At 33.5% G+C, this 72089-nt stretch overlaps 3 protein-coding genes across 3 annotated transcripts; all 3 read left to right on the top strand.

Moving 5' to 3' along the window:
- Nucleotides 1-43683: 43683 nt before the first annotated feature.
- Nucleotides 43684-44130, top strand: LOC139840766 (uncharacterized). Its single transcript, XM_071831012.1, has one exon. The coding sequence runs from the start codon at nucleotides 43684-43686 to the stop codon at nucleotides 44128-44130; it is 447 nt and encodes a 148-aa protein (XP_071687113.1).
- Nucleotides 44131-44230: 100 nt separating this feature from the next.
- LOC139840765 (uncharacterized) lies at nucleotides 44231-44710 on the top strand. Its single transcript, XM_071831011.1, has one exon. The coding sequence runs from the start codon at nucleotides 44231-44233 to the stop codon at nucleotides 44708-44710; it is 480 nt and encodes a 159-aa protein (XP_071687112.1).
- A 1651-nt stretch (nucleotides 44711-46361) lies between these two features.
- On the top strand, nucleotides 46362-47324 carry LOC139839830 (AT-hook motif nuclear-localized protein 20-like). The gene has a single exon (XM_071829996.1). The coding sequence runs from the start codon at nucleotides 46362-46364 to the stop codon at nucleotides 47193-47195; it is 834 nt and encodes a 277-aa protein (XP_071686097.1). The 3' UTR covers nucleotides 47196-47324.
- The last annotated feature ends 24765 nt before the right edge of the window (nucleotides 47325-72089 follow it).

Genomic DNA, 72089 nt, shown 5'->3' with positions numbered 1-72089 from the left:
ACTTTGAGATTCGTTACCACTCGGGGAAGGCAAATGTGGTAGCCGACGCCTTGAGCAGAAAGGACAGAGAACCCATTCGAGTAAAATCTATGAATATAACGATTCACACTAACCTTACTACTCAAATAAAGGAGGCGCAACAAGGAGTTTTAAAAGAGGGAAATTTAAAGGACGAAATACCCAAAGGATCGGAGAAGCATCTTAATATTCGGGAACACGGAACCCGGTATAGGGCTGAAAGAATTTGGGTACCAAAATTTGGAGATATGAGAAAAATGGTACTTAGAGAAGCTCATAAAACCAGATACTCAATACATCCTGGAACGGGGAAGATGTACAAGGATCTTAAGAAACATTTTTGGTGGCCAGGTATGAAAGCCGATATTGCTAAATATGTAGGAGAATGTTTGATGTGTTCTAAGGTCAAAGCTGAACATCAGAAACCATCAGGTCTACTACAACAACCTGAAATCCCGGAATGGAAATGGGAAAACATTACCATGGATTTCATTACTAAATTGCCAAGGACTGCAAGTGGTTATGATACTATTTGGGTAATAGTTGATCGTCTCACCAAGTCAACACACTTCCTACCAATAAGAGAAGATGACAAGATGGAGAAGTTAGCACGACTGTATTTGAAGGAAGTCGTCTCCAGACATGGAATACCAATCTCTATTATCTCTGATTGGGATGGCAGATTTATTTCAAGATTCTGGCAGACATTACCGCAAGCATTGGGAACTCGTCTAGATATGAGTACTGCCTATCATCCACAAACTGATGGGCAGAGCGAAAGAACGATACAAACGCTTGAAGACATGCTACGAGCTTGTGTTATTGATTTCGGAAACAGTTGGGATCGACATCTACCGTTAGCAGAATTTTCCTACAACAACAGCTACCATTCAAGCATTGAGATGGCGCCGTTTGAAGCACTTTATGGTAGAAAGTGCAGGTCTCCGATTTGTTGGAGTGAAGTGGGGGATAGGCAGATTACGGGTCCGGAGATAATACAAGAAACTACCGAGAAAATCATCCAAATTCAACAAAGAATGAAAACCGCCCAGAGTCGACAAAAGAGCTACGCGTACAGTAAAAGAAAAGATATAGAGTTTGAAATTAGAGAAATGGTCATGCTTAAGGTTTCACCTTGGAAAGGCATTGTTCGATTTGGTAAACGGGGGAAACTAAATCCAATGTACATTGGACCATTCAAGATTATAGATCGTGTCGGACCAGTAGCTTACCAACTGGAGCTACCTCAACAACTCGCGGCTGTACATAACACTTTCCACGTCTCAAATTTGAAGAAATGTTTTGCTAAAGAAGATCTCACTATTCCGTTGGACAAAATTCAAATCAATGAAAAACTTCAATTCATTGAAGAACCCGTCGAAATAATGGATCGTAAGGTTAAGAGACTTAAACAAAACAAGATACCGATTGTTAAGGTTCGATGGAATGCTCGTAGAGGACCCGAGTTCACCTGGGAGCGTGAAGATCAAATGAAGAAGAAATTCCCGCATTTATTTCCAGAAGATACGTCAACACCTCCAACTGCTTAAAATTTCGGGACGAAATTTATTTAACGCGTAGGTACTGTAGTGACCCGAACTTTTCCATGTTTATATATATATATTAAATGAAATTTTTATTTACATGATTAAGTGTTTCCAACATGTTAAGCAATCAAACTTGTTAAGACTTGATTAATTGAAATAGGTTTCATATAGACAATTGACCACCCAAGTTGACCGGTGATTCACGAACGTTAAAACTTGTAAAAACTATACGATAACATATATACGGTTATATATATAGTTAACATAATTTTATTATAAGTATGTATCTCATTAGGTATTTTAACAATGAGTTATATACATAAAAATGAGACTATTAATTTAAGAAACTCGAAAACGATATATATAACGATTATCGTTATAACAACGTATTACTAGGTACATATGAATCATATTAAGATATTGATACACTTGGTTAATTATGTTAAATGATAATTAAATATATTATTAAGTGTATTAACAATGAAATACATATGTAAAAATAAGACTACTAACTTAATGATTTCAAAACGAGACATATATGTAACGATTATCGTTGTAACGACATTTAACTGTATATATATCATACTAAGATATATTATATATAATAATATCATGATAATAAAAAAATTTAACATCTCATTTGTTATAATAAACAATGGGTTAACAACATTCAACAAGATCGTTAACATAAAGGTTTCAAAACAACATTTACATGTAACGACTAACGATGACTTAACGACTCAGTTAAAATGTATATACATGTAGTGTTTTAATATGTATTTATACACTTTTGAAAGACTTCAAGACACTTATCAAAATACTTCTACTTAACAAAAATGCTTACAATTACATCCTCGTTCAGTTTCATCAACAATTCTACTCGTATGCACCCGTATTCGTACTCGTACAATACACAGCTTTTAGATGTATGTACTATTGGTATATACACTCCAATGATCAGCTCTTAGCAGCCCATGTGAGTCACCTAACACATGTGGGAACCATCATTTGGCAACTAGCATGAAATATCTCATAAAATTACAAAAATATGAGTAATCATTCATGACTTATTTACATGAAAACAAAATTACATATCCTTTATATCTAATCCATACACCAACGACAAAAAACACCTACAAACACTTTCATTCTTCAATTTTCTTCATCTAATTGATCTCTCTCAAGTTCTGTCTTCAAGTTCTAAGTGTTCTTCATAAATTCCAAAAGTTCTAGTTTCATAAAATCAAGAATACTTCCAAGATTGCAAGTTTACTTCCAAGTTTTATAAATCCATTCCAAGTAATCATCCAAGATCAAGAAACCTTTGTTACTTACAGTAGGTTATCTTTCTAATATAAGGTAATAATTATATTCAAACTTTAATTCAATTTCTATAACTATAACAATCTTATTTCGAGTGGAAATCTTACTTGAAATTGTTTTCGTGTCATGATTCTGCTTCAAGAACTTTCAAGCCATCCAAGGATCCTTTGAAGCTAGATCTATTTTTCTCATTTCCAGTAAGTTTATCCAAGGAACTTGAGGTAGTAATGATGTTCATAACATCATTCGATTCATACATATAAAGCTATCTTATTCGAAGGTTTAAACTTGTAATCACTAGAACATAGTTTAGTTAATTCTAAACTTGTTCGCAAATAAAAGTTAATCCTTCTAACTTGACTTTTAAAATCAACTAAACACATGTTCTATATCTATATGATATGCTAACTTAATGATTTAAAACCTGGAAACACGAAAAACACCGTAAAATCGGATTTACGCCGTCGTAGTAACACCGCGGGCTGTTTTGGGTTAGTTAATTAAAAACTATGATAAACTTTCATTTAAAAGTTGTTATTCTGGGAAAATTATTTTTATTATGAACATGAAACTATATCCAAAAATTATGGTTAAACTCAAAGTGGAAGTATCTTTTCTAAAATGGTCATCTAGACGTCGTTCTTTCGACTGAAATGACTACCTTTACAAAAACGACTTATAACTTATTTTTCCGACTATAAACCTATACTTTTTCTGTTTAGATTCATAAAATAGAGTTCAATATGAAACCATTGCAATTTGATTCACTCAAAACGGATTTAAAATGAAGAAGTTATGGGTAAAACAAGATTGGATAATTTTTCTCATTTCAGCTACGTGAAAATTGGTAACAAATCTATTCCAACCATAACTTAATCAACTTGTATTGTATATTATATAATCTTGAGATACCATAGACACGTATACAATGTTTCGACCTATCATGTCGACACATCTATATATATTTCGGAACAACCATAGACACTCTATATGTGAATGTTGGAGTTAGCTATACAGGGTTGAGGTTGATTCCAAAATATATATAGTTTGAGTTGTGATCAATACTGAGATACGTATACACTGGGTCGTGGATTAATTCAAGATAATATTTATCAATTTATTTCTGTACATCTAACTGTAGACAACTAGTTGTAGGTTACTAACGAGGACAGCTGACTTAATAAACTTAAAACATCAAAATATATTAAAAGTGTTGTAAATATATTTTGAACATACTTTGATATATATGTATATATTGTTATAGGTTCGTGAATCAACCAGTGGCCAAGTCTTACTTCCCGACGAAGTAAAAATCTGTGAAAGTGAGTTATAGTCCCACTTTTAAAATCTAATATTTTTAGGATGAGAATACATGCAGGTTTTATAAATGATTTACAAAATAGACACAAGTACGTGAAACTACATTCTATGGTTGAATTATCGAAATCGAATATGCCCCTTTTTATTAAGTTTGGTAATCTAAGAATTAGGGAACAGACACCCTAATTAATGCGAATCCTAAAGATAGATCTATTGAGCCTAACAAACCCCATCCAAAGTACCGGATGCTTTAGTACTTCGAAATTTATATCATATCCGAAGGGTGTCCCGGAATGATGGGGATATTCTTATATATGCATCTTGTTAATGTCGATTACCAGGTGTTCACCATATGAATGATTTTTTTTATCTCTATGTATGGGATGTGTATTGAAATATGAAATCTTGTGGTCTATTGTTACGATTTGATATATATAGGTTAAACCTATAACTCACCAACATTTTTGTTGACGTTTAAAGCATGTGTATTCTCAGGTGAATACTAAGAGCTTCCGCTGTTGCATACTAAAATAAGGACAAGATTTGGAGTCCATGTTTGTATGATATTGTGTAAAAACTGCATTCAAGAAACTGATTTCGATGTAACATATTTGTATTGTAAACCATTATGTAATGGTCGTGTGTAAACAGGATATTTTAGATTATCATTATTTGATAATCTACGTAAAGCTTTTTAAACCTTTATTTATGAAATAAAGGTTATGGTTTGTTTTAAAAATGAATGCAGTCTTTGAAAAACGTCTCATATAGAGGTCAAAACCTCGCAACGAAATCAATTAATATGGAACGTTTTTAATCAATAAGAACAGGACATTTCATATCGTCCGCAACTCGGAACCAAATTCAACGATCCTACATGTACATCTAAAATTTCGAAGTCGAAAACACCCATAGAACTCACCATACATTACCATACGCTCGAACTCACCGATTACCCATGCTACCACCGACAGTACACCGTACTTCCAACGACTGAATCGTTTGCTGAGGGAACACGGAAAGTACCATGTAACCCTACAAGTTTCTCTCAGACTTCCACCCGCATCATACTACGTCCATAACCAAATCACCCAACGTGAACTACTAGGTCCACTATGCCATGAACCAAGTCTTGTATTAATCCAAATCGAGAAGGATTCATGTCGCGTTAAAACTCCGTACTTCATCGGTTCATAAATGCACCACTCAACGGTCGCACATCCGCTTATGCGCAAACATTTGTTTTCCACCCCATAAAACCCGTGATTTTCAATCTTACAAGTCGATGCCAATAGCGCAATCGACACACTCCTCCAACGAGCACTTCCTACAGTCACCACAACCGGGTTATTCCTTCAACGAAGAAATCTCGGTATCGCTAAATAATCACACTAGGGACACAAACTTTCCCATCAATTGATCCGCACACGACCATTAGTCTCTGGATTAATCCAGGACGACAATAATACACCACAAGTTAGCCAAAACATCAACACTCGACACCGGGTTTCTCCTCTAATCCGTACAATGCAACCACGCAAGACGGCTTCCTAGTACTAGCATGGAAACTATTCGTATACTAGAATCCCGTCAACAGCGAATTATCATCACAACAATACCGCAATTCGCCACATGACCCCCAAAAATATTCACCAACGCCGGGTGAATCCTCCTACCTAGATCGTCCGTTAAGGATGGACTCGACATTTAGATGCAACTAACGGGTCACATCACTAGGGAATACACTCACGCAAACAAACAACATCCTCGCGCCTCTATGTGAAACAACCAGAACCGGCACTTCCCGCCTCACAGTCATCCTTAAAGTGGGATAATCTACTGACAATTTCCACGAACTCGTTTCCCGACAGGGAAAATACAGTATCCTTCGCGATATCGAACTTGTACCCATCCCATAATACTATCCGAGTTTCACGATAACCCAGATTTTCGCTATGAGAGCACCTGCAATGACGACTTCATTCTCTCACTTTCGTGATCTCAAACTTCACACTTGGTCTCATACCGCACTTGGCACCGCACGACCACCTTACACAAGAAGATTTATGCCTCATTTGATCCCGTCATCATAACTCTACACATAATATTTAGGAATCGTGACTCCCAATCGTAATAAATCTGAATACCTATTGAGGCTTGACACGGTACACTCCAAAATTTCACTATACATAACACCACCAGAGCTTCCTCGGAAGGCAGTAAAACTCCCCCACTTAGGATTCAGCTCCGCATTCTCACCGCCAAGATGATGACATCCCGCGGAATTTCCATTCCACAACACACACATGATCATTTTCATCATTGATCATAATCACCGAATCATCGCAATTTCACTTAAGGCTCTCAGAGCCATAATAAACAATCACTGGAGATGTCGTACATGCGACGACATCACACCTTTATAACAAAAACCACAACTAGCATCCCTTCATCGCTCGCAAGCAAACTCCGCCAAAGTCCCACATACGTCTCTATGCCTAAGCATATGCCACTCCGCTTAATCGGTCATGCATCTCAATCGAGATTACCCGACCTTCCACGCAACAAACCTTTATCAACATTCGCTCACTCTCATAGAGAAGAGTGACCAATCCGACACAATAATTGCATCGGTCGAAATATCAAAACTTCATCATAACCTTCGGCCTAACCGACCATTAAGTCCATCACCGGCTCACCGGTCATCTTTACTCATCTATCACTTAAGAGCAACAAGATTCGCTCATCCGTCACTTTATAAGAAGTATCTATCACAATGCTCTTAAACTTCGACTTCTGACACACATCCAAATTACTATCGCCCGTCGATCACTATTGAAATCTCCACTGCTTCCCACGGTATCTCATGGGAACCCTAAGCACAAAGTGATCACATCATCACCAGAGTTGAACATCACACCAGCAGGTATAAAGAGGCACCTGACGCAGTGTCATGCAGACTCCCACCACAATCTACCGAATTTTAGGAACTCGGTCTTTAGATTCCATACACCTGATGTCACACCTACCCGACAAACCTTACGATTTGTTGTCTTATAAAACATTCCTAGCGATCACACACTACCCGCAATTCCTACAAGGCCAAATGATATAGCCTAACAAAACCTTCCGTCAAACACCGAAGAGATACTTGGAAACAACAAGTCTTACACTCTTCCGTACATCTACACAACCACATCAACAAGGGGTATTCTGTTAGGAATGTTACCCTATAATCCACAACACGCTAACACAACCATCATCACACGGGTCCACCCCCATGAGTTTAACGACCCGAAGACTCCTCGATTCGCCAATTCCAAGGAGACTCACAACTAGAATCCATACACGATTCTCGAACTACACACTCTACTGAGTGTAACCCAAAACCACAATCATTAGACTTGTCGCATTCCATTACGGAATTCAAGTCCTCGTCGCACACACGCATACATAAACCGGTCATCCTAGTTACGATGGGTAACTAAAACCAATAACAATCTCAACAGTACACCCACTACTTAGTGCGACTAAGCACGCACCAAACTCGTGAGTTGGCTCACTCACTTAACTAAACGAATCCACCGTAACACTTCCCGACTCGCAAAGAACTCGATCTGACAAAAAGCACATCACTCGAGACCACTATATCCTAGGAACCAATAAAATATTCCTAATTCGTCCCGTTCTACCCCAACCATGCCACGTTTCCTCCGTTTGGTACTTGTCATGTCATGCTTGGTGTCAAGATACACTTTCGTAATAATGGTGATCAATCACTATTACAAATGCGTACCTTACCATTTTCACATGGTCAATCAAAGTACTTTACCTGGACTGACGCAACATTCACACAAGATAACACGCGATAACTCCTAGTACCCGAATGACCAAAGTCCTTACCGCGAAGTTGATCACTCAAACTGCCAATTATTCGAATATCTCCAATAGATTCGTCCCTAGGACACCACACAATTAGATACCTGTATATATATACACATATATACAATATAATAATAAATATACACAAGTACACCGCAACACAAGTCAACCTACAACCTAGGTGACTATCACTAAACAACGTTCAAGTCCGCCTATTTACATTAGGCACTAGCAATCTAAGGCACTAATTTATAGACGAAATAAGGCCCCACATAATCACACTTTGGACAAAACAAGTCCTAGTTAGTCACCTACTCTAAGGCACTAACAAATCCAAATCCGACCCGTATTCCTACAAGTCCCGCAAATAATGCATAACCGCCAATAAATCTAAGACTAGGAACCTATTCCAAGGTCACCTAATTCCCTTAGACTATGCTCTGATACCACTTGTAACAACCCCAATCCGTTTAACCAAAAACGGAGCACTTTTTTTTGTTTGTATAAGATAGGTCCCATTAAATATCCACTTTACATAAACCATTTCAAATAGTTTAACTGAATATCATTTATCATAATAACATGTTAACATTTTATCTCGACTCTTGGTTTACAATTGACATCATACATCCTTACGAGAATGTATTAAACATACAAGGTTTGACACGACACAACCAAACAATACGACCTCGTAACATTTATTCAACACCACGGTTAAGACACAATAGCCCAACCCGATACCAAGAGCATAATCCCGAGGATCTACCAAATCCTCAATCCACATCCATATCCAAAAGCTACCCCATCGAGCCCAAGCGCTCCTACGCAACTAGTCTATCAACTAGCTAGCTTCACAACACAATTCCTGTAAAAAGGTAAACAACGAGAGGGTAAGCTATGAAAGCTTAGTGAATGCAATAATTATACATATACATATATAATGTATCTACTTGCATACACTTACTCACATACCGCATACATGCTAGCAATATAATTAGCAAACCATCTCAAGTATAAAGCTAATAACCTCCAATATCGCAAGCTAGCATAACCAATAGCATATACTCAAACAATATAATATGCTACACTACAACACATACACAAACCATATGGTTAACCATAAACGCTATAGTGCTACCGGCTCGATGGTTCACACCATACGCATTTGAGTCATACTCTTTTATAGTGCTACCGGCTCGTGGTTCACACTTTGTTTTATAGTGCTACCGACTCGATGGTTCACACTTGATGCTACCAGATCGATGGTTCACATCATGATTTTATAGTGCTACCGGCTCGTGGTTCACACTTCGATGCTACCGGCTCGTGGTTCACATCTCATTTTATAGTGCTACCGGCTCGTGGTTCACACTTTTATGCTACCGGCTCGTGGTTCACATCGTGACACTCGTCACATACATGTTATGGTACTACCGACTCGTTGGTTCATACCATAACATTCACAAATAAATACACTATATACATACATGTATAATTATTCCACTCACCTTGAAATGCCCGCACAAGTAGTGTATTATGATCTCCGTCCTCATATCCGAGCAATCAACCACCTATATCACACATAGGCACAATATGCATATAAATAGCAATTCTCTAAAAGAGAACCCGACACTCACATCCCTTAGTCGAGGGATCTCACCTTGTTCACCAAAACCCGCCCATATAACACCTAATGGACACGAACTAATTACCACTTCGGGTGGTAATTCAAACCCACTCAACAAAGTACAATTTAACCCAAATTGTACTCGACACCAAATAGACCAAACCTAGGTCTTAACACTAAATTAGTACGTAGGTAGTAATCATTTTAATCGTCACTTACACCAAAACTCCAACACGTGCAATATTGACCCATATTGCTTTTGACTACCTTTGACTTATGTTAAAATATTACGTTAACCTAAAATTACTTCTCGCGAGTAATTACCTTCAAAAACATCACTTAATACTTAACAAAAGTGTTTAACATTTATTTAATCCAAAATTAGTCTCATCATCAATTTTGACCTAATTCAATTTACCCATTTTGACCAAAGTCATAAAAATGCCCCATAATCACTAACGGCTAGTGATTATATTTCCAAAACACCAATTAACACCTAAATCAAGTATTTACACACTTGATTCACCAAAACTTGACTCAAAATACCCACTTGACCCATTTTGTCCCAAATTAGGGTTTAACTCACTTTGACTCATCCATTTACACCCAAAACACCTACAATCACCAACAACTAGTGATTATGTCTCAAAATCATCATTTGACACAAACAATCAAGAACACTTGACCCATTTCAACACAAAACTCATTTGACTAGTAAAGTTGTTCTTAAGAACATCAAAATCACCAATACACTTACAAACTAGTGACTAACACCCAAATCCATGACAAATACTCCCAAATTCATCACCAAACCCTAAACCCACAATAATCGGGTTCACTTACACTAACAATGATCAAAACCCCCAAATTTCTCAAGAAATGGGGTTTATAACCCAACACTAACACAAACCCTAACTAGAAATGGAAATCAAACAACAAAATTCGGATTAGGGTTTACCTCATACACCAAAACGAAGCCTAGAAGCTAGGCACACCAAGATGAGCTCCAATTTGGCCAAGAATCACCACCTTCATCTCCAATTTAAGCTTTATCTCTCTAAAAACCCATTCCCTCTCTCTAAAAAGGGTTTGGTTGGTGAAAATGAAGATAAGAATGAGATCTAGATCTGATCTCCAGCTATATATACACCAACATGTGAAATTACCAAATTGCCCTTCTTATTTTCCAATTTAAAATGAAAATCTGCACAAAATCCCGTCGTGGACCGCCGGTCCAATGCTGAGCTGTTGACAAAAAAGCCTAGATTGGCCCGCCGGTCCAGTTTGCTCCTGTTTGTCTTTGAACTAAGGTTAGACCGCCGGGCCAATCTAGACCGCCGGTCCACCCGGCCTTTGGAAATTCGAGTGTTACATAATACCTAAAACATATCATTAACCTGTTTCATTTAAACAAAACCGTGGTTCCACGGGTCATTTCACTAGTTATGTTTCAAATGTCGTTCGCAAAAATCGTTTGTAAAGAAGGGCCCACTAATACATAATAAGAAACATTATTTTAGGTCAAATTCCATGTTAGGGAGGCACTTATATAAGTAACATATAGTGATTGTTTTCATTTGGTACAAATAAATTAATTGTCGCGAATGAAATCCAAATTAAATATCTGTAGCTAAAAATGTTGTTTAAAAAAATTATGTTAACCAAAATGAATTGTGAAATGATTAATAAAAATAAATAAAATGTTAAAACCTATATCATTTTAACTTTAACTAATACTAATAGTAATGAGCCTGCCACTGTTCACAGTGACATGGCTGTAATTTTGGACCCCTCCCGGGGGTAAAATGATCATTTGGCGTTTTATTTTTTTATTTTTAGAAAAGCTTTATTTTTTCCTTCTCTTTAAAACCTTTTCTTAATTTCCTTTTTCACTTTCTGTATTTTATAAATATCCAATTAACCGATAACTATTCGATCAAAAGCACAACCGTTAATCGACCGGCACCACCATGCAACAAAGTGCGAGTCTGTTTTCCTCGTTTAAACCAAGAAGAATGTAATGGTTTTTATATAAAAAATATTAAATACAAAGAAAGCACATAGTGTTGTGGTTATAAGTGTAAGGGCATTTATGTTAATGTATCCCAATGTACGCATATTGTAAGCATATTATTGATTAGTTAGAAAAAGAATTGCAAAAACACAGATGAGGTCTAAATGAATAGTAATATGAGTTAGTGATTTAATATGTAATGAAGCTTACGCGAGAATGAGAATTTTTCCACGAGATAAGGTTTGCAGATTGATATATGTTGAATGAATAAAGCGTTTGATTTAGACAAATTAATAAAGAGGAAACAAATTGAAAATGAATTATGGTGGGTGTATAAAGGGTATTAAGGTCATTTATGATTGTTGTGTGCTGTTGTAAAGTTGTGATTGGATATCTAAAAATAAATAAAAAACAAAAGAGAAAGTGAAAGGACAATCAAGGAGAAATGTAATAGTAAGTCGAGTTTTGAATTTAGTATATAGGGATAATGAACAGTAACATGAGTTAGTATTGTAGTATGTTGAGTAATAATTTGAAGCAAAGCCATTAAATTTGGTATGATCATTCAAATAATCAAGATCTATTATAATATGTTGCTATTTGTGTATTCCATTAAAACTGAATTGTTTGAAATAGAGTAATACTATGCGAGTATGAAGTATGGTCATTCTTAATGTACACTAGTTATTTTTATCGCTATATTTGTTTTCTTATTCATGTAAGAATGGTGATTGATGAAGGCTCGGGAGGTTTTGAATTCACAAAAAAGAATGAATTGATAAAGAGAAAGTCTAGTTCGTGTGGATGTTATGTAAGAACCTAAATCTCAAGCAGGTAGGTACACCGCACCTACCAACAGGTGCGCCGCACCTGTGCCTGAGTTTTGGTGAGGACCTTTTTGTAAATTAAATAAATTAGGGACTTGATTGCAATTTTGCATGGATCGGTTTTGAGGCTCCTAAATCAGTTCCCAATTGATCTATTCTCATTACTATCTTAAAACAAACACACACACTTTGCTAGATAAAGCTTTAGAGTGAGAGAGCTCAATTGAAGAAAAAAGTTTGTTCCAACCCGAATTGAAGACCAAATCTTGTTGTAGCTGCTTGAAAGGACCCGTTCATATCAATTATAAACGATTCACAATAGTTGATTTCATTGCGAGGCATTTGACCTCTATATGATACATTTTACAAACATTGCATTCATTTTTAAAAGACAACCTTTCATTTCGTCAAAAGTTGATAGGATGCATACCCTTTCATAATATATCCAAACTATAAATGACTTAATATTAATCTTGATGAATTCAACGACTCGAATGCAACGTCTTTTGAAATATGCCATGAATGACTCCAAGTAATATCTTTAAAATGAGCAAATGCACAGCAGAAGATTTCTTTAATACCTGAGAATAAACATGCTTTCAAGTGTCAACCAAAAGGTTGGTGAGTTCATTAGTTTATCATAAACAATCATTTCCATAATTTTAATAGACCACAAGATTTCATTTATTCAATAATCATACACTCGCAAGTGTTTAAAATTCATTCATATGGATTGAACACCTGGTAACCGACATTAACAAAATGAATCTAGAATATCCCCAAACATATAAACATCGAAGTACTAAAGCAGTTCAAATTCTCTGACTGGGGCGTGTCAAAGCCCATAGATCTATCTTTAGGATTCGCGTCAATTGGTGGCAATTATAATAAACACCAATTCTTAGGCTACCAAGTTTAACAAGGGCAATATCCGGTATAACAATTCAATCATAGAATGTAGTTTCAATTACTTGTGTCTATTTCGTAAAACAGTTATAAAAGCAGCGCATGTATTCTCAGTCCCAAAAATATATATTGCAAAAGCATTTAAAAAAAGGAGCAAATGAAACTCACAATCCAGTATTTTGTAGTAAAAATATTCATACGACGAAACTGAACAATGCAGGGTTGGCCTCGGATTCACGAACCTATATCATTTGTATATCTATTAAAACATATAATGGAAATTACATAATTTCATTTATTAATATAAATTATTTATATATTTTTAGTTACATAGAATTTATATTAAATTCCATTTAAAAACATATACTTATATTATATCTTAAATTATATGTTATATATATATATATATATATATATATATATATATATATATATATATATATATATATATATATATATATATATATATATATATATATATATATATATATATATATATATATATATATAAAATGATTTATATCTATACATTTAGTTATTAATATATATTTAAAAATCAATAGTTTGTTATATGTATTTATATAAATAATATTAGTATTTTGATATATAGTTATATGAAATATTAATATAGTTATAGTATATGCAATAAGTATATTTTATGTACAAACTATTTATTTGTAAAAGAAATGATAGTTTTGATAAAATTAATTTACTAATAATAATAAGAATAATAATTTCATTAATAATGATAATACTAATAAAAAAATGATCTTGTTAATAATGATACTTATGTTAAAAAGATACTAATATTAATATTAATGAAACAAAATAATAATTTGTATTGTTTTCAAACTAATAATAATAATAATAATAATAATAATAATAATAATAATAATAATAATAATAATAATAATAATAATAATAATAATAATAATGATATTACTAATACTAACAATAATGATAATAATATTAATTGTATGAATGATACTAATAATTATATTTTTGATATTTGTAATAACCTAATAACAATAATAATTAATAATAACAATAATAATAATAATAATAATAATAATAATAATAATAATAATAATAATAATAATAATAATAATAATAATAATAATAATAATAATAATGATAATAATAATAATAATAATAATAATAATAATAATAATAATAATAATAATAATAATGAGTAAACTACCTAAATGAAGTAGCCCTTAAAAAAATGCCCAAGTCCGGGTTTGAACCCGCGACCTCCCGCTAACTCGATAACATCCTTAACCAATGATCTGTCTGTTGCATTTATGATTTACTTCATACATAAAATTTATCTAACCCATGTTTTATCATTTTCATCATCATCTAACTTCATTTATAACATCGTCATCAACCTCATCATCATCATTATCACACTTAATCATCAACATACCCATCAACCTAATCAATAACATAATCTAATCTTAATCATAATCATATAAATCGTCAGCACCATCTTTATGTATCATTATCAATATTTTTATCATACTCTAGCCCTAACCTAATCATAAGCGTAATCATAATAATCATAAACATCTCCATCATCATTTATCACTTATCATCATCATGATCACCCAATCAAACATCATTATAAATTATCATCTTAATACTATATCATATTATTGATCATTAAGCATTATCATCATCATTAGAATTATCATCTCATGATTTATATTTCATCCACATCTCCACTCAATATCTCGTCATTTTTTTACACCTCACCTCGTCTACCTCTCTCACCATTTCGTAAAACAGGAACAGATTGAAGTTGACAAACACCATAGCTAGTCCATATAACATAGCCAAAATGCTAATCCAATTAAATTAAGGAAGCCCAACGAAATGGCCCATAAAGTCCAAGGAATGAATCGGTCCATGTGGTTTCAATAATCTAAACCGTCCCTTTTCCAAAAGGAATTTTCGTGGGGTTTAGGGTGGGGTTTGTGAGATTTATATAATTAGAACCCGACAAACAATATGAATGGATGTGGGGTTTTCACCTTTGTATTGGTCTGCCACATAGAAAAAGAGACATGATAATGGTTCAATCTAATAATTCCTTAGTATGATTAATGGCTGTTTATCAAGCAGATACAGTCATGGCAATATTAATATGCCGTTTAATAATGGTGCTCAATATTGTGATCTTCTTGTTTTGAACCGAAACAGAAAACGTATGTAAGTAAAACAGTTTGAAGGTATGTGATTCATGGTGGTGTTTCCGGTGGCCGTGATTGTTTTTTCGTGATAGAATCAGAAATTAGTAAAACAGTTTTTTTATTAGTGATAGTTGTTATGGTGTTGGTACACGATCATATGGAAAACAGTATCAATCGTTTGAGGGTGATGGTAATAATGAGTTTGATGGTGGTTTGTGTGATTGGGAGGTGAATGGTTCGATAATGTTTTGAAACAGAAAGAAGAATAACACGAATTAATGAAGGAAAAGTGTTAGTGTTGATGGTGATGGATCGAATATAAATAGCGAGAATGGTTGCAGGTTAGTGATGGTGGTACACGGTGTTTGTTCTTGACAACAACCGTAGACAGAATGTGCAGCAGGAGTTTGAGCTCACGTGTTCATGTGATTAAATCATGATAGTTTCGAACAAGATAAAAGCAAGTCTTTAAATAATGGTTATGTGTTTTGTTTGGGTGTGTCGATGTTCTTGGGTTAATATGCTGCGAACAACTTGACATAAACAGAAAACAAATAACAACTCACCCAAGTTGGTTACATGGAACTGGAATAGTACGCAGTCGATAAATAAGTGGTGTTTTTGGCCTTCAAAACAACTACAACACTAACCGGACTTCCAACAGAAAAATGATGATCGAAGAAGATAGTTTGCAGAGTAGTAGCCATTAAAATGGTAGTCTATAGCGGTTTTGTGGTGGTTTATGATGGTTTCGAATAATAAACAGAAACATGTAGTAGAAGTGGATTAACACTTTTATTTTTAAGATTTCTGAGATGAAATAATAATATGAATCAGAGATGTATTTGAGTGATTTGTGTATACGTGTTTTGGAATAATGATATGAATCGATTTAATATGAAGTGGTGATTTGAATGTGAAGAATAATTGGTGTAATATATGGTGTGGATATATATATATATATATCTGTATGCTATGTGATATACATATCATATATTAAATATGTTAGTGGAAGAGAAACAGATTAACAGAATAATAATATAGTAATAATTCCAATCATACACAGTAACACATGTTTCAATTAGGTATAGTAACCATGTAATATGTCTTACTCTACCGACACAAATTCCCGGAATATTATATCGTTCTCCTTTGCTAAACAGTTACGGATAAATTTAATTCAGAAAAAAAATCCCACATTTTAAAATTAAATATATTTATTTATTTTGGTCATTAAATGTTTGAAACCTGATCAAGAGGATGCATCTAATATTTATTTTTAGTTTCAAATAATAAGTACGGAGTATTATAATTTAAACTAAAAAGATAAAAATATTTTTATTAAACATAAAATCGTCGTAATCAATTTACGTTTCAACTTTCATTTTAAATCTTCATAATTTCGTATTAGATCTATATGAACACTAATGATACATCAATCGAGTATCACAATTGATTAATAAATGTATTAAATAAGCTTTTATATCTATATATAGATTTTTTTAATAATAATAAACTTTATTATATCTTATATTATTTTATTTTACAAAATTAATTCTAATAACTAAATAATATAATATTTCATATTATATTTCAAACTAATATATATATATATATATATATATTTATATTTTTAAATATATATGAATATATTTACAAATAGCTGTTCGTGAATCGTCAGGAATAGTCAAAGTTATAACTGAATCTATGTAAACAGTTCAAAATTTTTGAGACTCAACTTTACAGAATTTGCTTATCGTGTCGGAAACATATAAAGATCAAGTTAAAATTTGATCAGAAATTTTCGGGTCGTCACAGTACCTACCCGTTAAAGAAATTTTGTCTCGAAATTTGAGTGTGGTCGTCATGGCTAACAATAAAGATGTTTTCATGACGAATATAAGTTGATAAATAGAGTTTTATCATTATTGATTAATATAGATAAAACGATTCGATTATGTGGAGCGTACGAGTGAAGCTGTCACAAAAGAGTGAAATGTGAAAATAAAGTTTTATCTTAACTTCTGACGTAGTCACGGTTGACTTTCGAAATTCATGGATTTTAAAGATAATCTTCGAAATCTATATAAGATTCGGATCTTCAATAAATAAGGAAATTAGGATCCTTTTTGATTAAATGCGGTCATCTGCCTCGATTGTTATGCCTGATATCTTACTATAATTTCATGTTTTCCGTTCCATTATTTTCACAACTCCTCTACTTCCTTCTATTTTGAAGCTTCATGCTTCTGTTTTCTTCCCGACTTAATGTAAACCGATCAAGACGTCTCGGTTTTGTAGGTATAAAGTTCGAATGGACATGATTAAGATTCTAAGCAGAAATGAAAGGTAATAGCACGATTGGATTTTTAGATTACAGGAAATTACGGAAGATAGAACCATCAAGAATATATTTTCTTGATATATTCGGAGATTAAGTAGAATGAAAGAGTTATGTAACATGGCTCATGATGAGGGTATGATCTGTGAATCAACACGTTCCATTTGAAACTCAGCATGACTTACTGTAATATAATCACGTTGATCAAGTGTCATTATATTATACTAACTCATGCTTCAGTTCCCAACACTACTTCAAAAACATTCATATTTTAAACTCTAAGGTTTACAGAATATAGAAACTATGCAGTTTCTTTTATGATGTAATACTGATAACGCGAGAAAATTAATAATATCGGACAAGAATATTTATGAAGATATCTTTAGAAATATTGTGAATATTAATAATGAAAGTTACAATAATATCTTAGAATTTTAGAATCAAATTGTGATGAAGAAATTCATTCACGATGATTTAGAGCGATTAAGGAGCAAGGTATTCGCTGAAGATTTCATCAAAACAGAATCATCAGGATTCTTTATGTACAAGTTTAGTCCTCGTGATTTGTTCAGAGTCTCCTTCATGGTTTGCTCAATCCGTTTTCCAGTTCCAACATTTCTGAGCTTTGCCAACATACAATTCTTTATCATCAAACTTTTTGTTGTTAAGGTCGTTTACAGTTTTTGCTGCTTCATCAACATTTTCAACCTTCCGAGTATTGATTCGTAGACTGGGTGCTTTTCAGAATTTCAGAATGAAAGATCATAATTCTAAGAGATAAAGGTTATATGTGTACATATAACTGTTGATGTAGAAACACTGCGAGATTCATAATACAGATTTGCTGATTCCCAGTAATTAATATGAAAATTCTTGTTACAAGATGCGGATGAGTATATGATAAGGTTTTAATGAACAAATATGATAGTTCTTCAGAGAGACTTAAGCTGATGAGTAATGAAGTTGCTGGAAAGTTTCTGCTAATGTGGTGAGATATAAATGGTTCCCCGGTAACGATGACGAAAGGCAAACTTATATATCAAGGTTATAATAAGGCTTGTTCGAATGAAAGTCGAAGTTGATTTGTTGAAGCTGTGACAAAATTGGCTACTTTGGAAAGAGATTGCAAAGTTATTTCTGGTAATAATAACGCCAAAGGAGCTAGCACAGATACGTGTTAAACGTTTACTCAGGTTCCGAGTGTTTTCAGGTGCATAACTATATGCATCAATCTTTTCTTCCATAGATGAAGTGTGGTTGGTTCATCCTCTCGATTAAGGTGTTTTCAATAATCATGAAAGGTTTGAACGCAGATTGTAATCGTCAAGATACAAGTGAGGTTTAAGATGAAATCAAGTGGCAAACTTGAAGAATTGTTTAGTTTCATATGTTATAATCAATATTTTAATTCATTTTAATTGTCCAATGTTGATAGTCCACAGTTTGTAGTCCATAGTTAGCAATTCAATAATTCATATATAGTTTAATATATAATATTCGAATTAATTACTACGTATCGTGACCCATTGTATACATGTCTCAGACTCGATCACAACTCAAAGTATATATATTATTTTAGAATCAACCTCAACCCTGTATAGCTAACTCGATCATTACCGCATATAGAGTGTCTATGGTTATTCCAAATAATATATGTAGATGCGTCGATATGATATGTCAAAACCTTGTATACGTCTCCCGATTTTTAAAGTGCGTAAAATAAATAACAAAAATTAAATGACGATAAATAAAATTGCGATAATATAAATTGCGATAAATAAATTGCGATAAATGTAATAAGGAATTAACAGTTAGCTAGGAACAGTTAGCTAGGATTTTGTTAGCGTGACTTCTTAACAAAATTTCTCATAGTTAATTTGTTTATTTCTAACAAAATTTATTTTGTCCAATGTTTTCTTCATTATGCCACTTGTTGGATTCTGATAAGTCAAAATCCAAATATGAAATTGAATAAAAATGGTTATTCTGTGGTGAACGGATTCGTATATATGTGGATGTAAGGAGGATAGTAAATGACCGTTGAATCATATTCGAAGAATGTACAGTGTAACTTATTACTGTGAAATCTAAATATTCCCCGGGTATTACCTACCCGTTAAAATATTTTCACCATTAACAGTTTGTACAAAAGAACTTTTAATTACAATCTTTATGAAAATATATATATACATATATATTTTCTTCAGATGTAATCATGGATTTAATGAGTTAATATAATATTAATCTCATTTGATTTACCGTTATAACTTGAATACATAATCTCTAAAACATTAGAGATTACATAATCACCATGAAGAACGAAGATAATTGATGTAGAACGATACGTAGAACGATGATTATACTCAAGATACAGAATAAGGTGTTGAGGCATGGATTGTTGATGGTACTGGTGCTGTTATTGATGGTACTGTTGGTACCGGTGATGTTGCCAAAGCTGGTAAATTTTGTACCATATTATCTAAATTGATTACTCGAGCGCGAAGTTCGTTGACTTCTTCTATTATTCCGGGATGATTGTCGGTCGGAACGAGCGGATGAATAAGATCTAGAATTTGAGATAATATATAGTCATGCCAAGATACCCTGGAAATGAGAGAGAAAATAGTATTACGAACAGGTTCGCCGGTAAGTGCTTCAGGTTCATCGCCGAGAGGTGAATTCGGTTGGCGGAAAGGATCGCCTTCTTCGCATCTCCATTGATTAAGTCGACTACGAACCCATCCCCAATTCATTCAAAATTGATGATGGCTGATTGGTTGATCCAATCCGGTTACACTGTTTTCGGAGTTTAGGTGAAAATCCATATCGGAATAGCTGTCGGAATCTGAGGAACTTGAACTAGTGGCGAGTTCCATCTTGTATGGTTAGATAAAGGGTTTTCGATATGAAATGATTTTTGGATATCAGATGATATTCTAATTACATAGAATACCTATCTGTAGTACAGAAGATCCCGTAGATTACGGAGAAATTTAAGGAATATGTCAGGCAAGGTTTACAGTAACAGATACGCTAAGATATGATTTAGCAGATACACTAAGATATGAATTTTGTCTATACACTATTCATGCAATCAATGCATTAAGATGTGTCTAGACTAAGAATGATAAGCAGGTAATTTTCGACACGAAATGGTAAGCAAAACTTTTGACATGCAGACACGGTCGAAGTTCAGACCCACTAATGCATCTAAACAGCTATCAGTTAGACACACTAATGCAAGACCTGGTTCGCTAAGACCACCGCTCTGATACCAACTGAAAGGACCCGTTCATATCGATTATAAACGATTCACAATAGTTGATTTCATTGCGAGGCATTTGACCTCTATATGATATATTTTACAAAAATTGTATTCGTTTTTAAAAGACAAACTTTCATTTCGTCAAAAGTTGACAGGCATGCATACCCTTTCATAATATATCCAAACTATAAATGACTTAATATTAATCTTGATGAATTCAACGACTCGAATGCAACGTCTTTTGAAATATGTCATGAATGACTCCAAGTAATATCTTTAAAATGAGCAAATGCACAGCCGAAGATGATAATTTTTGAGACTCAACTTTACAGACTTTGCTTATTGTGTCGGAAACATATAAAGATTAAGTTAAAATTTGATCGGAAATTTTCGGGTCGTCACACTGCTATCTAGAGTTGTGCTACACTTGAGGTATAACTTAAATCCGAATTTATGTGTTTAATTTCGTGTTTAGGGTTAGGGTTTGGGTTGGTGTTGTGTTTAAGACCCAATTTCTTGTGAAATTAGGGTTCTTGATGTGTGTTTGGGGTGTGTAAAGCTTATTTTATAACTTAAGGTTTTGAGTGACGAATTTGTAAGACTTGGGTCTTGCATGAGCTTGATTATCACTAGAACAATGGTAAATTAGTGAAATTGCACTTGTGTGAACTTAATTTTGGGTGTTGGGTCAAAAACGGGTTTGGTGTTAAATGGGTCAAAGAATACTTCAAGTACTTGACCTTGAGTCTAAATTGGTTAATTTGAGTCATAATAACTAGCCATTAATGATTAGGTGTGTTAAGGTCTTGGTTTGACCTAGTTTGGGGAGCTCAAGTGCAAATTTGGTTAAAATTTTACTTGTGTGTTTTGGGTCAAGCTGTTGGTGTTCATAGCTTGGTTTTGTGATGCATGCTAGGTGATTTGCTTCGGATTACTTTTTAAGCTCTAGCCCGTGTTTAGCTCATCATGTCTATCAAGGTAAGTGAAATATTTATGTGTGTATGTATATAGTTTATTTGCTTGCGGTGGATGTGGTTTAATGATTGCGTCAGATTCACTAGAGTGCTACCCGTTCGTGTGCTCGATGCCACATCGTGTGAGGTGGTGAAAATCGTGTGTTCGTATAACCACGGGTGTTATGGTGAACATCGTGCGTTCGTATCACCATAACATGTGCGGGATGGATGGGTGTGGCGAATCTTATTTGTCACTTTAGTTCGTGTGTTCGATACCACCTGTGGGGTTAGTGAAAATCGTGCATCGTATCACTAATGGTTGTTGTGAATAACCGATGGTTCATTCGCGAGAACCATTCTCGTGTGCTTATGGTTAACCATGAAGTGTTGATGTATATTATTGTGTTAGCATGCTACTTTGGTTATTTGTGCTACGCTTGTTGCGGTGTCTTATATAGGATGTATTGTATGGTAATACAGGTGGGTAAGTTATATGCATAGACGTATATTTATTCTTCTCACTAAGCATTGCTTACCCTCGTTGTTTTACTCTTTTTATAGATTCGTGCACCGCAAAGGACAAGGGTAAGGCATTGGAATAGCTTATAGGTGGTTGTGCTTTTGGTAACGGTCCCGACGCTCATGCTCGTTTTGGTCAAACAATGTGTATTTTGGGTTGTCTTATACACTTAACGAATTTATGGGTCATGAGTTACCTGATGTTGTAAAGTTGTGGATTCGATATATTTTGAGTCGTGTTTGACTAAATAACAAGTGTGGAACAGATTGCAAATGGATCGTGTTTTAGCCTAACATCAAATGGGTCAAAAAAGGTATTTTTGGGCAAAAAACTAAGGTACCAGCTTAGGTGCACCGCACCAGTGGAATGGTGTGCCGCACCAAATGGCAGACTTGGCTAGTGTATTTGAAATCTGAAAATTTAGGCAAAAGGTGCGCTGCACCTTACCTTTGGTGCGCCGCACCAGTATGTGGTGGTGCGCCGCACCAGTATGTGGTGGTGCGCCGCACCGAGGCTTTAAAAAAATGATCGATTTTTCGCAAGTGTGTTTCAGTCATTTCATGTTAGATTTTGAACTTTTGACTGGTAAAGGCGTCCTTAAAGGCACATGCTTCTTAGACTTTCTTTATGCTGCTACCAACACCTTTAACTAAGCATTGTTTCCTTTGGTGAAAACGTTCCGAAAGGCCCAATCTCATTGATTTGCATATGACCTACAAAATAAATATAGTGTTATTCAATCTTTGAATAATGTAATATGGTAAAATGTAATAATTTTTACAATTTTATGTGATATCTTATTCAAATTCATACCATAAATGTAAGATATTAAAAATGTATATCTTGAATGTTTCATGTTAATATTACATATATAATAATAGTCATTTACATTACTATATAGAAAATTTGCTTTTATAAGCTTGCAAATTCGCGGGTTATAATCTACTATATATTACTATAAAAAAAATAAGTTTCAAGTAAAGTGATTAAAAAGATAAACTAATATATATATATATATATATATATATATATATATATATATATATATATATATATATATATATATATATATATATATATATATATATTTTACTATTAAACATTAAGTTTCAAGTAAAGTGATTAGAAGAGATAAATAACAGGCTTCGAACTCACACTTGTATGTAGTACCTAATTATATAATCTAACTTTGCCAACTTAACTACAATCTAATTATTATCACCTTTAGACTAAATTATTATATCACAGTCATTTTTTTTAGAACGACAATTTCGGCATCGAATCCTCTCATTTGCCACCCACGCACCCGTTAGGAAGAAGCTCCTCGCATTCACCGCGCAAAGCGTACTCGGAATGCTTTAAGTTAACTGCTTGGCCAGCACAGAGTGAAGGATAACAGAGGCACAACTTTGGAGAAAACTCCCCCCATGATTTGAACATGCACCTATTTTTTCAAGGATACAAGCCTACGACCAATTGATGCTTTTTACCACTCAAAAGAGCAACATATACGTTGGAAACAAAAGAGCAAAATCATACGACATCGTTTTGTTTAAAGTGACAAATCTTAAAATACAAAACGACTATATTTTTCACAACTAATAGTATACACTAAAAAAGGGCCCGCGCGATGCCGCGGAGCCTTTGTGTTGCGTATTCATAGTTAACGGAGCGTATTATAGGTGTGTATATGTATTGATTATAGTCCGAGGTATTGAACGTTTTTTAGTGTGTATGTATATGTATAAAAAATAGCCCGAAATTATTTAGCATTTTTTAAAAATAGTCCGTTTCGCGCGTAATTAGTTGCGTTGTGTTTGTGAAATTATTTCGAGTTGAATGGTGGTCTCGGAAAAATTAACTCGCACCGAGCGAGAAACTAGGGCCCGTTAAAAATTCGGGTGGAATTAGTTTCTTTTATTTTAATGAAATTATATATTTACACTTTCAACTCCTGAAAATGTAAACTTGAGGGGTCGTTGTGTAAACTGAGCCAAAGTTGAAGGACCGACTGCAGTGTGAACACAAACTCAAAACGACAATCCGAAACAACTGAAATGGCGAAATTCGGCGTGACTAATAGTATATAGGATAAATAAATAAATAAATAAATAAATAAATAAATGATCAAAAAAAAAAATTGTTAAAAAAGGTAATCAAACCCCTAGCCACTACCTAGCCAAATCCAAAGTGGACTGCTCTTAGACTTGGATTACTTCTTCATACTAGGTCTCTATATTTATTAGCACGTGGACTACACTTATTCCTTAATGGACTTGTCTTATCTACCTCTATATAAGAGTGATGTTAAGAATGGGCCAATAGCCTAGTGGTGAATGACTCACTCTTCCTTAGGGGAGGTGAGGGTTCGATTCCCACTAGGTGAGGATTTTTCAAATAATTGGATCAAAAATCATTCTTACCGGGCTCAAATGATCCCTTGGTCCCACGCATGCGAAGATTGAAACAATGACAATGCAGGTTCGTTTATCGGGTCTGGCATGCTGTGGGGAAATGGGTGATGGTGTTTCGCCAGGCTCCAGTGGGCTACCGGGGACCACTGGATGGGTTGACAAAGTCAACACAGGTCTAACATGTCCCTGCCGATACACATGTTTTTGAAACAATATAAGAGTGATGTTAGACAATAAACAAACAGAAGAAGAATGTTGATTATAGCATCCTCTATTTTCTTCTCAGAGACACAAGAGACAAGTTATTAGAACATATTCTCCCCTCTTTTACAAAGTCTCATCTCCTTGGATGGATATGTGAATTGTCTCTTTACCACCCTCGATGCGAACTATCTAGAGGCGAAGCACGACCATCTAAAGTGTAAAGAAACGGTTCTCCTACGTACTCAAGTCATTTTTGACATGATCAATACATCTATATTTGAACTATTAAAATTTTTCAAAAATTACGAAAATATAGGGAGTAATTGGTACCAAAGATACAACAATTATTTTACTGAAGATGTGCAAAAAACCCTTTCAATTTCAGCAGGTGAATTTTAAAAATGAACATCTCTCTAACAAAATATTTGAAAAAAAATTCTCTAGTCATAATGTACTTATATGTGTTGTGAACAAATAACATTGATTTTTGTAAATAAAATAATAAAATAAGTAATAACAAATAATAATAAAATAATAAGCAAGTAATAATAAAAATATTGATTTTTTTTAATTTTAATATAATATAGTGTTGAGTCCTCTAGATAATTAAGAATTTAATTATGACAAAACATGATTATTAACACTAATTGCAATGTGTGATCACCATAGTTTCAATTAATTTGTTCCAAGTCTTGAACATCAGTGTGTATTGTGTTTTATTATATAATATGTGTTGCATTAGCTATCAGCACAAAATAGTTAAAAGTAGTGGGTTATTCGTGACCAACATAAGGATGAATGCTGACCCAGCAGAAATTTAACACCTCAGATTTTTTAAATTTTTTTTTATTTTTTTTTTTGAAATACACAGCGGAAGTCAATTATTAACTATTAATTACACATATAGTCATATTTCACAAAATCACTGGTGTTACTTAATTACAGATCATGTTGTAAAGTCGTTTACATAAAACATCAGAGTGACACTGTGTCAAACATCTTCATTTGCCCTGCTATACCCACCGAAATCCACTAATACACACCTACAAGGCAAAACACTGTGGGGGAATTAGCGCACCGCTAAGTGAATGGAAATATCAAATAGGATATCACTATAAGCTCTAAGCACAGCTTAAGGTCACAAGTCACAAGCTACTAAGTCACTAGCACAGAATTGATCACAAGAGGACCGGCGGCCTGGCCGGGCCATTAACTACTAGCTGATCGGGCTAGAGTTTACCGATAGTTCTTAATACTGAAACACTGGTATAGTCTTCCAGACGTGACGCACTCGTCATTCACACTATACCACCACATCAGTAACACAAGAACCCAACCCAATTCCTATCGTACAAGACACCCCGCTAGGAATGGTTGACCTCTTCCGTCGCACACAACACCTCGACGGGATCACTGAGTGTACACATAATCACGTAATATCACAGTCACTGGTCACTGACTAAAGGCACAATCTAATCATACATATCACTGGTCACTGGGAGCATATCATTAATCATAGCACAAGACACAATACTGTCTTAGCACTATATAACAATATCCGAAAGGATAGTCCCACTCACTGATACCAGCACAACTCAGTGATCTAATGTTACTGAGTCTTCATTCCCACTTTGTCACCTAAAAACAATACGCACACGTTAGTAAATCGTATTTCACTTACTAACTTTACTACAATATCAAAATCACTTAACACAATACAAGCGATACATGTTGTCTCGTACACGGCACCATACGAAGTATATATATATATATATATATATATATATACACACACACACACACTATACATATATACATTATATGTATATATATATATATATGTATATATATATACACTCTTATATATACATATATATATACACACACTTATATATTCATACTAAAAACATGTCCAAACGAGTGGGTCAAGGGCAAAATGGGCAATCAACACATATATGCATATATATATATATATATATATATATATATATATATATATATATATATATATATATATATATATAAATCATACAATCTCACATGTGCATACAATTATATTTAATCCTACACAATATCAACTTAGTACCAATTAAAAGTCCCAATTTATGCAAACGGGTCAAGGGTTAAACGGGCGAACAAACCAACACATGAACCACAAAATATAGGCACAACAGGGCTGCAAAAACAGCAGCAAATAGCAGCAACAAGGCTGCAAAAACAGCAGCTACAGCTGCGAAATTGCTGCAGAAACAGTAGCCGCAAAAAGGCTGCACAGTACCAGCAGAAACATGGGTTTTTAACCCCCAATTTCATGTCTTTTGAGCAGTTTTTTTTAACCAATTAACAAGTTCACAACAAGCACATACAAGAATATAACAATTAGCAATCATAAAACAAGATTAATATCATACACGAATCAAGTGATCACCAAATTATAATTTGCACAATTACCACACTTACACAATTACGACCCAAACTAAAACTCACAAAATGGGTCAAGGCTAAAATGAGCGAAACTAAAATATTCCTAAATAAACACGAACGGTTCGGGGTCGAAACGGGTAAACCAAACCACCTCGTGCACCAAAAATGCAAACCACCGCCACCGGCCACCAACCACTACCGCTGGCCGCCAGCTACAGCCGCAGCGGCGGCAGCCGCCCAAGAAAATAGCAGCGGCAGCAGGAAAACAGTAGCAGCAGCCGTGGGCTGCTCACCCACAGTTCATCCCCATTTTTTTTTTTTTCAGTTTCTTGCAAAATTGAGCCAAGTACAAACCACAACAACTTATCTTACACCAATCAAGCATATTCAAGTAATTTCATTATCAAAAATCAAAGATTCAAGCACAATTTTGCATCTTTTATAATTCTATCAAAATCCTAACATAACAAGGATAAATACATAATTTAAAGACAAACCTTGTTGCTGGAAGTTGAAGATGCAAGAAACCATGAATGGAACTTCCAATTTTCATCACCATCTTCCTAATTAAAAGCTAGGGTTTCATGGTGAGGGTGATGGGTTCGTGACAAAAACGAGAGGGAGAGGGAAAGAAGATCACCACCTTAAGCTTGCAATTTTACTTCATCATCTTCATCAATTTAGAACTTTTAGGGTTTCATGTATGTATGTGTGTGTTAATCGATTGAAACAAAGGAAAGGGGAAACAAAGAAACACGTATTGTACCATTAAAACAAGGGTGGCTTTTCTTTTTAAGTCTCAAAATGGTATTTAATCTCACTCCCGATAATACACGGGTATTTATCTGTTAAAAGATATTTTTCGTATTTGATTCGGTAAACCACACAATGTCCGAATTAAATAATAAACCTTGTTTCGGGACCCTGGTCATAAAACAGACCCAACGGACTAATAAAATTACATAAATATTTAATAAATAACTATTTCATTAAAATACACTTTAAACTCTTAACGGGCAAAACGGTAAATTTCACCTAGGCCCAAATTCAAGATGTTACAAATCTACCCCCCTTAAAGAAATTCCGTCCTCGGAATTTAATCAATCATAGTCAACACGGGTTCTGGGTATCTATCATCACTACACCAGGTCACAACAATAAGAACCAAGTCAGAACACGTCTTATGATCACACGCGTTACTAGGTTCAGTTAATTACTCCAACTATCAAGTTAAAAAAACTCGCCGGTCTAATTCCCGTTATTTAATTTTTTTTTTCCAACACATCATCCAGGTTAAACATAATCTACCAAATAAGATTACCATTTCAAAACATCAACAGATCACAATACATATCAAAATCACATTACTTATATGCATACAAGTCACATTGTACACATGGGTCAAAAGTCAATATAAACTGAAAATGTCACCAAATCACTGGTCGATGTCAGTTGCACACTATTTTGTTTATGAACACTAAGTTCACGTCAAAGATCCGGCACTTTATGTCAATCAATCTCATTTTGGGGTTATTCCTAATTCAATTCCACCAAATTTCAGAATTAGTTAAGTTCGGGTCACAGGTCAAACTAACACTAAACTTTATACACGAGGAATTTAGCCAATTCCTTAGATATTATAACGCTAGGTAAACACCAATCACAGCAAAGTAACCCGAATCCTGCAATTAAATACCTAATTCAAACTTGATATTTAAGAATTTTATCAAATTCTACGTAACTACGTCGATATTCACCCGATAATTCGTCACGTAATTCGTGTCCGACACTACTAAAGTTACCTCCGAAACGTCAACTCTCAGTCAAAATCCTCCGAAAATCAAAATAAATGATCAATCACGTCTAGTCTATCACTTGCTACATCTCCTCCGACTCTCGAAACTACTGTATGATTTACCACAATGTATTTCCGTTGGCCAGACGTAATACATTATCCCAAATCATATTTTCATTTGAGTCACTTAGTTAAGGAAATCCTATATTGTATATTGTACTGACATCCACTTAAAATACACTTTTCTGCTAGGCATTAATATATTAATATCTTATGATAATTCACTATATCATTAGTACACAAGTTCCATTTAACATGTCTTCAACCCTTATGTCGTTATTTACAGACTGTTACCTAACAATACCAGATTTAATTATTCTAAACGACATGACACCATTAAATTCAACTTATTAGTCAACTATATTACAACTCTCATTCACAGATCTAACACTAATTATAGATTCTCACCATTCAAAGTGTCGGAGACAAAGATCACTTTATCAAATTCCTAACAAACTTATCAATTATTGTCTATGATAAGTTATTATCTTCTATTTTTTTTCCCCAATCAATTCTTTCGGTGAGAGATATACTAAGTTCCTCATAATCGACATAATAACATAATTAGCACAATATAGCCGATATCATTACAACTTTTCAACCCAAATATTCAACCTTGTTATAACAATATACCATTCACTCCTATCACTGAAAAATTGTAATAATCGTTAAATCTTTAAATTCATCAATTAGAATTTACACAAAGATTTATCACAATAACCAATTAACATTGAGAGTGTCATTTTCCTGTTTCAAACTCCCTCAACGCACTAGTCATACTGACAATGTTCAACAAGTTCCAAAAATTCTCAGTTTCAAAAATCACTAGTAACTTATAAGTCGATTTTATTTCTAATAGATCTCATTATCATTTACAAACGCACTTATAAATTAACACAATAGTCTACAAACTATTTCTCAGATTTACAGATTTCGCAACACAATTGCTAAACCAATAATTATCATTTAGATCCTTGAAACCACCATAGTCACAAAATTATCACATGTAAGGATTCTTACTCAATCATGCACTAAATATAATTCAATCATATTTTCAAATCTTTACCATGCTTCACAATTCTTAACACATGCTTGAGATAAATCACATCCGTGGTCTAGGGTTTCCCAACTTCTATCTAAGCACCACTTAGAATCACCACCCACACTCCAACCGAACATTCATATAAATAACATTAATTCTAAACAATCTTCTTAGAGTTACTAGACTAGGTAATCTAACACGATAAAGCACTGCACTCATGCCCATCATAGGAAAGAGTAAGGCTTTCTAATAACAATCAAACACTATCCTATTTTAAGGGAGAGAATGTCTACTCTTCACACTATTCTTGTTTAATTCCATATCATGAGAGTACATATTAAATTGTTAACATCATCGTCACAGAAAGGTAGTTTCGGTTATTCTAACATGATGGGACTCTGATCACAACCAATTCTATTTCTTTTCATTGTCTTGATATTCACAATATGGACTATAGAAGAATCACCGTTCAGGTTAAAAGTTCCCCTATCTTCTAAAAGGACAACACATGGAGTATCACCCACACTCACTGTCTAAGGGTCACCACAAAATTTACACAGAATCCAAAGAAAAGGAAAACAATTCCTTATGACATCACTATGGGTCATGCACAACTAGTCTAGTCATACATTGCAATACAACAAGGAAAATATCACACACAACATTTCAGATACGATTTATATACATGCAAATCATATATAATATCACAACAAAACACAGGGTTCAAGTCCTTCATCATAAAACAAATGGACTACTATCCAATCCCGATCCTTATGGGTCACTACGCATGTCTTATTAGTCAAAAGAAAGGGAATACATTTCGTACAAGTTCTACTCAACTTTATCATATCATGCATAACGCTACATCAAGACTGACACAATAGAAAAGCCACAGTCAATTCACATGAACTATAACAATAAAATCACAAAGAGCATGGCAAACATGTCACATGCAATCTTATCTGATGTCACAGAGAACAGAGAACATGGCAGTCAATTTGCACAATACTTGGAAACAAGTTATAGGAAACAAGATCCCAATCATATTAATGGTAGTTCCAGACACATCTGTTGTGACTGGAACCGTCAGACCATCACTTACTTCTACCTTAAAGGAAGAAGTAATCATATCAAAAGGCCACTTCAACTAATCACAACAAATTACAAAAACAGACAAGCATTTGTTCACAAACAAATAATACAATAATAACTACGACAATGTAAAAAAGACATACCTTTATTAATAAGAAGACATCTTCTCATCTATCAACACATCGATCTCACATGCACCCCAGACCCCACCTCAACACTAGTGCCTCATCACTGAAGTAACTGTAGTCGAAATCAATTCCGATTGTCACAATTCCATCTCATTTATCTTTTTCATTAAATCTCGTAATTCCTTGGATCACTGGATATTTGGAATTTATCTATCTCAATACTTTGACACGATGCTCATCAATACTTTGACACGATGCTCATGACTAGTTAAAATCAATCTTAAAATCATCTAACGGAGCTTTGACAATGTAGAGGGTCAACGGGGCATTTGCAGGGTTTGATCAATCTCCATACCTGTCTTATCACAACATCTCACAGAAAAGCTTAGTAGATAAACCGTTAGTACCTATCACTAACCACCATTATCTAATCATGTAGCACCTACATTCACTTATCCATTTCCCCCACTTATATGCTTGACACAACTCAGGGTTTGGGAACATGACACTCGCGTGTACATGCTGCCAAACCTATGCTCTGATACCAAGTTTTAACACCTCAGATTTTTTAAATTTTTTTTTATTTTTTTTTTTGAAATACACAGCGGAAGTCAATTATTAACTATTAATTACACATATAGTCATATTTCACAAAATCACTGGTGTTACTTAATTACAGATCATGTTGTAAAGTCGTTTACATAAAACATCAGAGTGACACTGTGTCAAACATCTTCATTTGCCCTGCTATACCCACCGAAATCCACTAATACACACCTACAAGGCAAAACACTGTGGGGGAATTAGCGCACCGCTAAGTGAATGGAAATATCAAATAGGATATCACTATAAGCTCTAAGCACAGCTTAAGGTCACAAGTCACAAGCTACTAAGTCACTAGCACAGAATTGATCACAAGAGGACCGGCGGCCTGGCCGGGCCATTAACTACTAGCTGATCGGGCTAGAGTTTACCGATAGTTCTTAATACTGAAACACTGGTATAGTCTTCCAGACGTGACGCACTCGTCATTCACACTATACCACCACATCAGTAACACAAGAACCCAACCCAATTCCTATCGTACAAGACACCCCGCTAGGAATGGTTGACCTCTTCCGTCGCACACAACACCTCGACGGGATCACTGAGTGTACACATAATCACGTAATATCACAGTCACTGGTCACTGACTAAAGGCACAATCTAATCATACATATCACTGGTCACTGGGAGCATATCATTAATCATAGCACAAGACACAATACTGTCTTAGCACTATATAACAATATCCGAAAGGATAGTCCCACTCACTGATACCAGCACAACTCAGTGATCTAATGTTACTGAGTCTTCATTCCCACTTTGTCACCTAAAAACAATACGCACACGTTAGTAAATCGTATTTCACTTACTAACTTTACTACAATATCAAAATCACTTAACACAATACAAGCGATACATGTTGTCTCGTACACGGCACCATACGAAGTATATATATATATATATATATATATATATACACACACACACACACTATACATATATACATTATATGTATATATATATATATATATGTATATATATATACACTCTTATATATACATATATATATACACACACTTATATATTCATACTAAAAACATGTCCAAACGAGTGGGTCAAGGGCAAAATGGGCAATCAACACATATATGCATATATATATATATATATATATATATATATATATATATATATATATATATATATATATATATATAAATCATACAATCTCACATGTGCATACAATTATATTTAATCCTACACAATATCAACTTAGTACCAATTAAAAGTCCCAATTTATGCAAACGGGTCAAGGGTTAAACGGGCGAACAAACCAACACATGAACCACAAAATATAGGCACAACAGGGCTGCAAAAACAGCAGCAAATAGCAGCAACAAGGCTGCAAAAACAGCAGCTACAGCTGCGAAATTGCTGCAGAAACAGTAGCCGCAAAAAGGCTGCACAGTACCAGCAGAAACATGGGTTTTTAACCCCCAATTTCATGTCTTTTGAGCAGTTTTTTTTAACCAATTAACAAGTTCACAACAAGCACATACAAGAATATAACAATTAGCAATCATAAAACAAGATTAATATCATACACGAATCAAGTGATCACCAAATTATAATTTGCACAATTACCACACTTACACAATTACGACCCAAACTAAAACTCACAAAATGGGTCAAGGCTAAAATGAGCGAAACTAAAATATTCCTAAATAAACACGAACGGTTCGGGGTCGAAACGGGTAAACCAAACCACCTCGTGCACCAAAAATGCAAACCACCGCCACCGGCCACCAACCACTACCGCTGGCCGCCAGCTACAGCCGCAGCGGCGGCAGCCGCCCAAGAAAATAGCAGCGGCAGCAGGAAAACAGTAGCAGCAGCCGTGGGCTGCTCACCCACAGTTCATCCCCATTTTTTTTTTTTCAGTTTCTTGCAAAATTGAGCCAAGTACAAACCACAACAACTTATCTTACACCAATCAAGCATATTCAAGTAATTTCATTATCAAAAATCAAAGATTCAAGCACAATTTTGCATCTTTTATAATTCTATCAAAATCCTAACATAACAAGGATAAATACATAATTTAAAGACAAACCTTGTTGCTGGAAGTTGAAGATGCAAGAAACCATGAATGGAACTTCCAATTTTCATCACCATCTTCCTAATTAAAAGCTAGGGTTTCATGGTGAGGGTGATGGGTTCGTGACAAAAACGAGAGGGAGAGGGAAAGAAGATCACCACCTTAAGCTTGCAATTTTACTTCATCATCTTCATCAATTTAGAACTTTTAGGGTTTCATGTATGTATGTGTGTGTTAATCGATTGAAACAAAGGAAAGGGGAAACAAAGAAACACGTATTGTACCATTAAAACAAGGGTGGCTTTTCTTTTTAAGTCTCAAAATGGTATTTAATCTCACTCCCGATAATACACGGGTATTTATCTGTTAAAAGATATTTTTCGTATTTGATTCGGTAAACCACACAATGTCCGAATTAAATAATAAACCTTGTTTCGGGACCCTGGTCATAAAACAGACCCAACGGACTAATAAAATTACATAAATATTTAATAAATAACTATTTCATTAAAATACACTTTAAACTCTTAACGGGCAAAACGGTAAATTTCACCTAGGCCCAAATTCAAGATGTTACAAATCTACCCCCCTTAAAGAAATTCCGTCCTCGGAATTTAATCAATCATAGTCAACACGGGTTCTGGGTATCTATCATCACTACACCAGGTCACAACAATAAGAACCAAGTCAGAACACGTCTTATGATCACACGCGTTACTAGGTTCAGTTAATTACTCCAACTATCAAGTTAAAAAAACTCGCCGGTCTAATTCCCGTTATTTAATTTTTTTTTTCCAACACATCATCCAGGTTAAACATAATCTACCAAATAAGATTACCATTTCAAAACATCAACAGATCACAATACATATCAAAATCACATTACTTATATGCATACAAGTCACATTGTACACATGGGTCAAAAGTCAATATAAACTGAAAATGTCACCAAATCACTGGTCGATGTCAGTTGCACACTATTTTGTTTATGAACACTAAGTTCACGTCAAAGATCCGGCACTTTATGTCAATCAATCTCATTTTGGGGTTATTCCTAATTCAATTCCACCAAATTTCAGAATTAGTTAAGTTCGGGTCACAGGTCAAACTAACACTAAACTTTATACACGAGGAATTTAGCCAATTCCTTAGATATTATAACGCTAGGTAAACACCAATCACAGCAAAGTAACCCGAATCCTGCAATTAAATACCTAATTCAAACTTGATATTTAAGAATTTTATCAAATTCTACGTAACTACGTCGATATTCACCCGATAATTCGTCACGTAATTCGTGTCCGACACTACTAAAGTTACCTCCGAAACGTCAACTCTCAGTCAAAATCCTCCGAAAATCAAAATAAATGATCAATCACGTCTAGTCTATCACTTGCTACATCTCCTCCGACTCTCGAAACTACTGTATGATTTACCACAATGTATTTCCGTTGGCCAGACGTAATACATTATCCCAAATCATATTTTCATTTGAGTCACTTAGTTAAGGAAATCCTATATTGTATATTGTACTGACATCCACTTAAAATACACTTTTCTGCTAGGCATTAATATATTAATATCTTATGATAATTCACTATATCATTAGTACACAAGTTCCATTTAACATGTCTTCAACCCTTATGTCGTTATTTACAGACTGTTACCTAACAATACCAGATTTAATTATTCTAAACGACATGACACCATTAAATTCAACTTATTAGTCAACTATATTACAACTCTCATTCACAGATCTAACACTAATTATAGATTCTCACCATTCAAAGTGTCGGAGACAAAGATCACTTTATCAAATTCCTAACAAACTTATCAATTATTGTCTATGATAAGTTATTATCTTCTATTTTTTTTCCCCAATCAATTCTTTCGGTGAGAGATATACTAAGTTCCTCATAATCGACATAATAACATAATTAGCACAATATAGCCGATATCATTACAACTTTTCAACCCAAATATTCAACCTTGTTATAACAATATACCATTCACTCCTATCACTGAAAAATTGTAATAATCGTTAAATCTTTAAATTCATCAATTAGAATTTACACAAAGATTTATCACAATAACCAATTAACATTGAGAGTGTCATTTTCCTGTTTCAAACTCCCTCAACGCACTAGTCATACTGACAATGTTCAACAAGTTCCAAAAATTCTCAGTTTCAAAAATCACTAGTAACTTATAAGTCGATTTTATTTCTAATAGATCTCATTATCATTTACAAACGCACTTATAAATTAACACAATAGTCTACAAACTATTTCTCAGATTTACAGATTTCGCAACACAATTGCTAAACCAATAATTATCATTTAGATCCTTGAAACCACCATAGTCACAAAATTATCACATGTAAGGATTCTTACTCAATCATGCACTAAATATAATTCAATCATATTTTCAAATCTTTACCATGCTTCACAATTCTTAACACATGCTTGAGATAAATCACATCCGTGGTCTAGGGTTTCCCAACTTCTATCTAAGCACCACTTAGAATCACCACCCACACTCCAACCGAACATTCATATAAATAACATTAATTCTAAACAATCTTCTTAGAGTTACTAGACTAGGTAATCTAACACGATAAAGCACTGCACTCATGCCCATCATAGGAAAGAGTAAGGCTTTCTAATAACAATCAAACACTATCCTATTTTAAGGGAGAGAATGTCTACTCTTCACACTATTCTTGTTTAATTCCATATCATGAGAGTACATATTAAATTGTTAACATCATCGTCACAGAAAGGTAGTTTCGGTTATTCTAACATGATGGGACTCTGATCACAACCAATTCTATTTCTTTTCATTGTCTTGATATTCACAATATGGACTATAGAAGAATCACCGTTCAGGTTAAAAGTTCCCCTATCTTCTAAAAGGACAACACATGGAGTATCACCCACACTCACTGTCTAAGGGTCACCACAAAATTTACACAGAATCCAAAGAAAAGGAAAACAATTCCTTATGACATCACTATGGGTCATGCACAACTAGTCTAGTCATACATTGCAATACAACAAGGAAAATATCACACACAACATTTCAGATACGATTTATATACATGCAAATCATATATAATATCACAACAAAACACAGGGTTCAAGTCCTTCATCATAAAACAAATGGACTACTATCCAATCCCGATCCTTATGGGTCACTACGCATGTCTTATTAGTCAAAAGAAAGGGAATACATTTCGTACAAGTTCTACTCAACTTTATCATATCATGCATAACGCTACATCAAGACTGACACAATAGAAAAGCCACAGTCAATTCACATGAACTATAACAATAAAATCACAAAGAGCATGGCAAACATGTCACATGCAATCTTATCTGATGTCACAGAGAACAGAGAACATGGCAGTCAATTTGCACAATACTTGGAAACAAGTTATAGGAAACAAGATCCCAATCATATTAATGGTAGTTCCAGACACATCTGTTGTGACTGGAACCGTCAGACCATCACTTACTTCTACCTTAAAGGAAGAAGTAATCATATCAAAAGGCCACTTCAACTAATCACAACAAATTACAAAAACAGACAAGCATTTGTTCACAAACAAATAATACAATAATAACTACGACAATGTAAAAAAGACATACCTTTATTAATAAGAAGACATCTTCTCATCTATCAACACATCGATCTCACATGCACCCCAGACCCCACCTCAACACTAGTGCCTCATCACTGAAGTAACTGTAGTCGAAATCAATTCCGATTGTCACAATTCCATCTCATTTATCTTTTTCATTAAATCTCGTAATTCCTTGGATCACTGGATATTTGGAATTTATCTATCTCAATACTTTGACACGATGCTCATCAATACTTTGACACGATGCTCATGACTAGTTAAAATCAATCTTAAAATCATCTAACGGAGCTTTGACAATGTAGAGGGTCAACGGGGCATTTGCAGGGTTTGATCAATCTCCATACCTGTCTTATCACAACATCTCACAGAAAAGCTTAGTAGATAAACCGTTAGTACCTATCACTAACCACCATTATCTAATCATGTAGCACCTACATTCACTTATCCATTTCCCCCACTTATATGCTTGACACAACTCAGGGTTTGGGAACATGACACTCGCGTGTACATGCTGCCAAACCTATGCTCTGATACCAAGTTTTAACACCTCAGATTTTTTAAATTTTTTTTTATTTTTTTTTTTGAAATACACAGCGGAAGTCAATTATTAACTATTAATTACACATATAGTCATATTTCACAAAATCACTGGTGTTACTTAATTACAGATCATGTTGTAAAGTCGTTTACATAAAACATCAGAGTGACACTGTGTCAAACATCTTCATTTGCCCTGCTATACCCACCGAAATCCACTAATACACACCTACAAGGCAAAACACTGTGGGGGAATTAGCGCACCGCTAAGTGAATGGAAATATCAAATAGGATATCACTATAAGCTCTAAGCACAGCTTAAGGTCACAAGTCACAAGCTACTAAGTCACTAGCACAGAATTGATCACAAGAGGACCGGCGGCCTGGCCGGGCCATTAACTACTAGCTGATCGGGCTAGAGTTTACCGATAGTTCTTAATACTGAAACACTGGTATAGTCTTCCAGACGTGACGCACTCGTCATTCACACTATACCACCACATCAGTAACACAAGAACCCAACCCAATTCCTATCGTACAAGACACCCCGCTAGGAATGGTTGACCTCTTCCGTCGCACACAACACCTCGACGGGATCACTGAGTGTACACATAATCACGTAATATCACAGTCACTGGTCACTGACTAAAGGCACAATCTAATCATACATATCACTGGTCACTGGGAGCATATCATTAATCATAGCACAAGACACAATACTGTCTTAGCACTATATAACAATATCCGAAAGGATAGTCCCACTCACTGATACCAGCACAACTCAGTGATCTAATGTTACTGAGTCTTCATTCCCACTTTGTCACCTAAAAACAATACGCACACGTTAGTAAATCGTATTTCACTTACTAACTTTACTACAATATCAAAATCACTTAACACAATACAAGCGATACATGTTGTCTCGTACACGGCACCATACGAAGTATATATATATATATATATATATATACACACACACACACACTATACATATATACATTATATGTATATATATATATATATATGTATATATATATACACTCTTATATATACATATATATATACACACACTTATATATTCATACTAAAAACATGTCCAAACGAGTGGGTCAAGGGCAAAATGGGCAATCAACACATATATGCATATATATATATATATATATATATATATATATATATATATATATATATATATATATATATATATATATATATATATATAAATCATACAATCTCACATGTGCATACAATTATATTTAATCCTACACAATATCAACTTAGTACCAATTAAAAGTCCCAATTTATGCAAACGGGTCAAGGGTTAAACGGGCGAACAAACCAACACATGAACCACAAAATATAGGCACAACAGGGCTGCAAAAACAGCAGCAAATAGCAGCAACAAGGCTGCAAAAACAGCAGCTACAGCTGCGAAATTGCTGCAGAAACAGTAGCCGCAAAAAGGCTGCACAGTACCAGCAGAAACATGGGTTTTTAACCCCCAATTTCATGTCTTTTGAGCAGTTTTTTTTAACCAATTAACAAGTTCACAACAAGCACATACAAGAATATAACAATTAGCAATCATAAAACAAGATTAATATCATACACGAATCAAGTGATCACCAAATTATAATTTGCACAATTACCACACTTACACAATTACGACCCAAACTAAAACTCACAAAATGGGTCAAGGCTAAAATGAGCGAAACTAAAATATTCCTAAATAAACACGAACGGTTCGGGGTCGAAACGGGTAAACCAAACCACCTCGTGCACCAAAAATGCAAACCACCGCCACCGGCCACCAACCACTACCGCTGGCCGCCAGCTACAGCCGCAGCGGCGGCAGCCGCCCAAGAAAATAGCAGCGGCAGCAGGAAAACAGTAGCAGCAGCCGTGGGCTGCTCACCCACAGTTCATCCCCATTTTTTTTTTTTTCAGTTTCTTGCAAAATTGAGCCAAGTACAAACCACAACAACTTATCTTACACCAATCAAGCATATTCAAGTAATTTCATTATCAAAAATCAAAGATTCAAGCACAATTTTGCATCTTTTATAATTCTATCAAAATCCTAACATAACAAGGATAAATACATAATTTAAAGACAAACCTTGTTGCTGGAAGTTGAAGATGCAAGAAACCATGAATGGAACTTCCAATTTTCATCACCATCTTCCTAATTAAAAGCTAGGGTTTCATGGTGAGGGTGATGGGTTCGTGACAAAAACGAGAGGGAGAGGGAAAGAAGATCACCACCTTAAGCTTGCAATTTTACTTCATCATCTTCATCAATTTAGAACTTTTAGGGTTTCATGTATGTATGTGTGTGTTAATCGATTGAAACAAAGGAAAGGGGAAACAAAGAAACACGTATTGTACCATTAAAACAAGGGTGGCTTTTCTTTTTAAGTCTCAAAATGGTATTTAATCTCACTCCCGATAATACACGGGTATTTATCTGTTAAAAGATATTTTTCGTATTTGATTCGGTAAACCACACAATGTCCGAATTAAATAATAAACCTTGTTTCGGGACCCTGGTCATAAAACAGACCCAACGGACTAATAAAATTACATAAATATTTAATAAATAACTATTTCATTAAAATACACTTTAAACTCTTAACGGGCAAAACGGTAAATTTCACCTAGGCCCAAATTCAAGATGTTACAAGAAAACCATAAAAGAATTAGCAGAAGAAGAATCATCACAAAACACTTAGACAAGATATGTCTATCAAGGACATAATTGTTTCTTGTGTTATCTACATCAAGCACGCATATTCAGCTGACATCGAAGACTAAGTTGAAGAGAAAAGAACACCAGTAAGTGATTGACAAGTGACCTTACAAGACAACCAATGGAATGCAGAGGTGTATCACACCCGCAGTTCGTGTATACCCTTTCTCAACGCTTTGGGAACACAAAATTCTAGTTGTTTATTCAAATAATGTGTTCATCCATTTTGGGGTGTTCCTGAATTAGCTTCAGTTTGAAAAGGAACCATATGATTCCTTACATAGTTGTCGGGTGAAGTACAAACATCCATTTTAATTAGCGGATAATAGAACATTAACATGGTTAATATGTTCTCTATAAAAAGATAACTCCACTAATGTTTTAGATGGTGGTGTGTGATTTGAATTAACAAAGTCTGTAAAAACTTGTATATACTATCTGTGTGTCTGAGCTATCAAAATATAATCTGCATCAACCGGTTATTTACTGCTTTAAAATAACCGTGATTTTTTGAAATGTTGATCAATAAAAGAATAAGTCGAAGATTACTTGAACTCATGTTAACTTTATTTGATTAATTATACTTAACTGTGTTAAAACTTTTTTAATTAGCAATAGAATTGTATTAACTAATCTACAATACTTTCGGTTGTTAATCGGGACCAACATATAGTGAGTCTCTGTCTTTTTTAGTAAGTATGATGTTTAAGTCACGATTGATTTCTCATTCGGTTTTGGAAAAAAAAATATGGCGTAAAGCTATCTATAAGTAAGAGATGGATGAGAACGCCTCATTCTTCTTGTATATTGAATGTGAGCATCTGGATGCGTCTTATGTTTTCAAATGGTGTGAATGTGTCGTTTCATGCTTAGTAGTTCGGACTTCCTTTTTAAAAAAAATTATTTTTAGTACCTGATGTGACATTTTATTTCAATTGGCGTATTGGCTTGTGATAGTTGTCGTTTAATAATTTATTTTTAATATAAATTTGATGTGATATGATTATTTCTTTTTTGAAAAAATGATGTTTATGTATTTATTTCTTATAAAAAATTTTGTTACCAATTCTACTGATTTTTTTTTCATTCAGGACAATTATTTTGTAAATTTTAACAAATGAATACTGAACAATAAAATTGTGAATGATGTATATGTATAAATTTTAAGAATAGTTTTTTATGTTCAAAAAAATATATGTTAAAATAAATGTTCCAAAAATAAACAAATTTATAACACACATGTAATTTTTTTGCCAAGATGATTGGTAATTGTTATGTACAAAAATAATCGATCATATATGAAAAAACAATGTTACACTAATATTAAACAAATATCTAATATGACATATACAATTAAACTAATGAACTTTTATAATCCACCACAAATCAATACCGCAATAACTTCAATGTGTGGGCCTCTTCACTCGTTTCTACTACTTGCAATTTACAATGGGCAGAGGCAAGGTTGCAAAATTGCTATTTGGTGATTAATTGGGTGAGAATTTAAAAAAAGTAATTGAAAATTCGAGGATTAATCAAGAATTAATCGGATTAACTTTAAATAATAAATATTAAAATAATATCAAAATTATATGTATAAATATAGAAGAAAATCGTAAACATTGACATCAATAACATAAGAGTACTCGGTGTCCACTACAAAATCGACCGTCCCCCCTAAATCGACGCCGGGATCGACGGTCGGTCGACACCGGCACGGCGTCGATCCCGCCGTCGATTTCCAGCCTCCAAAAGTCGACGGTGAGTTCCAACGGCTGAATTGTTTGAAATTTTAAAAAACTAGCCGTTTAACGGCTAGTTTTGGTAAACGGCTAGTTTTGGTATTTTTTTTTTCTTTTTTCTTTTTACTCTATAAATAACACTACATTTTATCATTTTAACACACACACACACACTCATTATTCACCTTTCACCACATTTTATCTTTATTCATCAATTTTTTTTTATTTTTTTCCCAAAATATGTCGTCGTCTTCGAGTACTTCCGGCGACTCGTTCACAAACTATACACTAAACGTACTTGAAAATTTATCCGGTGAAGAAGAAGTTAACTCACGTCATTATATACGTCGAAATCATTATGAAGCACATGATCGTTTGATGGACGATTATTTTAACGAGGGTTGCAAATATTCGGCTGATAATTTCAAACGAAGATTTTGAATGCGGCGATGTGTTTTTCTTAGGATTATGAATGATATTCTAAGCTACTCAGCAAATCCATTGCCGTATTATTTTAGATGGTTTCATCGAAGACAAGATACACGTGGTAAGTGGAGTATTAGCCCACATTTGAAGATGACAGCCGCGCTACGTCAGCTAGCATACAGTTATACACCGGATGCGTTGGATGAGTATCTTCAAATGTCTGAACGAGTTGCTCGGGAATCTCTACACAACTTTTGTAGGTGTATCATTGATTTGTATGATAACGTGTACCTAAGAGAGCCTACTTTGCACGACATTCACTGTTTGTATGAAGGTCATGAAAGGATTCATGGTTTTTCGGGCATGTTGGGTAGTATAGATTGTATGCACTGGGCATGGGCAAAATGTCCAGTTGCGTGGAGAGGACAGTATATGCGAGGTGATCACAGTCACCCAACTATTATGCTTGAAGCGGTCGGTCTCGTATGATAATTGGATTTAGCATGCGTATTTTGGTGTTGCGGGTTCAAACAACGATATTAATGTACTAAACACTCGTGATTTGTTCAACTCAATGCTTAATGAGGAAATGTCTGACGTTCCTTATCAAATAAACGGGGTTCATTATAGCAGGGGGTATTATTTAGCTGACGGTATTTACCCAACTTGGGCGGCATTTGTTAAGGGATTTTCAAGTGCCGTTGACGAAAAACGTACTTACTTTACAAAGAAACAAGCGAGCGCTCGCAAAGATGTTGAAAGAACGTTTGAGATCCTACAAGGCCGTTGGCATATTCTTCAGCAACCCGCACGAGCTTACGAAGTGAATATAATGAGACAACTAATGTACACGTGCATCGCGATACACAACATCATTATCGAAGACAATGGATACAACCTTGCTGAGAATGATTGGGTAGTTGAGCCCGTCCAACATATACAACGTACGTGGATCGATAGGTGTGACGCTCGTGCAAGAAGAACAAGGGAGTTACGTGATAGAGAAGTGCATGAAGGCATACGATCTGATTTGGTTGAACATTTGTGGGATCTTCGTGACGACTTATGAATTTTATTACGTACTAGTTTATTTTATGAATTTTATTAAATGTAATGGTTTATTTTATGAATTTTAATAAATGTAATAGTTTATTTTAATAAATGTAATAAATGTAATAGTTTATTTTATGAATTTTAATAAATGTAATAGTTTATTTTATGAATTTTAATCAATTATTTAGTTTTTATATTATATTAGTTAAATACAATATTTAAAAATCAATTTAAAAAATAAAAAATAAAAAATGGACACTGAAATAGACACTGTGGACACCTCCACCTTACACACTGTCAGCCAATTTCAGTGTCAAAAATGGACACTGAAAAATCGACACGGACACCTCGTGCTCTAAGTGTCTAAAATCATTTATTTCATTCAAAAACTCTATAAATCTTGTTTAAGTTCATGTTAAAATGTAGATCATTTTTTTACTTTAATCGACTTTGATCAACTATTCCAATTTTAACTCATTAATCGACATTGATTGATTAATTAGACGACTTTAGAATATTAGAATAGTATGTTTTAAACAATGAGTAATTAAAGATTAATCGGAGTAAAATATATGAGGTTTTTTAAAAACAGTAGCCAGAGGTAAGAAGGCATAGTCGAGGGTGATGTCATCAAAATAAAAAATTTGGTCTAACATGCCAGCTCGTTCAATGGTTAAAGCCAATTTGTGAAATCGATCTCTCAAATTGCATACAAATCCAAGTCAAACATTTGTTCGGCTAAATATAAGTTATTTTATTACATAATGAATAACAAAAATTTCATTTAAATTACAACAAACACGAGAGAAAACAAAAGAGTGAACCCACTACCTCATGCGCACGTTATCCCACATCACTCCAAACCCTAATTCCAAAGACCCTTTCTCTACTCTCTAGTTTTTATTTTTCTCGATAGAATGAGTCACATGAGCGTTTTTTTACTCAACTTACATGTTAAATTTTTTTATACAAATTGTTATTCCTCTCAACTTTTACTAAAAATTGTGCCATATAAAGGCGAAAAAACCAAATAGCTAGTACTCCGTAATATGTTAAAATTAATTTTTACGGTCCATGTTACCTGAGAAGGAAAATACTTTTCACACACATATGCTTGACCTAATCTAATTATCTTGTGATCGTTTACGGCTAGTGAAGTTTGAACTTGATACTTTTTACGAGGATATCATGACTCTAACTACTAGTATACGGTCGTATGAATTACCAAGTTAGATGAAATAATGCATATATAGTCTTAGATCACTCAAGGTTTTAAAGCTACAAAATTGTAATAAATGACACGCATCTTGCATACGCTAGCTGCACGAAATATTTGTTTATGTTAAATTATGTTATAAATACTACTGTACAAAAATCTCTAACAAAGATTCAAATTCAATCTCCTTGAATTACACTTTGATGCTCCGCCTATTAAAAAAATAAAAACTAGAGAAAAGACCATATAATCTTTGTTAGATACACCCTCAACCACAAAAACCTATTTCCAAGCCAAGTAGCCAACTAAACAGTTGCTATAAAAAGGTACCCAAAGGGTATTCACTATTCTCAGGATTAAGATCAGTTTTTTTTTTTTTTCATCTACACTTGTTTCTCTATTATTTAAAGACCGTATTAACTAATTTATCTTTATACAAATAAGGGCATATATGTCGAATCGATGGTGGACAGGACAAGGTAATCTAGCCGGAGTTGACCCATCATCGGGTGGTTCGTTGAGTCTAAAGAAGCGAGATCTAGGCATATCGATGAACGAGAACAACACAAGTGAAGAAGATGATAGAGATAACAACAGCGATGATCCAAGAGAAGGTGCGATTGAGACATCAAACAGACGACCTAGAGGCCGTCCACCTGGATCGAAAAACAAACCTAAACCCCCGATAATCGTAACAAGGGACAGCCCTAACGCGCTTCGTAGCCACGTTATGGAAGTTGAAAGTGGAACTGATATAGCTGAAAGTATAGCTCATTTTAGTAGAAAAAGACAAAGAGGGGTTTGTGTTATGAGTGCAAGTGGGACAGTTATGAATGTAACTTTAAGACAACCAACTGCACCTGGATCAGTTATGGCGTTACAAGGACGATTCGAGATTTTATCGTTAACCGGAGCTTTTTTACCTGGTCCAGCTCCACCTGGGTCAACTGGGTTGACCATTTATTTAGCAGGAGGTCAAGGTCAAGTTGTGGGTGGGAGTGTTGTGGGCTCGTTGGTTGCATCAGGGCCAGTAATGGTAATTGCAGCCACATTTTCTAACGCGACATACGAAAGACTTCCTGTTGAGGATGAAGAGGAAGGAGATGGTGTGGTGCAGGGTGGGATGGGTGGGGGTGGTGGCCGTGGATCTCCACCTGGGATCGCGATGGTAGATCAGCCAATGCCGCCACAGGGGTATAATTTGCAGCCGAATTTGATGCCTAATGGTGGAGGACAAATGAACCATGAACCATTTGGTTGGGCTCATGGTAGGCCTTCATATTAAAGGTAAAGTTAAGAAGGATTACTACTACTATTACTTTACTATGCTGAATATTTTAAAACTATATTTAAACTTAAATAAGGTGTAGTGTGATGTTAAATTAAGTAAGAATATATAATATAATATATTTTGTATTGATAATGTTCAGGATGTAATCATGTAAGGAAGTAGTATTAAATTGGAACTCCTGAATTGTATATTTTGCTTATATTGTTGTTATGGGAAATATATGCACTCAAGCAATTAGAAGAGTAGTGAAATATATACTAATACTAATTTTATGGTATTTAAATTAACTTATTTTAGGGTATATATGTTTTGTTTATGAATGTGAGTTTATTTATCCAATCCAATAGTTTTATATATGAGGATCAAATATAATGGCAAACTAAACAAATATATTGATTATTGGGTTTCTGTGGTATCTTAATTTCGTATATTTTTATCAAAAATGTTTAGCAAGTGTAAGTTTAAACTGATAATCATTAGTATTGCTATCAATTCTATTAAGAGTGGTATTAAGTACTCCTAATTAATTATCAATTCTACATATCAATTCTACATAAACTATTAAGAGTGGTATTAAGTACTCCTAATTAATTAATTAATTAATTAATAATTATATAATAATAATGATATATTAGTATATGTACATATAACATCAAAATAATAGAGATGCATGATACACATATATATCTCAGTGATCATGCTTTTTGGTCGCTTATATATTCAAAGACACCTCTATGTATAGGTGTGCTCTTAAAGTTTGCTATATGATATATATTTTTTTCATTCAAAAAAATTAACTAACATATAAGTAGGTGTAACATATTTTATAACTTCTTGTTATGTGTACAGTAAGAGAATGAATTTGAAATTGATATTTTGAATTATTCTTGAATAATGAACACTTTCTCAGTAAAACGAATAACATTTGTGTATAGGCAAATTATTCAACAAAGCAGGGATTTTAATTTGTATGACAATTGTTGTGTCCCTTTAATGAAACCAATTCCTAGATATATAGACAGAAATTCGGTAATGACCGCAACGAAGTCGAGACGGACTAGTCACTAAAACGTCAAAAGGGGCGTCGCAACGGACGCCGTTTACAATCACGTTCATATCTCACATTAGTGAGATTGAGTATTGTTGTTGTTGGATGTATCTTTTCTTAATGATAGTGGATATTCAAGTAGTTGTGGAACTTGTGTTTATTGTTAAGCAAATTTGACAAGTTATCAAGATTTGCACCAACTCCAACTTGTTTTAGTGTAAAAAGCCACTTATAGTCAAAGACACATAAGAATTAAACAAGTATCCTTAATTGGATATGTACGATCATTTTTAATTGAAATAACCAAATCCTATCCAGGAAAAGAGAAGCAATTTTTATAATGAAAATTGTAATCTCAAATTGTAATGAATATATACATTAATAGAAAAAATTACCCATATAGTCAATGTGGTTTCTTAGTCACTAAATTTTTATTTTCGAAGTAGATAGTCACCATAGTATTCATCAATTACGCTGTTGATCTCTGTCACTTTTTTTTAGAACGACAAAATATTATTAAGCTATCACTTCTCTAGCGAGACACTAGGGAGGGGCGCAAACAAAACAATTACAATGGCTTAGAAAGCCAATCGGACCAACTAATGTTATTTTTTGCCTCTATCCGTAATCCAATTAAAAGAGTACAAACTAATTAAGTAAAATCTCTCTCCTTTCTTCATCCTTGTCGAATCAAAAAGTGAAGCATTGCGAAACCTCCATAATAACCAAAGAGTTGATCTCTGTCACTAGTAATCATTAGGTTAATCCCATTAAGTGTAACACTTAACAACACTTTTCTACATGTCGATGACACTTAACGGGGTATATAACCACCGAACTATTATATTGGTTGAGTGGTAAAGAGCTTCAATTGGTCCTGGACTTGTATTCTTGAAAAAATAGGTGCAAGTTCGGATTCTGGGGGAGTTTTTTTTCAAAGTTGTGCCTCTGGTATCCTTCACTCTGTGCGGGCCAAGCACTTAACTTAAATCATTCCGGGTACGCTTTGTGCGATGGTTGCGAGGAGCTTCTTCATAACGGGTGTGTGAGTGGCAAATGAGATGATTCGATGCCAAAATTGTCGTTCTAAAAAAAAAAAAAAAAAAAACTTAACGGAATAAGTAGAAAAATCCGGTTAAATGTTGACGATTTTTTTTTTGTTTTGCCAAAATACATAACATAAAATTAAGATAGATATTATATGATGTTCAAGAGAATTATAATTGATACAGATCCTACCATTCTCTTTGATTAGATATGACAATCTACTTGTGTTGACACACACAAATACCTTGTCAAACAAACACAAACCGATTACAATAAAATAGACCTCAAAACAAACCAATTAAAATGCATAAACAAACACAAATGCAAGCATGTGTGAAGCACAAAAATGAACCATTCTAAGCTTCTATTATAATCTTAAGCGTTCACACTTGACCGGATTGAATTAACTGTTCTTAATGAGAAGTCGGAGGTCCACTCGGAAGCAATCTCTTTATCCGTCGAATAGAGAGAAGTATGACTTTCTCTACTTTTGAGAGTGTTTCACTCTGGGTGGAGAAATGACTTGTTTTTTATTTTCGGATAGGGAAAAGATTGTCTATATCTCACCTCCCTCATACACCACCCATGTGGTATTGAGTTTTTGTTGTTGTTGTTGTTGTGTTGTTATTAGAATTATCAATGATGTAATTATTGAAAACTACAATGACCATCAACGTAAAAAAACAAGTTTAGTGATTTATGTGCAATATGGTGCAAACCACATCAAGCATCCCGATTCTTTTCATATAACAACTATAAATTTAGAATCACTTTAGAAGGATCTTAAGTGGGTCTGTAGTTATCATATTTCTAAATGCAACTTTACATAACCAATCTTAAATCATAGTGTATCTTTAGGTAATCTAGGCACAAGTACAAATAATATGTCACTAAGTGTTGAGTAGTGAAGATTTTGAACAAAAAGAAACGAGAAAATCTGGAGCAAACATCATCTCGCGGATCGCGAAGGTGATTGCGCAGATCGCAAGGTGCAACAGGATCGTAAAGTGCAAGCTTGGAACGCAAGAATGTGTTGCGAGAGTTTGAAAGTTAATTCTCGCGGATTGCGAGGGTGGGATCACGAAACGCAATGCTTGTCTTGGCTAACAGGTTGGCTATTTTGTTCCCTTTTATGTACTATCCTATATTGAACCCTACTGTGCACAATATAAATAAAGAAAAATTTAACTAAACTCTTTTCCATGCGATTGGAGTGGAGATATAATCACGTAAAATCATTTGTCATTTACGTTTCATTTACTGTTAATGCTTTAATAATCCGTTTGTTATTGTGGTTTGTGATTGGTGATATCGTGCAAAGGAATTATTAAGCTATCAAATCTCGATGTTCATACGCAGCTGGAAAAGAAAATTCATAGCGGGTTCGTTAATCGTCGGATCGACTTGATATTTGGATTGTAGGTGACAGACACAGTTCTATATGTGGTAAACTTTTGAGATAATCGGACCGTTGAATTTTCATATATGATTTTACGAACTTGCTGTAGTTTCTGCATGAATATCGGGTTTGATGTTGCGAGTGGCCAGCCGATTTGTCTTGAGGAAAATTCGGGCGATACGGATTGGATTTTCAGAGATGTTGATTTGTTATGGGAGCTCAAGATGGTGTTTTCTCTTAGGTATAGGCGTTTAGGTAACAAACGAGAACACATTTATTTGGAAGTCGACAATGGGAGTTATTGGGGAAGTTTGGATACTTGCGGGTTTTGAAAAACCCTGACGAAAGTGTTTGGTTGGATATTCCATGGTATTTGGAATATGCGGGCGAGATTGAGATTCTCTCAGTAAGGAAATTGGTTCTAGAAGGGTGTTAGATAGCACGTGTTCGACTGGTGCTTGGGTAATATGGTTGATGGTTTGTTCAACAAATTAGGCGATTTTTTTTTCCAGGATGACCAATTAGGAATCTTTAGGCGATGAAGGGAGTGGATGATCTTGTAATTCTCAGGATTTGAGCTTTCTAGCTATTATTGAGTGTGTCGGGAACTAGGTGGGAGTTTCGTAATCGACGAAAGTATCGAGCTAGTGGGAATTATACGACTAATTGAAGTTAAACAACTAGTGGGAGTTGTGGAGATGATTGTGCGACGTGGTTCTCCAATTTTGCAAGATTAGTGCATCGATTCCAGATAACATTAGGGAATTGGGTACCTGATTTAATCTTCATTAACAAATATATTTACGATTGAAAGGTAGTACGAACCAGATTCTTCTCGAGTAGCAGTAGTTTATTTTCTTACTCGTATAGTAAGAACGTGTTTAGGATGAGAAGAGGTGTTCGTGAAATTAATAGCTATGAGGATGATCAGTGTACCAACGTGAAAGCAGAAATTTGAATGGTATAGATTTCAAGGTTGGGACTGCGCTATCACCTGAAGCCTTGATGAATAGTCTATGAGGGCGTCTGTCGGGATTTTCTAAATGCTGTGAAGGAAAATCAGTGATAGATGAAAACTCTGTTCCGAAGATCGTTGACATGTCGGTGGTAGGATCAGACATAGCTAGAGTGATGAGTGAGGCAATTTAGTCTCCTTATATAATCATGTACTTGAAAATCCTGTAGACTACAGGTATAGATGAAAATCATGTAGTCTCCTTGAACTAAACCCTTCCTAATGTGATTGAAGCTGGCATATAACTACGTAAAATCCTTATGTTACGGTTTATTTATAGTTTATTGTTTATTTATTAGTTTATTGCTGTTTTTTTATCTACATGTCCTTTTGGGTCCACTATTTCTTAAGAAGAAGGTTTTTTTATTAGGAGTTCAATTTTAACATTAATCCATATTGTATGCGATTAATAGACAAAAATAGTTTAGATATTTTTTATAAAAAAACAAAATTCTTATAACATAATTTTTTTTCTCGAAAATAGAATAAGAAAAACAAAGGAGCATACACAAATAGAGAAAAAATAATTTACTATCCACAAATAAATTAACTTATCATCGAGTATATTTTTTACTTTTTACAAAACTGAAAAATTGCACGTCCAGAAGAATATACACGAAAATCCGACACGTAATTATTATAACATCTACTAATAAAACATAGAGTAAGTAAACACTACTGGATGATGATGTCATGCGAACATCATGCTGATGTGAATATTCACTATAATTATTATTATTATTATATATTTTGAAAATATTTTATTCTTTTTTTACAAAAAAAGAAAAATTATATCTTGAAATAACGCGTGACCTTCCTACCTCATTGTGATATGCTATTGGTGCTGAAGGAAAGAACATATATATAAAAATCAAATACACACGATATCGCGCATAGACACACAAGCGCGCGCACACACACACACACATATATATAGTGAAAGGATCGAGAGAGTGAAGCAACCCGTCCTAATTCATCTGGACGAATACATTACATTTGGTTACATCGCGAGGTACTTGACCTCTATATGATACATTTTACAAACATTGCATTCGTTTTTAAAAAGACAAACTTTCATTACATCTAAAGTTGACGGCATGCATACCATTTCATAATATATCCAACTATAATTGACTTAATAATAATCTTGATGAACTCAATAACTCGAATGCAACGTCTTTTGAAATATGTCATGAATGACTCCAAATAACATCTCTAAAATGAGCAAATGCACAACGGAAGATTTCTTTCATACCTGAGAATAAACATGCTTTAAAGTGTCAATCAAAAGGTTGGTGAGTTCATTAGTTTATCGTAAACACTCATTTCCATCATTTTAATAAACCACAAGATTTCAGATATTTAATTGTACACATAACCCGAGTACATAATGACACGCGTAACCCTCAAATTAAAATTCATTCATATGGTGAACACCTGGTAATCGACATTAACAAAATGCGTCTTGAATATCCCCATCATTCCGGGACTCTCATCAGACATGATAAAATCGAAGTACTAAAGCATCCGTAACCCGGATGGGGTTTGTTAGGCCCAATAGATCTATCTTTAGGATTCGCATCAATTAGGGTGTCTGTTCCCTAATTCTTAGATTACCAGACTAAAAAGGGTGATATTCGATTTCGATAATCCAACCATAGAATGTAGTTTCGATTACTTGTGTCTATTTCATAAAACATTTATAAAAGCAGCGCGTGTATTCTCAGTCCCAAAAATATATATTGCAAAAGCATTTAAAAAGGGAGTAAATGAAACTCACCAACCTTTTGGTTGACACTTTAAAGCATGTTTATTCTCAGGTATGAAAGAAATCTTCCGCTGTGCATTTGCTCATTTTAGAGATGTTACTTGGAGTCATTCATGACATATTTCAAAAGACGTTGCATTCGAGTCATTGAGTTCATCAAGATTATTATTAAGTCAATTATAGTTGGATATATTATGAAATGGTATGCATGCCGTCAACTTTCGATGTAATGAAAGTTTGTCTTTTTAAAAACGAATGCAATGTTTGTAAAATGTATCATATAGAGGTCAAGTACCTCGCGATGTAACCAAATGTAATGTATTCGTCCAGATGGATTAGGACGGGTCGCTTCATGTGGTATCAGAGCGGTGGTCGTAACGAACCAGGTCTTGCATTAGTGTGTCTAACTAGTAGTTGTTAAGATGCATTAATGAGTCTGGACTTCGACCTAGTAGTTGTTAGGTTACATTAATAAGTCTGGGCTTGAACCTGGTCTACATTTTAAAAGTTTTGCTTACCGTTCTTTGTCAAAAAATATCTACCTATCATTTTCAGTCTCAACACATCTTATTGCAATTATTGCATAAATTGTGTACAGGCGAATTCATATCCCATCAAATTCAACTTTGTCTGATACGTTTCCTTAATTCCCTCCGTAATCAACGGGATCTTCTTTACTATACACAGGTATTCTATGTAATTAGAATATCACCCTATATGCGAAAATCATTTCATATCGAAAACCCTTTATCTAACCGTACATGACGGAACTCATAACTAGTTCAAATTCCTCGAATTCCGATAGCTATTCCGATATGAATTTCCACTCTAACTCCGAAAGCCGTGTAACCGGGATGGATCAACTAATTAGCCATCATCAATTCTGGATGAATTGGGGATGAGTTCGTAGTCGACTTAATCAATGGAGACGAGAAGAAGGCGATCCTTTTCACCAACAAAATTTCCCTCTTGGCGATGAACCTGAAGCACTCACCGGCGAACCAATCCGAAACACCATTTCCACCCTCATTACCTGAATATCTCGCCATGATTATATACTATCTCAAATTCAAAAACCTTATTCACCCGCTTGTTCCAACCGCCAATCGTCCCGGAATAATCGAAGAAGTCAATGAGCTTCGCGCCTGAGTAATGATTTTGGAGAATATGGTGCAAAACTTACCAGCTTCAACAACACCACCGGCACCAACAGTACCACCAACATCAACACTAGTACCACCAACAACCCAAGTTTCAACATCACACGTCTCAACATCACAATCCATACCTCGAACTTAATCATCGTTCTACGTATCGTTCTACATCAATTATCTTCGTTCTTCATGACGATTATGTAATCTCTAAAGTCTTAGAGATTATTTATTCTAGCTCAAACCGAAAAGCAAATCAGATTAATATCATATTAATTCATTAAATCTATGATTACATCTGAAGAAAATATATATGTATATATGTTTTCATAAAGATCGTAATTAAAATTTTTTTTTTATAAACTGTTAATGGTGAAAATATTTTAACGGGTAGGTAGTACCCGAGGAATATTTAGATTTCACATTAATAAGTTACACTGTACATTCTTCGAAACTGATTCAACGGTCATTTACTATCCTACTTACAATCACAGATATACGAATCCGTTCACCATAGAATAACTATTTTCATCCAATTTCATATTTGGATTTTGATTTATCAGAATCCAACAAGTGGCATAATGAAGAAAACATTGGACAAAATAAAATTTGTTAGAAACAAACAAATTAACTATGAGAAATTTTGTTAAGAATCCACGCTAACAAAATCCTAGCTAACTGTTCCTAGCTAACTGTTAATTCCTTATTACATTTATTTATCGCAATTTCAATTCTCGCAATTTTATTTATCGTCATTTAATTTCTGTTATTTATTTTACGCACTTTATCGGGACACGTATACAATGTTTTGACATATCATATCGATGTCATCTATATATATTATTTGGAATAACCATAGACACTCTATATGCTGTAATGCTCGAGTTTGCTATATAGGGTTGAGGTTGATTCTTAAATAATATATATACTTTGAGTTGTGATCGAGTCTGAGACATGTATATAATGGGTCACGACACGTATCAATTAATTAGAATATTATATATTTAACTATATATGAATTGTTAAACTATTAATTATGGACTACTAACTGTGGACTAATAACATTGGACAATTAAAATGAATTAAAATATTAATTATAACATATGAAACTAAACATTTCTTCAAGTTTGCCACTTGATTTCATCTTAAACCTCATTTGTATCTGGACGATTACAATCTGCATTAAAACCTTTCATGATTCTTGAAAACACCTCAATCGAGAGGATGAACCAACCGCACTTTATTTATGGAAGAAAAGATTGATGCATATAGTTATGCACCTGAAAACACTCGAAACTTGAGTAAACGTTTAACACGTATCTGTGCTAGCTCCTTTGGCGTTGTTATTACCGAAAATAACAATCAATTCCTTTTTCAAATTAGCCAACTTTGTCACAGCTCCGGCAAATCAGCTTCAATTTTTCGTTCGAATAAGCCTTATTATAACTTTGATATATAAGTTTGCCCTTCATCATCATTACCGGAGAACCGTTTATATCCCATCACATTAGCAGGACACCTACCAGCAACTTCCTTACTCATTGATTTAAGTCTCTCCGAAAACCCATTATAATTATTCATTATAACCCTATCATATACTCATCCATATCTATAACGAGAATTGCCAAACCAATTACCGAGAATTAGCAATCAGTATTTTGAATCTCGCAACATTTCTATGCCAACAGTTATATATGTACATATAACGTTTATCTCTTAGACTTACATACTTGAATGTGAAGTTTCTGAAAAACACCCTAAACTGCGAACTAGTTCTTCGAATTTTGAAAATGCTGATGAAGCAGCAAAAACTGTAAACGATCTTAACAGTCAAAAGTTTGATGATAAAGAATGATACATTAGAAAAGCTCAAAAGAAAATCTGGTACTGAAAAATGAATTGAGCAAACCATGAAGGAGACTATGGACAAATCACAAAGACTAAATCTGCCTTCAAAGAATTCTGATGATTCTGTTTCTGATGAAATCTTTAGCGAATACCTTACTTCTTAATTGCTCTAAATTATTGTGAATGAACTTCTTCATCACAATATGATTCTAAAATTCTAAGATATTATCGTATCTATCATTATGAATATCCTCAATATTTTTGGAGAAATCTTCATAACTATTCTGATCCGATATTAATTACCTCTCCGTATTATCTGTGTTACATCATAAAAGAAACTATTTTAGTTTCTAAATTCTGAAACCTTCAAGTTTAAAATATGAATGTTTTTGAAGTAGTGTTGGGAACTGAAGCATGAGTTAGTATAATATAATGACACTTGATCAACGTGATTATATTACAGTAAGTCATGCTGAGTTTCTAATGAAATGTGATGATTCACAGATCATAACGTCATCATGTGCCACGTTACACGACTCTTACATTCTATCTAATTTATAAACATATCAAGAACATATTTTCTTGATAGTCCTATCTTTTCTCTTGAATTCTGGTAATTTAACCAATCAAGATCGTGCTATTACAATCCCTCTTTTAGAACATTAGTCATGTTCATTCGAAACTCCATACATACAAATTCTGGCCCATTACTTGCTTTATTTAAAGTCGGGAAGAGAAAACAAAAGCATGGAGCTCCGAAATATAAGGGAGAATATAAAGCCCGATAACAACACATAAATTACAAACCATGGATATCAATGTTTATCGCAACATAAAGACACGATAAAATTAAAAATAGTATAACCCCAAGGGCGAAGTAGAAGTAAACAGATTCCTCCGGTGGAAGTTGGAAAAGGAGAATGATTGTTGCGATAGTCAGGATAAGGACAAGGATCAGAACTGGATTAAGCATTTTCACAATCTTTTGAATTTGGAAATTGAGTATAGGAGTGGTAAAAGTAATGGAACGGAAGAAGTTAATTTGTAGTGAAATATCTGATAAAGAAAATCAAGGCAGATTACTGCATTTAATAAAATCCAAATTTTCTTGATTACCGAAGAATCAAATCTTATATAGATTTCGAAGATTTTCTCTGAATCCCTTGAATTTCCGAAAATCAATCATGACTACGTCACCAGTTAAGACGAACCTGCATTATTTCATATCACTCTTTTGTGATAGCTTCACTCGTACTTTTCACATAAACGAATTGTTTTATCCATATTACTCATTGATGATAAAACTCTAATTTCTAGCTCGTATGCGTCATGAAAACATACTTATTGACAGTCATGACCATCCCAATCAAATTTTGGGACGAAATTTCTTTAAGGGTAGGTACTGTGACGACCCGGAAATTTTCGACCAAATTTAAACTTGATCTTTATATATTTCTGACACGATAAGCAAAGTCTGTAAAATTGATTATCAAAATTGCTAAACTGTTTACATGGATTCATTTAACCTTTGACCAGTCCCGACGATTCACGAACAACTATTTGTAAATAAATATGTAAATACATATATAGATATAAATACAAATATAAGTGTATATATAAAATTTTGAATTAATAATATATACGTAATCAATTAGAATTAAAAATGTAGAATAATAAATAGAATAAATAAGTTACTATAATATATATATATATATATATATATATATATATATATATATATATATTTAACTATGATCTATATATATATATTAATTCTATAAATAATTATTATTGTAAGGTATAAAAATTAAATGTTTAAAATATATATATATATATCTACATTAAAAAGGGACATATGTAATATTAATTACAAGTTTAAAAATAGTGTTTTATCAATGTTATTAATATCACCCTCATTTTTATTATTAACATTAATATTAACATTATTAATTGTATTACTAATATTATTATAACATATAACATATAGATAAGAAAGTTGAAATAGGTAACTTGTTATATCATAATTATTACTTGTATTATCATTAGATATTATTATCATTAATAAAATTATCATTATCATATTTTTATAATAATTATTATTATTAATGTTATTATTATTATTATTATTTTTAATAAAATTGTTGATATTTTTTTGTATTATGGAATTATTATTATTTCTATTATCATTAACAAAATATTATTATTAATATTAATATAATTATTATTTGTAATATTATTAATTATTATTATTACTAATATAATTATTATTATTATATTTATTAATTATTATATTAAATATATATAAAAATGGAAAATTGTACAATCCGTTACCTGTGCCCATCAATCTGTAGTTGATTTTGTAATTTGTCTCTAAATTGATTACAAGTCGATTTCAAGCAACAATTTAAAACAGAAATCAATCGCTATATATTGTATACTACAATTCAAAGGATTAAAAGAAATAAATAAAAAGAAAAACACATTATTTCTCTGTTCTTGAACTCAAAACCTCATAACCCAAATTCGAACTCAATTTCAAAAACTAAAAATGTAGAAGTGTTAAGAATCCACTAAACAAACTTCCTGTAAAAATTTAGCTTCCAATTCCTCATATCGGTTACGAATTCGAGAGTCAAACTATACAACTAAAAAGTCAACTGCTTTGTTCTTGCTAAAATTCGAATTCGTTTTGGAGTTTCTGGAACAATTGACGATTGAGAAAGTTTCTAGGAGTAATTTGAAACACAATTCGTGCTATAAATTTTGTCTAAAACGTTCTCAAAATTTGAATCAATATTTATTTTTTTTATGTCGCGACAGCAGGTATGAGTTTCTTTTTTTTCGATTTTTTTTTATTTCAATAACACAACTTTACAATTCATGGTCGTTTACAAGTCATAAACAACTCTATAAATTCATTAATTTAGTTTTTGATGTTGGTTGGATCGTTTGAGCTTTTGAAAATGAAGGAGAATATAGAACAAAAATAGTCAACGGTTAAATACATATGGTTTGGTATTATTTCAGAAAATATGAATTGGTGGAGTGGTATGATGTGTTTCGGGTTAAGTTAGAAGTCGAGGGTTCGAGCCCGAGCCCTGGCGTGAGCAACAATATTTTTTTGGAACTCTTTGTGAGGTAGTTTCTCACTATTATTTATTATTATTATTATTATTATTATTATTATTATTATTATTATTATTATTATTATTATTATTATTATTATTATTATTATTATTATTATTATTATTATTATTATTATTATTATTAATATTATGATTATAATAAAAGTATTATTAAGTATCATTTTTTTTCTAAGTATTATATTTATTATTACAATTATTGTTGTTATTATAAAATGATAATCACCCTCTTAAGAATTGATTAAGATTTAAGACTATGTGTCATGTTATAAAGAATTATAAAATGTTTAAGATTTAGAACACGAACGCAAAGTTAATAGATATATTATGAAGATTCTTTTTATAAAAAGATGATTGATAAAATCATAGGTTATAATTTGAACGTGAACATGAATATAGTTATGATACAAAAATAATTATAGTTATGAATTTTTTTTTTTAAACAAAGTATTATAATTATTAACATCATTACTATTATTATGATTAATATTGTATTATGAGTATCATTATAACAAATAAATAAATATACTTATTACATATACAATGATTATAATAATATTTCATATAACAAACTAATGGTATTTCATAAATACAATACTAATCACATATATATGTATATTGAGATATTAATATAAATAAATGTATAAATATTAATTATTTTTAAATATATATAGGCAAAATAAAAATATATAAAATATAAATTAAGATATAATATAAGTATACGTATTAAAATGAAATTTAGTATAAATTCAATATAACTACGAATATATAAATAATACATATTAATAAATGAAATTTTGTGATTTCCATTATATGTTTTAATATATATACAAATGATATAGGTTCGTGAATCCGAGGCCAACCCTGCATTGTTCAGTTCCGTCGTATGCATATTTTTACTACAAAATATCGTATTGTGAGTTTCATTTGCTCCCTTTTTAAATGCTTTTGCAATATATATTTTTGGGACTGAGAATACATGCGCTGCTTTTATAAATGTTTTACGAAATAGACACAAGTAATCGAAACTACATTCTATGGTTGGATTATCGAAATCGAATATCACCCTTTTTAGTTTGGTAATCTAAGAATTAGGGAACAGACACCCTAATTGACGCGAATCCTAAAGATAGATCTATTGGGCCTAACAAACCCCATCCGGGTTACGGATGCTTTAGTACTTCGATTTTATCATGTCCGATGAGAGTCCCGGAATGATGGGGATATTCTAGACGCGTTTTGTTAATGTCGATTACCAGGTGTTCACCATATGAATGAATTTTAATTCGCGGGTTACGCGTGTCATTATGTACTCGGGTTACGTGTATAATTAAATATCTGAAATCTTGTGGTCTATTAAAATGATTGAAATGAATGTTTACGATAAACTAATGAACTCACCAATCTTTTGGTTGACACTTTAAAGCATGTTTATTCTCAGGTATGAAAGAAATCTTCCGCAGTTGATAATGCTAAAAACGAACATATATTTCATAGCATTATCTCTCAAGGAAGACAAACTTTTAGTTGCAATTGTTCTATTTACAAGTGATATTCGTTTAAATAATAAAAGGTGAAGACAAAAGACAGATTCGACGAATTGAAGACGCAAACGACCAAAAAGCTCAAAAGTACAAAATACAATCAAAGTGATTCCAATTATTGATGAGAAACGTCTCAAAATTACAAGAGTACAAGACGCGAAACGCAAAGTACAAGATATTAAATTGTACGCAAAGACGTTCGAAAATCCGGAATCGAGACATGAACCAACTATCAACGCGCGACGCAACGGAGCTAAAATTACAAGTCAATGGAGTACAAGAATATAATATAATTATATTTAATTATATATATTATATTATATAATAAATAAATAAGCAGCCCACGTTTTTAAAGACTTTTGAGCTCTCCCAGCTGTCCATGCGATCGCATGGCCTGGAAGAACAAAAACCATGCGATCGCATGGCCCTGAAATCCAGGCCTGGTCCTATAAAGTTCGCGAGTTTTGGATGAAATTTACACATCTTTTTCTTCTTCCTTCATACATAAACATATAAATATATATATATATATATATATATATATATATATATATATATATATATATATATATATATATATATATATATATATATTATAATTTTAATTTTAATTTTAATTTTAATTCTAATAATAAGGGTATGTTGGCGAATGTTGTAAAGGTGTAAGTCGAAATTCTGTCCGTGTAACGCTACGCTATTTTTAATCACTGTAAGTTATGGTTAATGTTATTTTTAAATTAATGTCTCGTAGCTAATTTATTACTATGCTTATTTAAGACGAAGTAATCATGATGTTGGGCTAAAAATATTAAGATTGGGTAATTGGGCTTTGTACCATAATTGGGGTTTGGACAAAAGAACGACACTTGTGGAAATTAGACCATGGGCTATTAATGGGTTTTATATTAACTAAACGATACCTCGTTAAATTAATATATAGAATTATAATTTGACGTATTTATATATAACCACATACGCTTGACTGGGTACGGTGGGCGGGATATCTATAAATATCAATAATTGTTCATTTTACCGGACACGGAACTGGATTAATAGTTAATAGACTTGTTGAAATAGGGGTGGGTTACATTCAAGGGTAATTGGTGTAATTGTTAACAAAGTAGTAAAACCTTGATTTACACGCAGTCGATAACCTGGTGTACTCATTAAACAAAGTATTAAGACCTTGTTATAATTCGAATCCCTAATTAGTTGGAATATTTGACTTCGGGAATAAGAATAATTTGGCGAAGGCTTTCGCACTTTATATTTATGACTGATGGACTATTATGGACAAATCCGTATGGACATATCGAATAATCCAAGACAAAGAACAATTAACCCATGGGAATAAACTAAAATCAACACGTCAAACATCATGATTATGGAAGTTTAAATAAGCATAATTCTTTTATTTTCATATTTAATTGCACTTTTAATTATCGTACTCTTTAATTATCGCAATTTTATTTTATCGCATTTTTATTTATCGCAATTTCATTATTGTTATTTATTTTACGCTTTAAATTAAGTCTTTTATTTATATTTTACATTAAGTTTTAACTGCGACTAAAGTTTTAAAATCGACAAACCGGTCATTAAACGGTAAAAACCCCCTTTTTATAATAATAATATTACTTATATATATATATTTGTATTTTTATAAGTTAAACTAATATAGTGTTAAGCTTTGTTTAAAAGATTCCATGTGGAACGAACCAGACTTACTAAAAACTACACTACTGTACGATTAGGTACACTGCCTATAAGTGTTGTAGCAAGGTTTAGGTATATCCATTCTATAAATAAATAAATATCTTGTATAAAATTGTATCGTATTTAATAGTATTTCGTTGCAAAAATAATACAATTTCCTAGTACACCTCGCAAACATCAAGTATTTTTGGCGCCGCTGCCGGGGACATTCTTGCTTAAACGCTGGAAGCGCAACGCTATATAAAAAAAATTATTAATTTTTAGTTTACTTTAATAAAAATACGTTTTTGTAAAAATACGTTTTAAAAAAATTAATAATAATATATTCGAGAATATAAAAAGAAAAAAAAATTATACATTTTTAATAGTTTGTTAAATATATATATATATATAAGTTTTATAAAGTTTCTTTATTTTTATTTTAGTTTTTAAAAATATAAGTTTTATTTAAATACTTTTTATAAATATATAAATCAGCAAAATAGAAAAAAACAAAGAAAAAAAAAACATTCGGCCCGATTACTGTTACAGCCCAACCCTGGCCCGAAATCTTTATCCATGCGATCGCATGGATTTTTAAAGCGAGGACCATGCGATCGCATGGCCCTGTCTGACACGCCCTAATTGACTTTCCTCTGCAATCATTACGGAGTAATTATTATTATTATTATTATTTAATTTAAACCCTAATTAGGGTTAGATTATTTAATTAGTTAATTTAATTTTTATTTAATTTGTATTTTAAGTTTAATTAGTTTAATTAAATTATAAAATTAATACTTTTATAAAATAAATAATATAAAAATAATATTTTTATAAAAATTATACTTTTTACAACTTTAAGATTATTTTTATATTTTGTAACTTTTAATTTGTTTTAGCGTAATATTTGTATTTTCCGCTCGTATTTAGTTTTAAGTCATAGTTTTTGCCATAGTTATTTTTATTTCTAGATTTTTAGGCATTACCGTAAAATCCCTTAAGTGCTTTTTCTTTAGACTAAGATTTAGGTGCTTTAGAATTTTGCGACGCCTTTTTAAGTTTTAGTACCTTTTTAAGTTATTGCCATTTTGGATTTAGTTTTTCTTTTAAGTTTTAATATTTTTAGACGCAACTTTTAATTCTTAGTTTTTAGTTCCTTTTTAAGTTTCGACGCGCTACTTTCTTATTTTTATTTTTCGACACTTTTTATTTTTCGACGTTTTTCGACGCGCTCTTTTTCTTTCTTATTTCTCGACATTCTAGTTTTTAGGACATAGAATTTTTCTATTTCTTCTCTCTAAATTTCTTTAAACTTTAACGAAAAATTATTTTAAGTGGTTAAATTGATAGACATCAAAATTTTCTGGTTCGTAGTAATAGTTGGATTTGTACGTAGACCGGGTTATTGGAGCCAAACCGTACTCAATTATATTGAGACCAAACGAATCCTGCCTCTCTGCTGCATCTTTTGGCTATTCGAAACGTGGGCAAAATCAGAAAAGTCTATTAATTTGATAACTTATATAATTTTTCTTATTTTTATAACTAATAGGATATTCAATGAATGCACCGAGCAAAACGATCACCACCTTTTGTACGTTCACCACCTGTAACTCGATCAAGACATCTAGCAAATATTGTCGCCGTTGATTTTTCTTTAGAATCGTCATCTAGTCGACCAAGTACTCCAATTCAAATTTCCGATAATCCATTTTTTGAACCCGACCTCACAATTGAGAATCCGGAGAATATTCAGGGACGATTCCGAGATCCTGAACCACTAATCTTTCCTCCCGAACCACCAATCATTCAAACAGAGATTATTGAGGAACTAACCATTAAATCAGAATCCTCTAGTGATTCAGATTCAACAAATTCAATTATGGAAAATCAGGAACCTCTAAGTATGGAAGACCGAATGCGAGCTAAACGCACTGGCCAAGGTCACGCAATTACTCAATCTGACATTAATGCGGAAGATTATGAAATCAAGGGTCAAATTCAACATATGGTAACTAATCAATGCCAATTTAGTGGTGCACCGAAGGAAGATCCAAATGAACATCTTCGTACCTTTAATAAGATCTGCACTCTATTTAAAATAAGAGAAGTGGAGGATGAACAGATATATCTCATGTTATTTCCCTGGACTCTAAAGGGAGAAGCCAAAGATTGGTTAGAATCGTTACCTGAAGGGGCGATTGATACATGGGACGTTTTAGTTGAAAAATTTCTTAAACAATTCTTTCCGGCATCTAAAGCCGTGAGACTTCAAGGAGAAATTGTTACGTTCACACAGAAGCCAAATGAAACTCTATATGAGGCTTGGACAAGATTTGGAAAGTTATTAAGAGGATGTCCGCAACATGGTTTAGACACTTGTCAAATAGTACAAATATTCTACCAAGGATGCGACATCACTACAAGAAAAGACATCGATATAGCAGCTGGTGGTTCTATTATGAAGAAAACCGCAACTGATGCTTATAAAATTATTGATAACACTGCTTCCCACTCACATGAGTGGCACCAAGAAAAAGATATCGTTAGATCATCTAAAGTAGCTAGAGCCGATTCTAGCCATGACTTAGATTCCATTTCTGCAAAAATAGATGATGTCGAGAGACGAATGGAAAAGATGACTAAAGATATCCACTCAATACGAATTAGTTGTGAGCAGTGTGGAGGACCACATTTGACAAAAGATTGTCTTAGTATTGAACTAACAATGGAACAAAGAGAGAATGTTTCATACATAAACCAAAGGCCTGGAAATAATTATCAGAATAATTATCAACCGCCAAGACCGATCTACAATCAAAATCAGAATTATAACCGAAATGTTCCATACAACAACCAACAAGGTCCAAGCAATCAACAAGTATCCAACAATACTTACAACCAGCAAAGGCCTATTTTTCAAAACAAACCACCACAAACCGATGATAAAAAGCCAAATTTAGAAGACATGATGTCAAAGCTAGTTGAATCTCAAACTCAATTTTTCACATCTCAGAAACAAACCAATGAACAAAATGCTCAAGCATTTAGAAATCAACAAGCTTCTATTCAAAATCTGGAACACGAAGTAAGTAACCTAGCAAGGTTGATAGGTGAAAGAAAACCGGGAAGTCTACCTAGTGATACAAATGCTAACCCCCCGGAATGAAACAGCTAAAGCCATTACCACAAGAAGTGGTATTACACTTAAACCACCTGAAATACCTATAATTTCTGATGAAGCTATTCCTACTCCACAAGAACCACAGTCTGAACAAGATAAGAAAACAGAACCTGTAGTTGAAAAGGTTAATGAAGATAACACAGTTAAGGCTAAACCTTATGTTAAACCATACCAACCACCACTTCCTTACCCGAGTAAAATGAGAAAAGAGAGACTTGAAGTCGAGCAATCCAAATTCTTGGACATGTTTAAACAGATAAATGTAAATCTTCCTTTCATTGATGTGATTTTAGGAATGCCTAGATATGCTAAATTCTTGAAAGATTTGATCACAAATAGAAAGAAAATGGAAGAACTCTCGGCTGTTACTATGAATGCTAATTGTTCTGCAGTGCTGTTGAATAAGATACCAGAAAAATTATCAGATCCAGGAAGTTTCACAATTCCATGTTTTCTGGGTAGTCTTAGTTCAATAGAAGCATTGGCAGACTTAGGTGCTAGTATAAATCTAATGCCGTATTCACTATACGCTAAACTAGACCTTGGAGAATTGAAACCAACACGAATAAGTATACAACTAGCCGATCGATCAGTAAAATATCCTAGAGGGATAATGGAGAACATGCTAGTTAAAGTTGGTACTTTAGTATTTCCAGTAGATTTTGTTATTCTGGACATGGAAGAAGATTCTCGAGTTCCTCTCATATTAGGAAGACCATTCTTAAACACGGCTAAAACAATAATAGACGTGTTTGGTAAGAAACTGACCCTAAGTATAGAGGACGAGAGTGTTACCTTTTCAGTGGATAGAGCCATGCAACAACCGCAATCTGCAGATGATACATGTTATTATATTCAAACTATAGAATCACATGCAGAATTGTTAAAAGAATTTCCAGAATTACAAGGAACAGGAGAATGTTCTTTAGGAGAAGGAACTGAACCAATTGATGAAACTGAAATGTTAGCTACACTTATGGCTAATGGATATGAACCAACAATAGAAGAAATTCAAATGCTAAAAGAAGAAGACAGATATCGATACAAATCATCGATAGAAGAACCACCGACATTAGAGTTAAAGTCATTTCCAAACCATTTGGAATATGCTTATTTACATGGTGAATCTGAATTACCTGTAATAATATCATCTTCTCTTACTGAAAATGAAAAATCTCAACTCATTTCTGTGCTAAAAGCTCATAAACCAGCTATTGCATGGAAAATTTATGATATTAAAGGAATAAGTCCTTCGTATTGCACACATAAAATCCTTATGGAAGAAGGTCATAAAACGTATGTGCAACGCCAACGAAGACTAAATCCGAATATGCAAGATGTTGTTAAGAAAGAAATTATTAAACTGCTTGATGCAGGTTTAATTTATCCAATTTCTGATAGTCCATGGGTAAGCCCAGTTCAATGCGTGCCTAAGAAGGGTGGCATGACTGTCATCACAAATGAGAAAAATGAGCTTATTCCTACTAGGACTGTAACAGGATGGCGTGTTTGTATTGATTATAGAAAATTAAATGATGCCACCAGAAAAGATCACTTTCCCTTACCTTTTATTGATCAAATGTTGGAAAGATTAGTCGGAAATAGTTACTATTGTTTTCTTGATGGTTTTTCCGGATATTTTCAAATTCCAATAGCACCCGAGGACCAAGAGAAAACCACATTCATGTGCCCTTATGGTACTTTTACTTACAAACGCATGCCATTTGGACTTTGCAATGCCCCTGCAACCTTTCAAAGGTGCATGATGGCGATTTTTCACGACATGATAGAAGAATGCATGGAAGTTTTCATGGATGGCTTTTCAGTCTTCGGTGATACATTTGAATCATGTCTAGTTAATCTTGAACGAATGCTTATTAGATGCGAACAATCAAATCTAGTACTTAATTGGGAGAAATGCCATTTCATGGTTAAAGAAGGCATCGTTCTTGGACATAAAATTTTAAAGGAAGGAATTGAAGTAGATAGAGCTAAAGTAGATGTAATTGCTAAACTTCCACATCCCACCAATGTTAGAGGAGTTAGGAGTTTTCTAGGGCATGCCGGTTTTTACCGACGTTTCATAAAAGATTTTTCTAAAATTGCCACTCCTATGAATAAACTCCTAGAAAAGGATGCTCCATTCATCTTTTCAGATGAATGCATCAAATCTTTTAATATACTTAAAGAGAAACTCACTAATGCACCGATCATGATAACTCCAAATTGGAATCTACCATTTGAACTAATGTGTGATGCAAGTGATTTTGCAATGGGAGCCGTTTTAGGACAAAGGATTGAAAAACGATTTAAACCTATAAATTATGCTAGTAAGACGTTACAAGGAGCACAAACAAATTATATAACTACTGAAAAAGAACTCCTTGCTATTGTCTTTGCTTTTGACAAATTTCGTTCATATCTCGTTCTAGCAAAAACGGTGGTCTATACCGACCATTCTGCTCTTAGATACCTATTTTCAAAACAAGATGCCAAACCAAGATTAATCCGTTGGATCTTACTCTTACAAGAGTTTGATATTGAAATCCGAGATAAAAGGGAGCAGAAAATCTCGACGCTGATCATCTTTCTCGTCTAGAAAATCCCGAATTAGAAGTTCTAAATGAATCGGCCATACATGACAACTTTCCGGATGAATATCTATTGAAGATAGATTATAATGAAATTTCATGGTTTGCAGACTATGCAAACTACTTAGTATGTGGATTCCTTGAAAAACGATTATCGTACCAAAAACGAAAGAAATTCTTTAGTGATATAAAACACTATTTATGGGAAGATCCACATTTGTTTAAAAGTTGTCCGAATGGAATAATACGCCGATGTGTATTCGGAGATGAAGCTAGTCAAATCTTAAACCATTGTCACACAGGACCAGCAGGAGGGCATTATGGGCCTCAACTCACAGCAAGAAAAGTTTATGATGCTGGATTCTATTGTCCTACAATTTTCAAAGACGCACACCTTCTTTGCAAATCCTGTGATGCTTGTCAAAGGGCCGGAAAAATAAGTCAACGTGATGAAATGCTAAAAAATGTCATTCAAGTATGTGAAGTATTTGACATTTGGGGTATTGACTTTATGGGTCCATTTTTAAAATCTCATAATAATCTTTACATTCTCGTTGCCATTGATTATGTATCTAAATGGGCGGAAGCACAAGCTCTCCCAACTAACGATGCACGAGTTGTAGTCAACTTTTTAAAACGTCTTTTTGCAAGGTTCGGAACATCGAAAGCTTTAATAAGTGATCGGGGTACTCATTTTTGTAATAATCAACTTGAGAAAGTTCTCAAAAGATATGGAGTAACTTATAAAATCTCCACCGCTTATCATCCACAAACAAGTGGACAAGTTGAAAATACCAACCGAGCTTTAAAACGTATTCTAGAGAAAACCGTAGGATCAAATCCGAAGGAATGGTCCATTAAATTGGAGGATGCACTCTGGGGTTTTAGAACAGCATACAAAACTCCAATTGGAACCACACCTTTTAAACTCGTTTACGGAAAAGCATGTCATCTTCCAGTAGAAATTGAACACAAAGCATTTTGGGCTTTGAAGACATGTAATCTTGATTTACATGAAGCCGGACGTCTACGATTAAGTCAACTAAACGAATTAGAAGAATTAAGACATGAAGCATACAAAAATTCATTAATCTACATGGAAAGAACGAAGAAATGGCATGATAAAAGAATCAAAAGTTCAAAAGAATTCAAAGAAGGAGACAGAGTTCTTCTTTTCAATTCACGATTCAAGCGATTTCCTGGAAAATTAAAATCAAGATGGTCTGGACCATTTATAGTCAAAAGAGTTTTCCCATATGGAACAGTAGAGTTAATAAATTCAAATGGGATTGAATTTAAAGTTAATGGTCACAGAGTTAAACATTACATACATGGTCCGATGGAAGTTGACAATGAAGTTAATCATAATTTCACCACCCAAGAAAACCTTCAAAATAAAAACATAAATATGTTATCAACAACATATGAAAAATCAAAATTGGAAAATAGGGAGGATTCAAATTGGAGTGATGAAGAAGAATTCTTATACAAACCTCCCATTCCATGAAACGAAGAAAAATGTGAACAAGAAGTTCAAATAGAAGTGAAAGAACCAAGAAAAGAACATCCGAAAAAGGTTTACAAACCAACTCGACTTACTAAAGCAGGAGACCCGGGTGAATTTATCATTTCTTGCTTGCTTAATGATGGTGCTGTATATAATGGACTCGCAGATTTAGGAGCAAGTGCAAATATTATGCCTCTTTCCTTATACAAAAGATTAGGTATGGGTAAATTAAAACCAACCAAAATAGGTGTTCAATCATTTGACCTAACCATTAAACACCCGGTTAGAATAGCAAATAATTTACTTGTTAACGCGGAAAGTTTGACCTTTGTTGCAAACTTCATAGTGATTAATATGGAGGAAAACCTTGATATTCCTCTAATTTTAGGTCGCCCATTTTTAGCAACCACCGAGGCATTCATTGAAGTAAGAGAAGGTAGAATGACACTTAGGGATGGTGATAAATCAATCACCTTTGTGAATCGAAAGTTTAGATCTCCACCAACCAAAACTGTTAGACCAATAAAAACACATAAGTATGGGGAAGATGAAGAAACACTTAATGATGATCTGATCACAAAGAACCCCGTTGATGATAAGAAATTAGATGAACCCGTTTTTAACAGTTCAACGAAGAAACTTTATAAACGGATTCACGATGCTAAGATTAAGGGAAACTTTAAGTTATGTAACCGATTAATATCCAATTTATCGCCAAAAGAAAAGGCGATGTTAGTTGAATTTGTGAAAGTTACGGAGGAAATCAACAAATGGATTGAAGTAAAAGTCAGAGATATACAAGTTGTTGATGATCCAATTGAAAATAACGTTAATCACAATTTCAACTAAGTGTGAGGAGAATCGAATCTTTTTAGGGTAATATGTATTTCTGTTAGAGTTAGATTTTCTGTTTTCGTGTAGTTCTCGAAAATGGAATCCGAATGGTCTTTCCCTAGCAGACCCTAAAGAACTAGTCTTCTCCCCCCATTCTGAATTTTTATTTTTTTAGGTTTTACGAGATGAAGACTTCCTGTGAATTAAACCATGGTCTAATGCTACACGCTTTGATCAATAACGTAATAATGACACCCTTTCAAGTGAAATAGTATCATTAATCAGAGGTAAATTGGACGGAGTAAGAAAAGAATCCAGAAATGAAAATAATAAGTTAAATTTGGTAAAGGAAAATCAAAATCCACAGCGAAAAGGAGAGCTCGACACCTTAAAAGATGTCACAAATGCGAAAAATGGTCACACAAAGGAAAATGCTCGACGAATCAGACATATTCCAATACCGAATTGGTTACTTTATGCAGAGACGGACTGTTCATATATTTAGAAGAAAAAACATTAAATGCTCGAGGTTACGCCTATGTAGCTATGGAAAACCAATTAGTCTGACTATCTTATGAGTGGGCTAAAGCAGGTCACTAAGAATTCTATTTCACAGATAAGTTTGTACAGTTTTTAATTTTTATTTTTAATTTTTATTGTTTTTAACCTTTTGATAATAAACGCTAAATCGTTCGCTATAAAGTATTAAATTGGTACTCAATAAAATTAGGTTTTGCGACCGAAATTATTGATATCATACAAAGATTTATTACATCACTGCGAAATTTACCGTTTATTCTTAAGGTATAAATATCTTTAATCAATCAACCCAAAATATTTCAAAAATTCGTCATGAGTTAAATTAGGTCGTTGAACCGAAATTACTTTACCGAAAAGAGGGGCGTATATTTTTGATAATATTTGATTGATTAAAGTGGGATAAAAGACCAAAAAGATTTTTAATTTTATTTTTACCATGATTTTAAAATTAATATTTAAAAATTAAATTAATATTGTAAACTTTTTTTTTAAAAAAAATTTATTAATATATTTAAAATTGTAAATATTTGAAAAATTAATATTTTTAATACAAGTTTGTATGTATAAAAAC

The sequence above is a fragment of the Rutidosis leptorrhynchoides genome, chromosome 4 (genome assembly GCF_046630445.1).
Source record: "Rutidosis leptorrhynchoides isolate AG116_Rl617_1_P2 chromosome 4, CSIRO_AGI_Rlap_v1, whole genome shotgun sequence".
NCBI lineage: Eukaryota > Viridiplantae > Streptophyta > Magnoliopsida > Asterales > Asteraceae > Rutidosis > Rutidosis leptorrhynchoides.
Note: the sequence above shows the minus strand (reverse complement) of the source record. Positions and strands in the feature narration are given on the sequence as shown.

Bases quoted from the DNA above. Each gene is read 5' to 3' on its own strand.
- LOC139840766 (XM_071831012.1), top strand. From the start codon at position 43,684: ATGAATGATATTCTAAGCTACTCAGCAAATCCATTGCCGTATTATTTT.
- LOC139840765 (XM_071831011.1), top strand. From the start codon at position 44,231: ATGTCTGACGTTCCTTATCAAATAAACGGGGTTCATTATAGCAGGGGG.
- LOC139839830 (XM_071829996.1), top strand. From the start codon at position 46,362: ATGTCGAATCGATGGTGGACAGGACAAGGTAATCTAGCCGGAGTTGAC.